We start from the raw sequence: 72,089 nt of genomic DNA on the forward strand, positions 1-72,089 counted from the left end.
TCATATCTATATGATTTTCTGTATGCTTCTTGTAACTTATTAGGAATATCCTACTTTAGGTTAGGAAAAAAATTTTTCTATGATTTTGTTGCAAATATTTTCTGTGCCTTTGGTTTGTTTTTCTTCTCCTTCCTCTATTATTATTATTATTAGATTTGGTCTTTGTAGCATGAGTCCTAATTGGTCTTAGTAATAAAAACCCAGAGCTAGATATCAGAGTAAATGCTGAAAGATTACAGAGACAAAGGAACAAGCCACAGCCAGCTCTTACCTCAACAACTCCTCTACCTGAAAAGGGTGGGGCTCCTGTCTCCTCTCACCTTATATTCCTCTCTTTATCCAGCCATATCACTTCCTGTCTCTACTTCCCTAGCACTAGGATTAAAGGTGTGTGCCTCCCAAGTACTGTGATCAAAGGCATGAAATCCCAAATGCTGGGATTAAAGATGTGTGCCACCACTGACTGGCTTCTATGGTTAACTAGTGGCTAGCTTCACACTCTGATTTCAAGGCAAGCTTTAATTGTTAGAGCACAAACAAATTATCACCACAGGTCTTTTCATAGTTTCACAGATTTCCTGCATGTTTTGTACCAGGAGGGTTTTTTTTAGATTTAACATTTTCTTTGATTAAGGTTTCTATTTCTTCTATCATGTGTAATATCTATGATTCTCTTTCGATCTCTTGTGTTCTTTTGGTGCTGCTTGCCTCTGTCATTCCTGATCAAGTTCCTAAATTTTTCATTTCCAGATTCCTCTCCATTTGAGTTTTCTTCATTAATTTTTCTACTTTCTTTTCTTGAATAGTTTTATTCATTTCCTTCCACTGTTTGTTTGATTTTTCTGGATTTCAATTCCTCTTTAAAGACCTCTATCACATTCATATAGGCTGTTTTAAGGTCTTTTTCTTGTCCTTCATCTAGTTAGAATATTCAGGGTCTGCTGTGGTAGGGTTGCTGGACTCTAGTGGAGATATATTGTCCTGACTGTTATTGTGTTTTTATGCTGGCACCAAAGCATCTAGGTTTAGGAAGACTGTAATTCTAGGTGATGATATCCAGTCTTATTTTTCTTCTATGTTTTGTTCTTTGGTTTCTGTTTACTCTCTGGTTATTAGGAGAGTGTGGTGGCTGTGTGTTGCCTGGTAGTGAAATCTTATGGGGTGTTGATATGTGTAGCCCTTGGGGGTTCCAGGTTAAATGTTTTTCTGGGTTTTGGTAGCTGACACTTATGGAGATGGGATGTGGTGGGAGCTTTGGGAGTCCATGGGAGGTTTGAAAACTGGGTGTTCCAACAGGATCTGTTTAGTCTCCTGGGAATGAGGACAGAGAGTGAGGAGAGGCTACAGCAGAAGGTCTACTATAGAGCTGGGGAAGAGACTGGGGGCTTAGACTTGAAAGTATGTAATGTATCTTAGTCAGTGTTCTATTACTGTGAAGAGATATTATACAGCAACTCTTTCATAGGAAAACTTTTAATTGGGGCTGGCTTACAGTTTCAAAGATTTAGTCCATTATCAGCATGGCAGGAAGCATGGTGGAATGCAAACAGACAGTGTTTGAGAAGGAGCTGTGAGTTCTATATGTGGATCCACAGGCAGCAAGAAGAGCAAGAACTACTGGACCTGGCTTGGGCCCTTAAAACCTTAAAGCCCACTGTCAGTGAAATATTTCTTCCACCATGTCCACTATTTCCTCCACCAAGGCCACACCTCCTAATCCTTTCAAATAGCCCCACTCTGTGGTGACCAAGCATTGAAATCTATAAGCCTATGGGGGTCATTATTTTTCAAACTACCACAGAGAGAGAGGTAAAAATCTGCAGTTAGACTTCTTGTTTCATTGATCAGAGTGGCCTGTGAATTCTCAGGGAGTGCCTGCCACAGTTGGGGGCTAGAACAAAGCAATGGGTAAAGGGGAGGAAGTTAGGAGAAGCAAGGGGTAAAGGTAGTCGAAGCTTGTGGTCTGCTACAGAGCTAGAGATGAGACTGGGGTATTAGATTTAGAGGAATAGAGGTGAAGAACTGCAGATAGCTTCCCTGATTCCCTGGCCAGAGTGGCCTCTATGTTCCCAAGAAGTGCCCCTTAGATTCTAGAACCAGGAAAAGGCAATGTGGGGAGGGAAGAAGGAATTTGGTGGGGGAAATCTGTATAGTCCACTTGACATTGCCCGAAATAATGTTTTTGAGTCATTTGTGAGTGATGGTTTCTATGATTTCTTTCTCAGTATGCCTGTTGTTGGTATACAAAGATGCTACTAATTTTTGTGTATTTTGTATACCACTGCCTAGATGCCTCCCAAGCAGATCAAGCCAATCAACTGTCTCACCCATTCAGAGGGCCTGATCCAGTTGGGGGCCCCTCAGTCCTTGGTTCATAGTTCATGTGTTTCCATTTGTTTGGCTATTTGTCCCTGTGCTTTATCCAACCTTGGTTTCAACAATTCCAGCTCATATAAACCCTCCTCTTTCTCACTAATTAGACTCCCAGCGCTCCACCTGGGGTCTAGCCTTCGATCTCTGTAGCCAGATTCCTCAGTACTTGGATGGGTTTCTAGATCCATCCATTTGCTCAATGTCATTGTTTTTCTCTGCTGAGTAGCATTCCATTGTGTATATGTGCCACAATTTATTTATCCATTCTTCAGCTGAAGGGCATCTAGGTTGTTTCCAGGTTTTGGCTATTCCAAACAATGAGAGACACTTTCAAAGAAGCTGAGCTGCCTAGAAAAGGCAGAGAGACCAGGAGAGCTGCAAATGAAAGGCTCAAATGAACTGATCTGCCTGTAAAAGAAACTCTCCAACATGTAAAACTACTTGCAGGTTGTGCAGTGAGTTGTAGTGAGTTGTGCAAAGTAGCTTTTGTAAGCTGTCACTCATGTTGGGGTGGCTTTGGTGATACAGCTGTATTTGGGCCATTTCTGCTCCTGAAATTCCTCACACATATCATAAAAGTAATTCATTGTCTCACCAAGTTGGAATTTGGGGGTGTAGGGCAAAAAAAAAGGTCTGAGTCCACTTCTGGATTTGAATACTTACCAAAACCCACCAATACCTGAGCACCAAACCCCACTAATCCCTGAGCATGAAATCCCACCAATCCCTGGGATGCAATTCCCACCAATCCCTGTGTAGGGTAAAGGGGTCAAGGAAAGAACAACCTGACCTTGACTTGACCCCACGCCAAGAAAAATAATTCCACCAATTCCTGAGCTTGCCCTAAAATGTGGCCACAATAACCCACCAATACCATGCCACCCTGGAAAGCTCTGATTTCCCCAAGAAAGACCTCCCCCAGTAAGAGACCTGCCTTCTGCTCAGTTCCTTGCAGCTTCTTGCCCAAGCAAATGCAGCCACCCTTCTGTGTCTCTCCCAATAAATCTCTTGTGTTGTGGAGTGTGGCTTTGTGGTATTCCTTGGCTCCAGAACTCCAGGATGCCTTTCCCTTCAGAGTTCCAACATCTCTATTGGGGAAGCATTTTCCTTCAGAGCAGTAACACTTTTATCAGGGAAGGCTTTCCCCTCAGGTGTTCCACTTACAGATGGTATCCATATTTTAGTCTGTCATGATCTCCCTATCTGGGGTGAATAGAGATGTATGTTACAACTTCCCAGGAAAAGTCTTGTCATGTAACATTCATCCAGCAACCTGCATAGTACCTTCTGATACTATGAAAGGTAGTCTGTAGGAAGGAAGATTCCAAGTCAGTTTGAGATTGATTTCTATGTTTTGCAGCCAAAGCCTTCAGCAATGGAATCTTACCACATAGTAAGAGCAATGGCAATAGCTTTACATTATATTTTTGGTAAGATTGCCATTTTTACTATGTTAACACTGCCTATCCATGAGCATGGGAGATCTTTCCATTTTCTGACATCTTCTTCAATTTCTTTTTTCAGGGACTTAAAGTTCTTGTCATATAGGTCCTTCACTTGCTTGGTTAGTGTTACACCAAGGTATTTTATGTCATTTGTGGCTATTGTAAAGGGTGATGTATCTCTAATTGCCTTCTCAGCTTATTTGTCCATTGTATATAGGAGGGCTACTGATTTTTTTGAGTTGATCTTGTATCCTGCTATGTTGCTGAAGGTGTTTATAAGCTTTATCAGTTCCTGGGTGGAATCTTTGGGTCACTCAATATACTATCATGTCAACTGCAAATAGGGAAAGCTTGACTTCTTCCTTTCCAATTTGTATTTCCTTAATCTCCTTATGTTGTCTTATTGGCACTTTCTTAGGAAATTGGGAATCAATCTCCCCCAAGATCCAGCTATACCACTCCTGGGCATATACCCAAGAAGTGCTCAATCATAACACAAGAGCACTTGCTCAGCTATGTTCATATCAGCATTGTTTGTAATAGCCAAAACCTGGAAACAACCTAGATGCCCTTCAACTGAAGAATGGATAAATAAATTGTGGCACATATACACATTGGAATACTACTCAGCAGAGAAAAACAATGACATCATGAGGTTTGCAGGCAAATGGATGGATCTAGAAAAAAAATCATCCTGAGTGAGGTAACCCAGACTCAGAAAGACAAATATGGTATGTACTCACTCATAGGAGGATACTTGATGTGGAACAAGGATGACTGGACTGTTACTCACATCACCAGGAAGGCTACCTGGAAACAGGACCCCAAGAAAGACATGAGGATTGCCCAATGACAGAGAAATGGCGGAGATCTACATAAACAACCTGGACATGAGTGGGAGCAATGAAGGGCAAGGGTAGAGGGAAAGAGAGCAGGAGATCCCAGCTGGATCAAGAACAGAGAGGGAGAACAAGGAATAGGAGACCATGGTAAATGAAGACCACATGAGAAAAGGAAGAGACAAAGTGCTAGAGAGGCCCACAGAAATCCACAAAGATACCCTCAGAAAAGACTGCTGGCAATGGTTGAGAGACAGCTGGGACTGACCTTCTCTGGTGATGGGATGGCCAAACACCCTAATAGTTGTGCCAGAAACCCATCCAAGGACTGAGGAATCTGGCTGACATCAACTTCTGGCCTCCAAACACATGTGCACATTGTATCTACATGAACATGCTCACACAGATGCACACACTCAAAAATAAATGAATCAATAAAAATTTATTATCCTTAGTGTTACTAGAACACAAACAAGAAATACTTATGTGTACTCCAAAGTCAGGGTGAGGCCCATGTAGATCTTGGGCACTCTTCAGCTTGAGGGAAAATATCCCAGACTATGTGGAAAGAATTGACACAGTATTGATCCAGCAGCTGCAACTATGTTCATCATCATTAACTGGGAGAAAAAATCTCTGTGTTTATGAAAATAAATACCAAAAAATTAAGTTGTTTCTTGAGATATGACTTCCTTCTCCTGTCTTATTCCAGTGATTGGAGGGAGGAGTTGCCATGCCAACATTTACAGGAACAATACCCAACCCAGTGACCATGATCTATCTGCTTCTCCTCTTCACTATCTATTGCCTCTGAATCTGACGGTATACCCTGGCCAAGTCAGGTGAGAATGGCGCTTGCCAGATGACTGATTTTCTGAGCCTTGTGTATCAAGCTAAACCAAGTTCCTCATCAGTTTTTGAGAATGACTGGTATGCTATTTCATTTTTCCTCTGTTAGACATTTCTTCTACTAGCCTATATTTGTCTGGTCATCTTAAGATGGGAGGAAAACCTAAGATAGGCAGAAGTTTTCAAAAACATTCTCCCTTTCCCAAATGTCTATCTGTTGTACATCATCTGCTGTGTGGCATATGCTGTCCTGTGAGTGAAGTGAGTAGTCATTCAAGAAGAGACCAGGACTTGAAGCAATTTTCTGGAAGATGTCTTTAAAAATAGTACATAAAGCTGGACAAGGAAATACACACCTGTGACCTCAGTACTTGACAGGTGAAAGCAGGAGGATGATTTCTCTTCCTTCTTGGTCAGTTTAGCCAAAAGTTTGTCAATTTTGTCAGTATTGTGAAGGGACCTACTTTTGATTTTGGTGATTCCTTTTATATTTTTCTCTTTTATATTACATTCTTTTTAATAATATAGTTTCAGTGTCAATTTTACTTCATTGTGTACTTTAATGCTCTGATGTTAGGAAAATACACATTTGTAACTGTTGCATATTCTTCATGGACTTCTTTATATTTTATCATGGAAAAATAGCTTATCTGTAGCTTGCAAGAATGTTATCTCCTTATAAGACTCCAGAGGTCAGGAAGGACCTAAGCAAAACAGTATCTTATGGACATGAAAGGATTACTGCAGGTACGAACTTACAGGAGCTGGGGTAACTTACAGGATCTTGATTACAAGATCAATCCAATCAGTATTCTAGCATTGATGGACGAAGCTCCCCACTCCTACATGAGGAGATACTAACATTTGAGTCTGCAATAGGAGGGAGAGTCAGTTTCCTTTAAGGAAAAGGACCCTGATAGGTTGACCATGCTCTTGTGTATGGCCCCATACCCAATGCATATTTGGGGAGCACAAAGTTGATTCAGTGTGTTATTTTTTTTAAAAAAAGAGGATATAAACTTGGATAGGGAGGATCCAGGATGAGTTGGGGGCCATAGGAACCATTCGTAATGAAATCCAAGGGCCATGCTGAGCCAGCTCCAACCTTCACGGGCCCTAGGAAAGCTGGCCCTGTCCCTCACTGCATGCTGCAGGGAAAGAGCTAGGAGAGAGGGCCCCACCCCTCACCACCTAGGAGAACTGACCCTGATAGCATAGGAGTAGGAGGGCTGGCTCCACCCCTCACCTCAGGGAGGTGGCCTCAGTGGCCCAGACTGACTAGCTCAGCTACCACCCAGGCCTAGATGCCCACATCCAGGCCCTTGAGTTGGTCCACCCTAACATTTACACCATCGATTATGGTGATATTTTATTTGTACTGAAATGTGATTTTAATTTTATGTTAATAAATAAAGTTGCCCTGGGGTCAGAGCTATTAGAGCCATAGCAAGAGCGTGGTGGTTAGAAGAGCTAGGTAGATTTCTGTGTGTTCAGGGATACAGCCAGTATTGGAGACATACGCCTTTAAGACCTGGAGGGCGGTACTTACAGGCAGTGATGAGGCAGTCATGTGGTTGGGTTTACAACCAATGAGAAGGCAGAACAGAAAGACTATTTAAACACAGACAAACAGGAAGTAGCTCTCTCGGGGAAGCTAGGAGCACTGCAGGAGGTAGGATTTTATCTCTGAGCTCTGACCTCTCGGCTTTCTCTTTTACATTGGCTCTGTGTTTCTTATTTTAATAAGACGATTGGTTACATCTACAATCGATGATCTGCTGGAGCATGTGAAGGAACTGGTCCAGTGGAATAATACTTACAGGATCTACATGACTCTGGGTGACCACAGGATATCTGAGAGGAGTTCCGGTGAGTGATTGAACCAGACCAATGACTCATTGCAATGAACATTTGCAAGTAAAGGTAATAGGACAAAAAGGTATACTGTGTGACACACCATAGTTCCCAATGCCACTAAGACAAATGAAGAGATGGTGGAGAAGCAGGAAAGACAGAGGAAGATAGAAGATGTTTAGTTATCATTGTTGTTGGTTGGTTGGTTGGTTGGTTGGTTGGTTGGTTGGTTGGTTTTCATTTTTTTAATTTTCTTTTGGGAGGGAATGCTAAAAGGGTAAAGGGAGAATATGGGGGATTTGGAAATGAGTGGAATTGGGATGCATGATGTGAAATTCCCAAAGAATCACTAAAGAAATTATGTTATTCAAAAAAAGAAAGAGTGCTAACAACTTTTGCAAGGGCTCAGGATCCATTTCTAGTATCCACCCACACTCAAACATCTCACATCTGCCTATCTCTCTGATTCTGGGGATCCCAACACCTCCAACAAGGACATCTGCATGCACATGGTACTCATAAACTCATACAGGTGCGTGCACACACACTTTTTAAAAACAAAATGCTTGCCTTTAAGTCAATTATATCCCGTTGCAGTATACACAATATAACTGCTGTATCACTTTTGCTAGCTGTTTATATGATATATATTTTCCTTACTTTGTTTTCCCATTCATGTATATATTTGAAACTAATGTGTTCCCTTTGTAGCCATGGATCATGGATCGTCCATATTGCTAGTCTATTTCTTTTGATTGGTATGTGTCTTAGTCAGTGTTCTATAGCTATGAAGAGATATTATGACTATGAAAACCCTTACAAAGGAAAGCATGTAATTGGAGGCTTTCTTACAAGTTCAGAGGTTTAGTCCATTATCCTCATGATGGCACACAGGCAGACAAGGGGCTGGGAAGGTAGCTGAGAGTTCTACATTTGGATCAGCAGGCAACAGCAAGAGGAAGACACTGGGCCTGGCTTGAGCACTTGAAATCTTTTTTTTTTAATAAAAATTTTTATTAAGAGATTTTCTATTCATTTTACATACCAACCACAGACTCCCCTGTCCTCCCTCCTCCTGCCTCCAGGCTTACCCCCAACCCAACCCCCATTCCCACTTCCTCCAAGGCATGGTCTCCCATGGGGAGTCAGGAGAGTCTGGTACATTTAGTTGAGGCAGGTCCAAGCCCCTCCTTCCTGCATCAAGGCTGTGCAATGTCCCACCATAGGCACTAGGTTTCAAAAAGCCAGCTCATGCATTAGGGACAGGTTCTGATCCCACTGCCTGGGGGCCCCCTAAACAGTTCAATCCAAACAACTGTCTCAACTATTCAAGGGCCCAGTCCAATACCACAGGGGCTCCTCAGCTATTGGTCCATAGTTCATGCATTTCCACTAGTTTGGATAGTTGTCTCTGTAATTTTTCTAGTCACGGCCTCGATATCCCTTGCTCACAGAATCTCACCTCTCCTCCATTGACTGGACTCCTGGAGCTCCACCTGCGACCTGGCCATGGATCTCTGCATCTGTCTCCATCAGTCACTGGATGAGGGTTCTATGATGACAGTTAGGTTATTCACCAATCTGATCACCAGAGTGGGTCAGCTCAAGCACCCTCTCAACTATTGCCAGTAGTCTATGGTGGAATCATCCTTGTGGATTCCTGAGCCCACCCCCCAGCACTCTGTTTCTCCCTATTCCAATGGTGTCTTCATTTATTATGGTATCTCTTTCCTTATTTTCCCACTCTGTTCCAATTCCAGCTCGAACCTTCTGCCCCCCTAAGCTCTCCTCCCTCCTCCCTTGCTCTCCATTACCCTCCCCTCACCCCCAGTTTGCTCATGTAGATCTCATCCATTTCTCCATCACTGGGAACTCCATGCATCCTTCTTAGGGTCCTCATTACTAGCTACCCACCCTGGAGCTGTGGGTTGCAGTCTTGTAATCCTTTGATTTATATCTAGTATCCACTTATGAGTGAGTACATACCATGGTTGTCCTTTTGAGTCTGCGTTACCTCACTCAAGATGATATTTTCTAGTTCCATCTATTTGCCTGCAAACCACATTGATTTTCTCTGCTGAGTAGTACCCCATTGTGTATATGTACCACATTTTCTTTATCCATTCTTCAGTTGAGGGGCATCTAGGTTGTTTCCAGGTTCTGGCTATTAACCCACACATGTCTGAACACCTAATTTTTGACAAAGAAGCCAAAACGGTACAATGGAAAAAAAGAAAGCATATTCAACAAATGGTGCTGGTATAACTGAATGTCAATATGCAGAAGATTGCAAACAGATCCATATCTGTCACCATGCACAAAACTAAGTCCAAGTGGATCAAACACCTCAATATAGATCCAGTTACTCTGAACTTGATAGAAGAGAAAGTAGGAAGTGGCATGTATATATATAATGTATTTTGGTCATTTCAATACTCCATTACCTCTCCTATCTCCCTCATTCTCATTCTCCCACTGAACCATTTTCTGCTTCCCAACAAGTCATCTTCTTACTTCCATGTCTTTTTGCTTTGTTGTGTGTGTGTGTGTGTGTGTGTGTGTGTGTGTGTGTGTGTGTGTTGTGATCCACTGAGTTTAACTAGGGTAACCTACATAAACATGGATGCAGGGGGTTTTAATTATTATACTTTGATTGAAAATAAATATTTTTATCACCTTTCCATTCATTTATTTTGTGTGTGATTCAATATTTCATATGCTTGTGTGTGTGTGTGTGTGTGTGTGTGTGTGTGTGTGTGTGTATCTCTGTTGGTGTCTGTGTGTGTTTGCATGCAGAGATCAAAGGAGTCAGTACAGTGCTTCTTTCATGTGAGTGAGTCCCATGGATCAAGTCAAGTCATCAGGCTTGGCACAGGAGGCTACCCGCTATGCCATCTCACCTGCCTGGGTATTGGGTTATTTATCATGCCATGGGCAACTTTCTAGTGACTACAGTGCTAAAGAAAAAGATCCTCTCTCCTCAAACAATCGTTAATTGCCAATAGTTTCTTAGGGAGGGGTGAGGCCTTATGAGACCCTCTTCTCTAGAACAGTTGACTACCAATAGGTCCTTAGAAAGAGGTAGAATCTCATGAGCTCCTCCCCCATTCATGATAGAATGTTGATAAACTCCATCTTGTACATGCTTTGTGCAAGTACCCATAACTGCTTTCAGTTCATGAGTAGATTGGCTATATCACATCCAGAAGACATTTCACAGATCCTCTCCTCAGCCTCTGGTTTCATCTCATTCCTTCTTCTAAGACATTCCCTGAGCCTTGGATCAGGCAATATAGATATCCCATTCAGAGCTGAGTACTCAACAGTCACTTACTCTCAACCCTTTGACTATATGTGAGTCTTTGCAATAATGGCTGCCCACTGTAAAGAGAAACTTCTCTAATGAAGGCTGAGAGCAGCACTAATATATGGGTATAAATATAAATATTTAGAGGGCAGTTTCATGACACATCCATTTAGCAAGAACAGTAGGTCCTCCTCCAAGGCCTATGGGCTTTTGACAAGCTTTATGATACCAGGAATGAACTTATTACTGTGGAGTGGGCCTGGAATCCAATCAGAAAGCATTTGGTTATTCCCATAAAAGTAATGTCACTATTACCCAGCTGGCACATCTTGCATGGCAAGTCAGTACTGTAGTTTGCTAGATTCACAATGGGTAAGGATTGTTTACTTTTTCTTCCCAGAAACCTGTCTATCACCTTCTGGCACTGTGAAAACTAGGTAGCACAAAAGAAGCTTCTATCTCAATTCCAGCTTGATTTGTTGATGCTCTGAAGCCAAAGTATGTCATGTCGTGAACAACAGGGTCTTATCGTCTAGTTTTAATGGGCAACCAAGATCAACGGCACTAGCCTGAATTGTTATGGGTGACCAAGAGAACCTCCTGAATAATAACTAATAATAGGAAGGTATCATATACCTGCCACATGAAAGTTTTATTTAATAGCCTATTGCTCTGGATACTTCCATTTAATCTGATTTTTACTATTAACTTACAAAATAGTAGGTTTCCATGTCAATTTATATTTCTTAGTTTTAGTTAACCCTTCTATCTCACCTTTTCCCCTCTCCTAACCCTGCTTAAACCTTTTTACTTCTAGCATCCCTCAAATCACATGTGTTCGTACAACACCTTCCCACCCCTGCACACACCCACCACAGCTGCTGCTGCCCCCTGGTTTGCGTGTGCTCACCATAAAGGCTTCTTTCCATTGCTGTGGCTGCTTTCTAGGTTCCTGGCCTCTACAGGCACTCGAAATTAAATACATAAATCTAAAAATTTTAGGTTAGGATCTATGTATGAAAGAAGCCATACAGTGTTTGTCTTTCTGGAGTTGAGGCTAACTTCTTTTCTTATAGACTATTCACATTCCCTTTTCCTCATCTTCAAATCCAGCAGCAATCCAGCAATCCTTGTTCTTCAAGTCTTAATGACTTCTTCTTTTGTCACAAACCATAAACCATAAAATTGCATTTTTAGAAAAGACTCTCATGATTAGGTTGGGCTCACTAAAATAGTCTCCCTATCTTAAGCCTAATATAACATAATTTAAGGGAGAGATATCACAGTCACAGGATTTGGTACAAGGGTATAAACAATTCAGGGAGCCATTTTTAAAATTCTTTCTACCACAGGTACCCATATAAAAGTCAGTTTGGTTGCTGAAGGATTGACCCAACTGAACATATGAGTAAAATATCTATTTCTATGTCAAAAATTCTTTTTTCTTACTTTTACTTTGAAATTTGCAAACATGTAAAAGTAGAAAGAGGAGTATAAATTCACAAAGATTACCAACTAGATTCAAGAACTGTTTAAATTTTGGTGCATTTCTTTTATCTGTACATATGGATGCTGAAGCATTTGAAAATGAATTTGATATTTATTATGATAAATCCTGAATAGTTTGATATGCATCTCTCAAGAATGAGGACATTTTTCTTATGTAATCATAGTGCTATTATTGCATCTAAGAAACCTACTTATAATTTCCTTATAAAAGCAACTATATTATCCATATTCAAAATTCCTCAATTGCACAATATTTTAAATTTCTTTAAAAAAATAATTTAAATTTTATAAAATGTATTTGTCATATTGTCTTTCATCCAAACTTTGTTTTGTCTACTTTGTCTTCCACAGACTTTGAGAAAGTCAGGTCAGTCTGTATTCATGGATTTGACTGTTTCCATGTGATATCATTTAACTTGTTCTCTTAGCTGTTGTATTCCATATAATTATCTCTGCATATCCTTGGATTTTGCAAATTTTGATGCATCTATCTATGAGTCAAAAACGGTTGGGAGAAGCTACATATTATGAGGTGAAATTGTAGTTGGTAGATTGCTTGCTTAGCATTCTAAAGCTCTTGGTTAAATGCCAAGTGACATATAAACCAGACATAGTGGTGCATGCCTATAAGCCCAGCACTCAAGAGGTAGAATAAGAAGGATCAGAAGTTCAAGGCCATCCATGGATACTTGAGAGTCTACATTTATAATAATTAAAAATTATTATATTATTAAGGGAGCATGTCACTGGGAGCAGGCTTTGAGAGTTTACGGCCTCATGTGACTTTGAGTTTGCTCCATGATTCATGTTTTTAACTAAAAATGTGATCTCCCAGCTTCCTGCTCTGGCCACCTGCTGCCATGCCTTCCTTGCCTTGTGAGCTGTTCATCTGGAACCATAAGCCCAAGTAAACCCTTCCTTCTGAAAGTAGCTTCTGGTCATTGTATTTTATCACAGAAACAGAAAAGTAACTAATAATACGAGGTAATTGAGCATCCAAGGATTTGGGTTTTCAGGAGTTAATCCCCCACAGATACTGAGAAACAACTATAAATGGTTGAAAGGCAATAGCCTTTTAAAGATCATTGTCCACTCCTAGGCTGCTAATTTCTCTCTTGCAAAGCTAAGATTATTTTTCTTTAAAATTGGGAAACTATCTATGGGAAGACAAATTGACAACATAAAACTTTCTGTTCCTTGGAAGCTTGACACCTAACGGTTTACCATTCACTGATGATACCTGCCTGAGTCAATTGTGTCACTTGGTGTCTTCATGGGTTACTATTGCTATGATAAACATTATCCAAAGCAGGTTGGGAAAGAAAGTGTTTATTTGGCTTACATATCCTGGGACACAGTCCATGAGGGAAGCCAAGGCAGGAACTCAAACATAAACCTGGAAGTAGGAGCTAGTGGAGAGGCCATAGAGGAGTGCTGCTTACTGGCTTGCTCCTTATGGCTTGCATAACATGCTTTCTTAATAGAACCAGGACCTCCAGTCCAGAGGTGGCCCCACCCACAATGGGCTGGGTCATCCCACATTAACCACTAAATAAGAAAATGCCCTACATGCTTGCCTACAGTCCTATCTTATGGAGACATTTTCTTAACTGAGGTTTCCCTCCCTCAGATGACTATAACTTATATCAAGGTGAAATAAACTAGCACATTAGGGCTTGATATAGAAATATTTTCTTCTCTCTCTCTCTTTCTCTCTCTCTCTCTCCCTCCCTCCCTCCCTCCCTCCCTCCCCTCCTCTCTTTCTCCTCTCTCTCTGTTTCTCTCTCTTTCTCTGTGTTTCTGGAGATAAAACTCAAGGAAGGCCTTAAGCACACTCAGTAGGTATTCTACCCAGCTGTATCCCCAGCCCCAATAGACTGATATTCTAATTGCATTAGACTCCTACATTTGTTAGCTGTATTGCTACATGACATAATTCTTCCCTTCAACTGGAGTATAGGAAAACAATTTTTCTCTTAATTATAAATGCTCAGGGAAATTTTTGATATAGATGTCATCCTTAAAAGTCATTTTTTTCCTTTTTATTGTAATTATAAATTCATGACATTTTTATCTATTCAGTATTTTTAAATTAATTATATTAATCAACATTATCATTAGTTGATGCTTAAATTACCCCATCATAGTTATTGAGCTCTTTCAATGTAATGCCACTATCATTTTTAGATGACTCCATTAATCCTGGGAGTCTCTTTTTGTTTTTGTTTTTACATTTCTTTCTAACATAAGACTATCAGATTCAACTTGAATTTTCCTGTCCTAGATCTAGAATCACATCTGGTCCTTCTTGGTAAGGAATAGTATTAACCAAGATGTTCTAATTGATCTTGGGACCAGGTCATGGATTATAGACACTTACAGAATAAAAATAGGAGTCAGTGAATCATGGCTCTTATGCCAAAACCATCCACTGCTTATTTTGTAAATTAAGCTTTATTGCTTCTCAGTCTTTTGGCTAAGGTCAAGTGTAAATCAAGCTTTATTGAAACACAGTAAACAAACAAAAATTCATTGTTTTACAGTAGAGGTGAATGATTGTAACAGTACTGTATGGTCTGAAAAGCCTAAATTATTTACTATCTAGGCATTTACAGAAATTTTTTTGTCATCTCCTGGATTAAATATCTAGAAATTATATATGTGAGTGGAGAGTACATCATGTCAAGGGAGGATGTGTGTGTGTGTGTGTGTGTGTGTGTGTGTGTGTGTGTAGGTCAGAGGTCAACCTTGAATGTCATTCTTCAGAAGCCATCAACCTAATTTTTTCAGACAGTGTTGTCTGCTACCAAGACCTGGAGCTTGCTGATTTGGCTAGGCTGGCTGGCCAGTGAGCCCCAGCTGTCCCTCCCTCCCCAGCACTGGAATTATAAGCATGCGCCACCACAGCAGCCTGGGGTATGCAGCTCAAAATCAGGTCTTTGTGCTTACAAGGCAAGTGTTTTACTGACTGAGCCATCTCCACAAGCCCAGAATAAATATAAAATAAAATATACACATATGAATAAAAATTATATATTTTAATATTTTTCATGTTTATACTTTAATTCAAATTGAACTTTACGAGTTCTGTTACTTCTTAGATTTTTCTACTTGGGTCTCTATTTCCTTTATTTTTTTTAAATCTGAGGCCCCTCAGGCCAATATCCTTTGAGGTAACAAAAATGTTAATATTGTAAACAATAATTAAGAAATGGGCTTGGAGACAGATCCAGCGACAGCCTCCTCCCATTTATCTCCATTATCTCCATTTTCTTAGTGGGGAGTCTTAATTTGTAATGATATGAACATAGTTACATGTTTTGCTTTACTCTGTAATACCTAAAGACTTTTTCAAAATAATAGCACTTCTTGTGATAAAACTGTTTTAAAATTTTGATTTTCATGTTTTATATCTTCATAAAATATTCCACTACAATATCAGACTATATTACCCATCACTAAAAATACACACATTTCTCTGTGTATAGTATTACTGATTTGGTAGATAGTTAGGCTCATTTGTTTCACTTTAATTTTGAAGTTTACTTTATATTCTTCTTTATATTAACATAATATAAAAATATACCAAACACAATCCTAAACACGGCTTTCACATGTCTATGGGAAATAAATAGCACAGAATTTTAATAAGAACATACAATCAGACAATACAATTGATAACCTTGAGAAAAACCTACCAAGTACATTTTATGAAGCTACTCTTGATATCAATAATGAGAAAGAAGAGTACAGGGCAAGAAAAGTGTAGCCAATCACAGCTACAAACACAGGTACACCAATTCTAAATATATAAATACTAGTAAAGCAAATCCAGCAGTATATGCACAAAGACATTTGATAGATGGATAGACAGATACACTGAAAAGCAGTGAGACAGCAAAGCTCAAACAGTATACACTGAAGCCAGAAATCCTGTCTGCAACTCAGGCAGATCTGGGAGATCATTTAACTTCTCTATATCTAGTTTTCCTTATCTACAAAAAGAGGATAATAGTAATACTTACTCATAGGCTTATTGTGAGATACCAGTCACCTAAGCTTCAAAATATCAGATGTTATGGTATTTATTGTCTTTGTTATTGAAAGACATCCCATCCATACAATATCCTTGGCCCATGGTTCCTAAACAGGGCTAGCCAAATGTGAAGTAAAGGACACAATTCATCAAATGGCCTAGAATGCATAAGACTTTAGACACTAAGTGGGAGGAGTCGGCACTTGTGCTAGCCCGTGGGAACATAAAACTGTCTTCACTTTAGACCCTAGCTGCAAGTTTGGAGGCCTCAGAACCATTCCCACTTTAGAGTAGTTGGCCAAAACTTCTGGGGTCTTCAAAGACTCTCTCATGTTTGGTAATATCCTAGAAGTGCTCCTAGAGCCCTAAGTTAAGGGAAACATTCTGTGAAGATTACAGTCTTTCTATGTAACCCATGCTGATCTCAAGCTCATGAGCCTCCTACATTAGCCTCCATTCCCAGTTATATTTCAAGTGCCTTAAACTCTCTAAATCTAATTTACTTATCTCTAAAATAGAAATAATATTAGCAACTACCACCTATGAGTTAGGAGGACTATAAAGTAGTTTACATCAAGAACTTAAAACAATGTATGATGTCTTAGTTATTGTTTTACTGTTGTGAAGAGACACAATGACCAAGGCAACTTATAAAAGAAACTGTGTCATTGGGGACTTGTTTATAGTTTTAGGGGATTAGTCCATGAACACATAACGAGGAGTGTGGTGGCAGACAAGCAGGAAGGCACGACACTGGAGCAGTAACTTACAGCTTATGTTCTGATTTGCAGGCAGCAGGTAGAAAGAGAGATTAGATTGGGCATGGTCTTTTGAAACCTCAAAAACCACCCCCAGTGATGTACCTCCTCAATTAAGCCACACCTCCTAATCCTTCCTAAACAGTTCACCAACTGGGGACCAAACATTCAAATATATGAGCCTAGGGGGTCATTCTTATTCAAAGCACATTGCTACTCTATAATTGTCAGAGTTTTTTCTCTATATCAATTGTGAATGTGCTACCATATAAGCTTGGCCCTTTCCCCCTCTTCTGGTCAAAAGGAAGTAACAATGGTGGATAAAAGAAAAGATTTTAGAGTTTGATAAGATTGCTAAGTGGGTAGTGCACTTGCCTCACACAAGCATGAGTACTGGAGTTCAGATCCTCAGCACCCATATAAAGTGGAAGATGGACCACCTGTAGTACAAGTCCATGGGAAGCGGAGAAGGTGGCTAGCTGGATTAGCCAAATTGTTGAGCTTTGGACTCAAATGAGAAACTCTGCCTTAATATATAAAGTAGGGAACAATCCAGGAAGACACCAGTGTCAACTGATGAGATTTACACTGTATGCTCCACACACACATGAACACTTAGAAATGCACACATATCACGTAAATATGCACATGCACAATTAAAATAACTATTAAACAAGTAAGTAAGTAAGAGAGACTTAAAATGCCTCAATAATTCAGAAGGTAATAGCTGAAAGAATGAACACACCACTGCCCTCCATGCTCTCCTTGAGTTGAAATGAGTATTGACCAGTGTACTTTCAGGCTTTAGGGTGGGGATGGGGAGTAAGGCTGAGAATTTGGTTTGAATTACTCAGAAAAGGGAAATCTGATAAGGCAGACTGCTCTAGCCTTCAAGAGCTATTCCTCCTCTGATAGGCAGCTGTGTTTACTTTCTGTCATGTGGCTTGAGAGATACCAACTCCTCATTGATTGCACAAACAAGACTGCTTCTTCTCTTGGTATCTGTATAAGACCCTGAGTATTACAGTGACCAGCTCAGGGAGCCTCACAGTGTTTCCTAGTTCTCTGTATTCCACAGGAATCGTTTAGATCAAGGTGATGAAAAGCCAAATGGAGCGTTCCTTGAAAGGACAGTGTGAGGGGTACTCAGAATTAAGAGACTATTATATGAACTAATTATGTAATATTTTGGGGCAAAAATATTTTTAAAAATAAGGGATTACTGAGGCAAAAAATCAGGATAGCTACAGGGACCTCAAAGATCATAGTGACATTTCACAAAAACTACAGATTAACTGCATCTATCTTCTGTGTTTCTCTGCATCTATGGCATGTTCCTAGAACATCTTTAAAAATACATTTTAGGTCAGTTCTAGCTGTCTCTCGACCATTGCCAGCAGTCTATTGTGGAGGTATCTTTGTGGATTTCTGTGGGCCTCTCTAGCACTTTGTCTCTTCCTTTTCTGATGTGGTCTTCATTTACCATGGTCTCCTATTCCTTGTTCTCCCTCTCTGTTCTTGATCCAGCTGGGATCTCCCGCTCCCAGAGGCTCTCTTTCCCTCTACCCTTGCCCTTCATTGCTCCCACTCATGTCCAGGTTGTTCATGTAGATCTCAGCCATTTCTCTGTCATTGGGTGATCCCCATGTCTTTCTTGGAGTCCTGTGTTCCAGGTAGTCTCCCTGGTGATGTGAGTAACAGTCCAGTCATCCTTGTTCCACATCTGGGATCCTCCTATGAGTGAGTACATACCATATTTGTCTTTCTGAGTCTGGGTTACCTCACTAAAGATAATTTTTTCTAGATCCATCTATTTGCCTGCAAACCTCATGATGTCATTGTTTTTCTCTGCTGAGTAGTATTCCATTGTGTATATGGGCCACAATTTATTTATCCATTCTTCAGTTGAAGGGCATCTAGGTTGTTTCCAGGTTTTGGCTATTACAAACAATGCTGATATGAACATAGCTGAACAACACAGATTCCATACAGACACACACAGGGAGGAAGGGAGGGAGGGAGGAAGAAAGGAAGAGAGACACAGAGAGGGGGGAGAACTTTATTCAAGTATGAAAAGTGTCTCAGTTCAGAAAAGTTCAGATTATGAACAAATATGAAATGTCAGGAGTCCATGGGAAGAACTGATCCCTGCATGTCAATGCCACACACAGCCTGGTGCCTGTGCTTAGATAAAGGCAGTAGGAGGACAGTTAGTCTTGTCAAAAGAGTTTCTGCCCTGAGGCACTATCAATGAGATGATACCCTCTGATCTCACATTACTTTCAGCCTCACATCTTAGAAATTTTTATGTAAAGGATATCAGGATGGAAACCCATCAGGATCTCTTTGATTTCTTCATAATAACCAAGGTCTCTGAATGCCAAAACCTTAAAAATTTATTCTATTCCTTATTATACAGAAGAAAATAAGCTCAGAACATGGCAATGGTAATATTAAATACTATTTCACCCTGCTAAACCTCCCTCCTTCGCCTTAGTGTGATTTCAATAGTATTTAAAAAGTTCTATGAAGTCTATAATTCAAATATTATTGTAAGAATAATAATCAGTAATATTTTAAAAACTAATCACAATAATAAAATTTTCATGGCAGCATTAAAAAATACATTTTAATTCAAGTAGAATTATATTGTTTTTCCTCCTTCCTTTCTTCCCTCCAGCCCCTTCCATGCCCCTGCTTTCAAATTGATATCCCCTTTTTCTTTAATTATTACTGTTGTTACATATATCATATGTACATACATTGTATGCACAAATACATGAATGAACCTGCTAAGTTCAGTTTTGTTGTTTGCATGTATATGGTTTCATGACTGACCACTTTGTGTTGTATAACCAATAAGGAGGCTTATCTTTAGGAGAAGCTAATTCTTCCTCTCCCAGCAGTCATTATTGCCTAAAGTTCTTTGTCTAGGGGTACGTGATTTTCCCCTTCTGTGTTAGCAGGTCTGCCATTGTTTCTGTCTTGTTTATGAAGCCATTTCTAGGAGAGACTGTTTCATAGCAGACTTCCTGGCAGAAAGATTATAAGACCCAAACCAGTTTTTCCCTGGAAGCTAAGAGAGCTTTGCAGCCCTTGTAGCTATAGGCATCACACCCACTTAATTTTACTACCCAAACAGAAATTGCCTTCTTTCCTTCATTCTGATTTTAATTATCCTGGAAGACATATAACAGTCTTAGGTCACAAGCTCATCCCAAGTGAGTTCTATGACTGAGGCCAAAGTTAGAGCCAATGTGGTCAGATGCTACCTCTGGTTCATCAGTATGGCCAAAGAGGTAACAACTGTAGAAAGATGACAATTCACTCCAAACCTTATGGTCAAAGGGGCATGTAATAAAAGAAAGTAGTCTTATATCCAGAAGAAAAGAGGACATGCTGGACAAAAGAAATAAGTAGATAACCCTATAGTCTCATTAAAAGCAGAAATATGCACTTTGAGACCACATACTGATCAACACTTGTACAGTCATTTCACATGAAAAGTCATGAACAGCAACTTTCACTTTCACTGATTTATGAGAAAATATTTCTAATGTAATATTTTCTGAGTCTGTCAAATGCAAATGGACTAGACATTGTTGAGGTATTTACTGCTTGTATATATTGTATATAGTTATTGTACTTTTTGTATATAGTTTTTCTTATATTAGTTATAGCTTTTTTGCTTTTTATTAGAATAAAAGTGGGAAATGTGGTGATATTTTATTTGTAATGAAATGTGATTTTATTTATATGTTAATAAATAAAGTTTATCAGACGTCACATAGTGAGCCAAAAGCAGAAGTCAAGCGGTGGTAGCACACACTCTTAATCCGATCACACTGCAGGCAGAGTCTCTGTGTGGTCAAGGACACAGTCAAACATGGTGACAAGAGCCTTTAATCCCAGTACCAACCATAGAGACCAGGAGGTCTGTATAGACAGGCAGTGATGAGGAAGTCATGTAGCTGGGCATAGAACCAATGAGAAGGCAGAACAGAAAGGCAATAAAAGCACAGGTCAGATGGGAAGAAGCTCTCTCTGGGAAAGCTACTGCTGATGGTAAACTAAAGCTAGTAGTGGCTATTGCTCTGATCTCTTTGGCTATTACCTCTGTATTTGGCTCTGTGTTTCTTATTTAATAAGATTGTTTAGAATTTTGTCTACATATTTCCACATGATATTTTATAGATAATTGAATTTAGCTATTTAAATGCTGTGATGGATAATCTTCATTGTCAACTTGATTAGATTTGGAATCACCTACGAGATATACCTCTGAGAATGTCTGTGAGGGAAGACTTGCCCTGAATGTAAGTGATATTATCTCCTAGGCTGGATGAAAAATATAAAGGGGGAAGAAGGGAACAGAGCACTGAGATTCTCCTCTCTCTGCTTCCTGGTCTGCTTAGATGTGTGGAATCCCAGACAAACATTTTCACTATCATGAACTCCACCATGTCTTCACTGCCACAGTGCACTGTACCCACAAGCCAGGAGTCAGAATAATCCCTTCCACCTTTCAAATGCTTCCTTGAAAATATTTGGTCACAGCAATGAGAAAAATAACTAGCATATGTGTCAAACCATGCTCTCTGTAGACCATTTTCTGTGCTGTCTCTCTAAAAATACAGCTGGAACAATTTTTTTCTGATTCTATAAGAAATATCCTGAATAATACTCCTTCCTCATCTGTGTTTTTGGTTTTTGACATTTCTCCTACTTATATCCGATTTTGCCCCAAAATATTACATGACAAGTTCATATAATAAGTAACTGGTGAGTTTTAAGTTACATGTGATTCTGAGAACCATGTCCTAGATTATTTTAACTATCAACTTGACAAACTCTGGATTGACCTGAGAAGGAAGTCTCAACTGAAAAATTTCCTGTGGGCATGGCTGTAAGGGTTGTCTTGATAGTTAATTGAGCACCTGGCTAAGTGGGTGATCTTGGGATGTACTAGGAAGCAAGCTAAGAACGAGTCCCTGAGTGATCCAGAAAGCTGAATTCCTCCGTGGTTTCTCTTTCAAATTCCTGTATTTGTTCCTGCCCTGATTTCCTTCAATAATGTATTGTGACCAGGATGTGTATGCCAAATAAACCCTTTCCTTACAAATTTAAGGAAACTAGAGCATACCATGAGGAAATTTTGTGACATGCTGCTCTGTCCCTTTCAAAACAGGAACCATTTTTTTCTAGTGTAGCCACACTGTGTGCACCACTTGGCTGCTAGCCGCTTACTACCTATCTCATGGTACCACAGTGTTTGCTTGCACTAAAATAGCTTTCTTTTCCTTAGTAATGGCCCCAAAGCATAAAAAGGAGGTTATAGAATATAAAACATCAGCAAACAGGGTTAGAAAGATAGCCCAGTGTTTAACAGCACTTGCTGCTCTTGCAAAGGACCCATGTTCTGTTCTAGGGCCCATATGATGGCATACAGCCATCTCTAACTCTAGTTCCAAGGAATCTGATACCCTCTCCTAGCCTCTGAAGGCACCAGGTATACATGTGGCATACATACATACATACATATATACAAAACATTCATATACATAATTTTTTTGGTTTTTCTAGACAGGGTTTCTCTGTAGTTTGGATCCTGTCCTGGACTAGCTCCATAGACCAGGCTGGCCTCGAACTCACAGAGATCCACCTGGCTCTGCCTCCTGAGTGCTGGGATTACAGACATGCACCACCACTACCCTGCTTTTTTTTTATACTCTTTGGTCTTTGGGGGCCCACCACCCAGTTCTCAAATCAACAGAGTCTTATTCTTACTTATGAATGCTCAGCCTTAGCTTGGTTTATTTCTAGCCAGCTTTTCTTTCTGTTTTTTTTGGGGGGAGCGGTTTCAAGATGAGATTTCTCTGTGTTGTTTTGGTGGCTGTCTTGGATCTCACTTTGTAGACCAGGCTGGCCTTGATCTGCCTAGCTCTGACTCCCAAGTGCTGGGATTAAAGGTGTGTGCCACCACTACCCACTCCTAGCCAGCTTTTCTAACTCAAATTATCCCAATAATTTTTTAATCTTACAAAAGAAAAAAAACGCATGAGAAGACAAGATCAATTCTTGTATTATGTGTCAATGCTGCAGAGAAAACAGAATGTATATAGGGTCTAATATTGCCATGCTTACAGGCATCCTGTGGTTGTCTTAAAGTATATCCCCACAGATTGGGGGGTTGAGGAACCATTGACTTGCCCAATGAGACTACTGAGGTCTATAGAGCTATTTGCCACTACAGCAAGAGAACCATCAGCCTGTACATGTCTTAATTTCCAATGCCATGTTTGGGTTTTAGACTCATACTTTGTTCTAGCTTCATCTCTGTTGCTGTGATAAAACGCTCTGATCAAAAGAAACTTAGAGGAAGAAAGAGTTTATTTTAGTTCACAGGTTATATAGTTCATTATTAAAGGAAATAAGGGAAGGAATTTGAAGCAGAAACCATGGAAGAATACTGCTTTCTGTCTGGCTAACAGGCTTATACTTAGATAGCCTTTTTCTGTAACCCAGACCAACTACTAGTGATGAAACTACCCACAGTGGACTGGGCCTTCCTATATCAATTCACAAGACAATTTCTCATAGGTATGTTCACACAGGCCAATCTGATCCTGGTTTATGGCAAGGTAGGATACAGGCAGGCAGGAAATCAAAGCAAAGATACAGGAGAAGAAGGGCAGAGTCTGAGAAATGCCCTGCAGCTACCCAAGGAACAACATGCCAGCAGACCGGTAATACCATGGCCATGTGGAAAACTTAGATTAATAGAAATGGGTTGATTTAAATGTAAGAGCTATCTAGTAATAAGCCTGATCCAGATGTCCTGAGGGGTCCTGGGAACCTATACAGTGGAAGGAGAAAACTGACTCCTGTACCTTGTCTCGACCTTCGAGTATGCCCCATGACATGTGTGCCTCCTACCAAAATAACATGTTAAAAAAAAAAAGACCGGTCTCACTCAATGTTCCCTAGGTTGACCTTGAACTCCAAGCATAGTTGTGGATGAACCTTTGGTTTTCTGATCTTTCTACCTCTATTTCCCTAGTGCTGGAAGCATAATAGGCAAGCAGATAACTATCGAACTATACCCCCCAGCTCAATATTCTGGTGCTTTGAAAGTGAAACAATGAAACAATATTAAGCCTCTGAATGATTATTTGGAAATGGCTGAGGGATGGGGCAGGACAGGGAAAACCTTTCATTTACAGGTAACTCTAGGGTATGTCAAGTTGTTAGTTAAAGCTAAAACATGTTTTCAGACATTGTTTCCCTCTACTGTTACTACATTGATCTCTAGAAACTATTCCAAACACATATCCCCTGCTTTGCTTATTCAATGATTTAATCTCCCATAGAATAGGAAATCAGATGACTAAAAATGCTACAATATTTTGAAAATTATTTGCAAATTCAGAAACTAGAATTTAGTACTGTGAAGAAAGTCCCTTAGTGAAAACTGAGGAAATTGTCCATGTCACATTTATCCAGGTATTTCCAATACTGCTAAAATTTGGATGTTGAACAGCACCCAAGGACCCACATGTTAAAAGTCTTAGACCCCATGGTGGCACTATTGGGAGATAATGGAACCATTCAGATATAGGGTCTAGCAAGGAGGTACTTAAGTCACTGGAGGTGTACTCTTGAGGGGATTGTGGGACCGTTCAGCTCCTTCCTCTTTTTTGTATCCATTACCCACACCAGAAAATAGCTCTATCTGATATTGAACTGAAGTCCTCAAAACAGTGAACTAAAATGAAACTTATAGATTCATTTTCCTGGCTGTCTTGTTACAGTACCAGAGAACTAACATAACATTTTCTTTTCAATGTTTACCTGTGTTTGTTCAAATATATTTTTAGATGTTTGAGTTACCTAAAATATAATTTTGTAATAACAGATGCATTGTTTTACTTATTCTCATCACATTGCCCTTTTATAAGATTTTAAGCACCCATTTGTTTGTATGTTCTCACCCAGCCAACTCTTTTAGGCCACTTTCAATAAGTTAAAAAGGCCTAGACTCCCACCAGACATGCTTGCAGATGCCTAATCCTAGTAGGAAGGCTGACACAGGAAGATTACGAGTTTTAGGCCCAATTGTGTCATATACCTAACTAGGCACTGTCTCAAAAACCAAAACTCAAACAAAACAGACAAGCAAAAGGTGCCTTCTGGATCTCCATTTTAAAATAGTTTATTTATTATTTTAATAAATAAACTATTATTTGCCAACAAATAAATGTGTTGGGTAAGATATAGCAGAAAAACTCACACTGGTCTAGCAGATTCCTTCTATGGAAAGAGAAAATGAACTCATAATCCTGGAAGCTGGTGTTAGTTTGGTGGTTTGAATGAACAGTGTACCCCAAAATCTTGAGATTTGAATAGTTGGTCTCCAGGCGGTGCCACTGTTTGGGGAGTTGGAATTTATTTGATAGAGTAACTGTGTCACTGGAGAAAGGCTTTCAGAGGGCATTGCCCTCCTTGTAATTTGCTCTACTTCATGTTCATAGTTCAAGATATGAGCCCTCACCTTCCTACTCCTGCCACTATGTCTGCTATTTGTTGCCATACTCTAACATCATGGACTCTTATCCCTCTAGAACTATAAGCCAAAATAAACGCTTTCTTCATTAAGTTGCATTTAGTTATTTTTTTTAACACAGCAATGGAAAAATAACTAATACAGCTATGAAGACTCACACAGTTTCAGCAGACAGCAAGAGCTCCTTGAGTAAGTCTTTACAGCTCTGTGTGGCCTCTCTATCATGGCAGCCTTCAGACAATCAGACATCTTCCATGAAATTGCAGGATCCCAAGACTGGCATGCCACAAGAGAAAGAACTTGGAAGAAGCTACATTGCCTTTTACAACCCAGTGTTAGCAGTTACTCAATGTCACTTCCACATTCTGTTCTTCAGAAGCAACTCATCAGAGGCCAGAAAATAGACTCCATTTCAGTGTATGTAGTGTCCAAGAATTTCTGTGAATGTTTTAGATTTATTTTATATGTTAAATAATATGTGGGTGCATGTGAGTGTGTGTATGTGAGTGCCCATGTCTACAGAGATCAGAGGGGTCAGATATCCATGGAGTTGGAATAATAGGCAATTCATTGTAAGCTGCCAAACATGGGTCCTCTGGAAGAGTAGTAAGTTCTCTTAACACCTGAGCTGTCTCTTTGTGAATGTTTTAAAACACGACATATGGTAACTGTCTGAGGAGTGGGCAACATATACTTCTATATCAAGCTTCTAAACATGACCATTCTAGACCTAAGCAGCTACTGACCCTTCCTGACTTCTCCCCAAATATCTTGTGCTTCATTAGTGTCCTGATTTGCTTCTCTGTTGCTATGATAAAACACTGACCAAAAGCAACTTAAGGAAAGAAAAGACTTGGTTGGCTTACAGGTTACAGCCTATTATTGAGGGAAGCCAAGTCAGGAATTCAAGGCAGGAAGTAAGCAGAGACATTGGAAAAACTGCTTACTGGCTTGTTCCTCATGACTTAATCAGCTTCATTTTTTATACAATCCAGGACTGTTGTCCAGAAGTGGCACTGCTTACGGTGGGCTAGGCCCTCCCACATTAATCAGTAATCAAGGAAATGCTTCCTTCATAGGCTTGCTCACAGGTCAATCTGACAGAGGCAGTCCCTCAGTTGAGGTTCCCTCTTCCCAGGTGATTCTAGTCTGTGTCCAGTTGACAAAAATTAAACAACACAATTAGCATGCTGACTGAGTGCTTATTTGTATATGACTATAAAACAGAAGAAAAGTGGCAATGGGATTTAATGAGTTACTCTCCTCTCCCAAAGGCCCACCAATGAGGTTGCCTCATAGCAAGTTTGACTTTCATCAGAGCAAGATCTCTAGTGTGAAGGCTAAGGCAGAAGCTGTGATGGAAATAGCTTACAGCAACTCAGCCTGCACAAAGAAGGGACAAGAACTCAAGTTCACTGGAAGTGTCTTCAAATTACCAAGTAATCCTTTCATAATCATTTTATATTAATGATGTAGAGATTACTAAAGAAAAGAGAAAACATGATCAATGCTTTAAAAATGCCACTTGGAGCTTTACAAACTGCATCCATATATATTTTCTCCTATTACAATAATAAAACATTTGGTTACTTCACTACTGAATGGCAGCAGAAATCACTACCAATCTTACCTTTAAGCAGAAAGTAAACTAGTACATTAGTTATCTCTCTTGCTGGGACAAAAGGCCTGGCAGAAGGAACTTAGGAGAGGAAGGATTTATTTTGGCTCACAGTTTACAGTGACAGGGCACACTTTAGCGTGAAGGGCAGGCACAGCACCTGAAACATCTCAGTCCATTGTTTGGTGTCAGGGATTTGCAGTTCAACTTGCTCTCAGCAGTTCATGAAACAGAGAACCCAGGCCAGAACAACATGAAGATATAACCTTCAAGGTCCATCCCCAGTGAGCCTGCAGGTAGACAACAGTCTTAAAGTGTTTACAACCTCCAAAAAACTACATGGTGAATTGAAGGTGTATGTTAAGGGGTGTACTGGCTAGTTTTATGTCAATTTGACACAAGTTAGAGTTATCTGAAAGTAGGGAACTGCAACTGAGAAAATGCTTCTATAAGACGCAGCTATAGGACATTTTCTTACTTAGTGATTGATGGGAAGAGCCCAGCCCAGTGTGTGGTGCCATCCCTGGGCTAGCAGTCAGGATTCTATAAGGAGCGGGTTGAGCAACCTAGGGGAAGCAAGCCAGTAAGCAGCACCCTCCATGGCTGCTGCATCAGCTCCTGCCTCCAAGGTTCCTGCCCTGTTTGAGTTCCTGTCCTAACTTCCTTCAGTGATGAAAGCCAAAGAAAACCTTTCCTCCTCAGCTTCCTCTTGGTCATGGTGTTTTGTCATAGCAATAGAAACCCTAAAACAAGGGGTGAATCTAGGAATGCATATTATACAGACTCTTCATCCTAAAACAAATGTGAAGAGATGGATATCGCATTCCTAAATACAAAGGATGGCTCTCCTCATTAAAAAAAAAAAGACTTAGAGCCAGGCGGTGGTGGCACACGCCTTTAATCCCAGTTCTTGGGAGGCAGAGCCGGGTGGATCTCTGTGAGTTTGAGGCCAGCCTGGACTACTAAGTGAGTCCCAGGAAAGGTGCAAAGCTACACAGAGAAACCCTGTCTCGAAAAACCAAAAAAAAAAAAAAAAAAAAAGACTTAGGACAAATGAAAGCATGTAATCTGTTTATGTATGTTATGAAGAGATATTTACATATTTACCATTTATCCATTTTGATGAACACGTGCCTCATATATCTTAGGGGCTCACATCAATATTTGCATCATTATCATCCACACAGAATAGACTTTAACATTTCATAACAATTTTATGACAATCTCATTTGGAAATTGCATAAATACTATGAGACTCATTGTTTTAGTAAGCTAGATTTAGGGAAGACATTTCTAGTATCAAATGAAGAGGAGCCTCATCACACTTTGCTTTTGACTTTCCATGTTGCCCAGTCAATTATTCTGGTTCTGAGGCACTGAACCCAGGAAACTGTTTTGGAGTCAGGAATGCTTGATGTATAAGATATAAAATGAATGAATGAATTATTGTCAAAATCAAATACGAACTCGTTGGGGATGGTAAGAAGTGTACTCAAAGGCCAATGAAGTAAAAATAATTTTGTCTCATGAGCAAGAGATTGATTGTCCATGTAGGAAAGCAAATCAGGGCTCCATGAAAAGGATAGTGCCAGCATTCCAGCACAGAAATGGGAGGAGCTCATAGCTATTGATAGTTGATGACTGCTAGTGGAGGAAAAAAATCAGTTTTCTTTAGGGGTATGGCCTCTGATAGGTTGATCATGTTCCAATGGATAGCCCCACACTCATGCATATATGGGCGGCAGCAAAAGTTGGACTTGGTGAGGTATAAAAAAAAGGAGACATGAAGTTGGGAAGAGTGGTAGATTCAGGAGGAGTTGGGGGATGTGCAGTGAATCAATATAATCAAAATATATTATATGCATGTATGAAATTCTCAAAGAATTTAAAATATTACACCATTTAACAAAAATAAATAAAAAAGACCATGTCACTCCATGAGGAAAAGATGGATGGTGGTACAATGTTTTCAAAAAAAATGGGACAATGACTACTTGGTGATAGCTGGAGACAGAGAAAGAGGGAGAGTTTCCATGATTTGGGCTCATGGTGATGGCCACTGGAGTTCAGTTCAGGTAGGTCCACACTTCTCTCACTCATTCTCCTAGAGCTGGCCTGCTGGATTTCAGCAACATTCTCACTCAACTGCCATACACATAGAAGAATCTTACCTCCTAAAGGCACAAATACTTTTGGTCCAGGTTAAGCACTTCTAAGAGAAAAGAAAAGGGCAAAGCAGGTATCATTCTTCACATCCAAGTGAAATGGGTCCTAAATGCCTAGAAAAGAAAAATTAGGAAGGTCATCTGGATTTGAATGTCTGTTTCACTTGAATTATCTGTGTTGGTCAAATAAAAAACAGATCCACCATAGTGTTAAATAAATCTCACACTGAAAACTAAAAACCTACTTGAATCTCATGACTTATTTTCCTTTTTGATGTCTTGAGGATCTTTGAGTACCTTGTTCAGGCCTTTGCACTTCCTTTTTCTCATCACCTGGCATGGCTCACTCACAGATTTTGTCCCGACACTTACCAAACCAAATACTAGTAGCTCTTCCTACCTACAAATAATAGCCTTCTTTTAATTTTCATCTGAAAGGTACAGTGAAGGACCATCTCTGCCCAAAGTGCCTTTGTTCAGAAACACAAGATAGAACCCAGAACTCCCACCTCTGGGATCCTACCAAAGCCCTAGAGCAGTTGTTTTCTACCTGTTGGTCACAATCCCTTTGGGGATCACATATCAGATATTTACATTACAATCCATAACAGTAGCAAAATTATAGTTATGAAGTAGCAACAAAAATAGTTTTATGGTTGAGAGGGTCACTACAATATTAAAGGATCACAGCGTTAGGAAGGTTGAGAACCACTGCCCTAGAGGTGGAGGTACACCATCTTACCTAACCCTCTTATTTCTTTACAAGCCCCTTTTCTTTAGGACTCTACATCAAGTCCTTTGGGCAGCTTCATCAAGAGACAATGTAAAGAAGTACTGATTAGTATTGGCAGATAATGAGATCTCCCAGTCTCCACTTCTCACACTGCTCTAAGTTTCTCTTCAGTATGCACTCTCCATTTAGCCATTTCTGCCCAAGACATTAAAGGATGCTAGTTAGTCTCAAGTTATAATGTCTCTTTATCTTTGTGTGTGTGTGTGTGTGTGTGTGTGTGTGTGTGTGTGTGTGTGTGTGTGTGTGTTGGGGGGTATCAGGTCTCAACAGCCATTACACAAAGTTCATATTGATTAGGTGACTCCATATGTAGAGTGACTCCATCTTGATCTGATTTGTTGGGCCTAGTGTGGGAGCTCAGTCAAAACAATAGCCTTCTATGGATTTCATTTAACAGATACAAGAAATGCTGTATTAATCAGATTTCTATAAAGAAACAGAACCATAACATATACAATAATATTTACTATAAAAATTGGCTCACATAGACCAAGCTATATGCCATTTATACCTGAAGAACCAGAAAATCCAGTAACAATTCAATGTGAGCCCAAAAGCCTGATCACCATGCAAAGCTGATGGCAAAATACCATATATACATATATGAAAAGAGTTTCAGTGGAGTTACTTTATAATGGGGGGTTAGGAGGAACAATGTCCCTCATAGACATTATAGTCTGTCCAATAAAAAAAAAGCCCAGTGCCAGGAATAGGTTAGCTCTTTTGAAGAGATTTGTCAGTAAAATTCAATAGACCCACCCCAGAGATTTGTCAGTAAAATTCAATAGACCCACCCCAAGCATTACAAGCTACTGCTATTACTCTTTATTACCCTCCAGAACTGGATAATAAGACCTTATTGCTGAAGACACCATACACTTGAGTCATAGAACATGGGGAATTGAAGCTGGTACTGACCTAGAAGCTTCATCCCTACTGGCTATCTTTCATACTGCTTGAAGATGCTCTCCATACTACTGGAGGAGAAAAAGGAATAAATAGTATTACCTAGCTGTGAACTACAATAACAACTGGGCTGACAATATATGCCCACTGGTTCAAGAGTGGCATGAAGGTTATAGGAGTAACCAACCACTTTATAATTGGATTTAAGCCCCCCACAAAGCAGAATCAATGTCTGGCACTATACTTGGGGCCAGTAACCCTCTACTCCTCCTCCTCCTAACTCTTCCCACATCCATCCTACCCCCAACTTCATGTCCTTTCTTTTGCTTTTTAAAAAATAACCCATCAAGTCAAATTTGTGCTGCCTATATACTCTTGCTAAATGGACACAGCACTAAATTGACTCCTAATGACTTATAATTATACCAATAGATTAGTGTATCCCTCAAACCTCATCAGAGAAGCTTCTTTTGTAGCAAGTGATGATTAACACAGAACCAACACTGATCAAGTTGTAGAGAACAAGAAACTGAAGAATGTCCAGTCTTAAATAAAACACCTATATCATATCCCCTCCTCCCAAAGGTCAGAGATCATAGCAGAAAATGGTAACAGAAAGATTGTAAGAGCCAGAGACAAGGGAGAACTATAAGGAAACAGTATTATCTGGACACAGAAGGGATTTGCATATATAAACTCATAAGTCGATGTAAGAAATTGGCCCTCTTGGATACCTTGTGACTTAATGCTCTCATAAAACCCCATACCAGAAAGTCTGGCATACATTAAGATTTTCTCTTTGATAATAGTCAATATCTTCTCATCTTTTCAAATATAATAGGCATAGCTATATTTATATACAAATTAGGATGACCTTTTGAGACCTCAGATATCACAAACTTTTGTGAACCAAGTACAAAATAATAACAGTTACCTCAAACATGAATAATTCCTCTAAACCACAACCTTCAGTGACTACAAGGTCTCCATGACCACAAATATTCCATCTACATGGAGGAACCAAAGTACTCCTGTATTACTGTTGTTAGACAGCCAGTTTTACACAAAGCTCATGCTGTTGCTACTCCTCCTCCCCACTCCTCCACTCCCTTTCATTTTCTTCTCCTCCTCACCTTTCTCTCCTCCCAACTCCTTCTTCCCTGGTGGAAGTACAAGGTTTATACTGGTGAGGCAAAGACTCAGTCACTTAGGCCCCCAGATATTAGAGCAGTTCTATGTGAGATCATCATCCAAAAAGAGGTAGAAAGAATAGAATGGAATTAATGGAATAGCCAAGCCAGAGTTTCAGTAATTAAAAACAAATAAGATAGTCCTATGTCTGTTTTACTGCATACCTATAGCTGTAAAACTTAGTTTTATATTACAGTCATTTATCCAAGGCATTGATTATCTTTTGAAAATGACTATTATTACACAGCAAACATAAAAGGAAGGTGCAGAGTTCCCACAGATTCCTATTCCTCCATGCAGTCATAGCCTTCTCTATTATCACTGTCTCCCATCAGAGTGGTCCATCTGTTACAACTAACAAACCTGCATGGACACATCAATGTTAACTCAAGTTCATAGTTTACATTAGAGTTCAGTCTTGGTACATTCTGTGTTATCATGAAAATTTATAATGACATGAATTGATCATTACAATATTATACATCATACTTCCACTATCTTTTAAGATCCTCTGTGCTCTGCTTTTTCATCTTTCCTCCATGGGAACCCCCAACAACCACTCATCATTTCACTGTCTCCATTTTCATGTGTCTTCATAGTCCAACCTTTTCTGGAATTTCAAAAAGTTAAATCATTTTATTTAATTTGAGTTGTTTATTTTTGTTTTTGTTTTTGAGATAGGAGTTTCAAAAGAACTGTAGTAATCTGTGGACACGGGAATACAAATTTAGAGAGAAGTTTGATTGTATATCCATTTAGCAAAATAGTAGTGATTGATTCATCCCCAGAGCCTATGAGGTCTCCAACCATGGGTTCTTGGCCAGATTTACAGAACCAAGCATGTGTTTCCTCCCATGGAATGGGTCTTAAATCCAATCAGAAAGTGGTTGGTTACTCCCATAATGTTTTAGGGTAGTTTGACACTACATTCGTTTAGCAAAACAATAGTAGTAGATTCACCCCTGGGGCCTGGATGTCCCCAAACCTGAGCCTAGGCTGGCCTGGAACTTACTGTGCATAGCCCACTCTGGCCTCAAACTCATGATCCTCCTGCTTCAGCCTCCCAAAAGCTGGGATTGCAAGTGTGCAACACCATATCTGATACCAATATGTAGCCTTTTTACATTGTCATTTTTACTTTAGTAACATGAATTTAGGACTCCTCCATTTATCTTTTTGTCTTGATAGCTCATTTTCCTTTGGTGCTAAATCATATTCTATCATGCAGTTGTAGAACCATTTATGTATCCATTTACCTACTGATGGGCATCTTGGTTGTTTCCAAGTGTTAGAAGTTATAAATAAACATGCTAAACAAGTCATTTACCTGTTCAAGGTTTCATATAAGTTTCTCAACTCCTTTGTTAAAAACCATGGAATTAAATTGCTGATATGGTAAAAAAAATATACTCAGTCTGTTAGAAATTTCTAAACTATCTTTGAAAGTGGCTATACCATTTTACATTCCAAACATCAATTAATGCAAATTCCCCTTGCTTCTAATCCTTGCCAGCATTCTGGATCTAGAGAATGTGGTAAATTTGTATTGGTATCTCACTGTTGTCTTCATTTTCAATTGACTGCTGACAATTCATGTAGAGTATCTTTTTCTATATATTTATTTGCTAATCGTAATTCCTTAAAACATTCTTTTCAATAATATGGTCTTACCCTAATGTTCTTATAGGCAACCAAGAGCACTGGAAATAGCCTGTATTGTTTTTTTACTTCCTTGGAGAAGTCTCCAGGATACCTCTGCCCAGCAACTTGAAAGATTGTATCCCATACCTGACACTGGGGTTGTTGTTTGGGAACCAATGGCTTCTGCCAAGAGCATTAACTCTTGTTTGAGTAACTCGAGTAAATGTTGGTGTGTGTGTGTGTGTGTGTGTGTGTGTGTGTGTGTGTGTGTGTGTAGACTTACTAAATAATAGGTTTCCATATGGCTTTTTAAGACAACCTCGGGGTTTGTTGTCCTTCCCCTCGACTTCTCTTCCCTGTCTGCCCATCCTTTTCCCATATCAATCTCGCTCTTTGGTCACAGGACAAGGAATAATCAAGCTGGTATTGACCAGGAAGTTTCCTCCCTACTAGCCAGCTTTCACAGTATTAGAAGTTTCTGTGGAGGCTGCTGAGGGAAAAAAAGTCATTAAAAAAACCTTACCCAACTGTTAACTGAGTGAACTACAATAATGACTGGCATGAAAAAATATGCCCATGAATGGCACAAATATTAGGGTGGTAACCAGCCACTTTCTGATTGGATTTAAAACCCACTCTACAGGATGGAATACATGCTTGGTTCTGTGAATCTGGCCCAGAACTCATTGTTAAAGAGCTAATATGCCCTAGGTGTAATCCTACTTGTATCATTTTGATAAATGGTATCAAACTGACCTCTAAATTTTTGTATTTTTGTACCCATCTGTTAGTATACCTTTAAGACCTCGTAAGAGAAATTTCTTTTTGTGATAAATGGCAATTAACAGAGACACACTAATCGAGTGCATATAATAAGTGTCTGTGTAGTTTGAGGTCCTAAATAAGACATCTATATCACACCTCCTCTGCATTCAAGGCCCGGGCATCATCATGGAAGAGAGGGCAAAAATTTGTTTAAAGCCCTCAAGGTCAAGGAGAATTCTTGCCAAACAGTAACTTCTGTACATGACAAGACTGTTATACTCATAAATTCACAGCAGCTGCATGAAACCTTACAACATCAATCCAATCTACAGTCCTGCATGGAAAAGGGAAATCTTCATAAGCCCCAAATTGTAACTGACGGCTGATGGCTTCTGGGGGAGAGAGATTCAGTTTCTTTCTGGATATGGTCTCTGAAAGTTGACTATTCTCCAGTGAATGACCCTATACCCATGACTGTATGCACAGCACAGACTGGACTCAGTATCTTATTTTGAAAAGAGAGAGAGAGAGGATACAGAATTAGGAGGGGCTGCTGAAGTGGAGAGTAGATCTGGTAGCAATTAGGAAGAAGAATAGAGGTGAATGTGACCAAAATATATTGTGTGAAATTCTCAAAGAATTGATTAAACATTATGCTAAATTTTAAAAGGTCATTTAAAAGCCTGCTTTCCCAAAACTTAGTAGAGCCCTTTGATTTCTAGGAACATTTTTTCTTCCCTTGAGTAAACAGTAACCCTAGCATGGTGTCGGTGTCCCTAGACAGAGGCTCATTGCAAATTTCCAATAAAGACAGTGTCAAAGGCAGCTGACTCAGGGAATTCTTTACCCATCATGGTTTACTCTGAGGACAAGCAGCAGGCTGCACGCTTGTGCTGAATCCAAAAGCTACTAAAAGGAAAAAATGTTCTCATTTCTTGTAAAATGTTTCACATGGAATTGAAAATGTTAAAATATGTTAGAATTTTATGCTTTTTCTGTGAAGAAAGATAGAGTTCAGGGATATCTTCAAGCTGGACATGGTAGCACATGTGTATTATCTGAGTATCATCTTTATCTACATGGTGAATTTCAAGCTAGCCTGGGATACACGAAATCCTATATCAAAAAACAAAAGATAATAATATCTTCATATCTGAAAGTCAAAATTCTAGATTTAGAATTTATTTTGATTTTTCTAAATGCCAATGCTTTAAAATTCCAACTCGGGGTTGGGAATTTAGCTCAGTGGTAGAGCGTTTCCCCAGCTAGCACCAGGCCCTGGATTCAGTTCTGAGCTCCGGAAAAAGAAAGAAAAATTCCAATTCAGAGGATTCCTGATGATTTGTACATAGATCAAATTAAGGACACTTTCCTGTAGTGGATGCCTATGCAAGATTCTCCACACCTTACCAAGCAAACAACACAAGTGTCACAGTAAATTCAGAAACCTGCTGTCTCTTTCTCAGGCGAATGCTTCAGACAAAACAGATTGCTTTTATGGAATGGATGGCATTAGGTTACCATTAGTTTTTTTCTCTTGGCTCTTCAGCCTAAAGACCCTCTCTCAAAGTCACAGACACATACTAAAATGGAAAAAAAATTCTTCCAGATTCCCAGTTTCTTATTTTTCCATTAATTCCTCCCAAAAGGTCTAGATAAAATTAAATGACTCCAACTTTCAGATGCCAGAGAAACAAAGGATTCTCTCACTCATTAGAGTAACTACTAAAGAAATATCCAGGTGAATTGGTCGGTTTGTTTTGGAGGTTCACCTCTCTTGCTATGATAACATACTCTGACCAAAAGCAGCTGAGAGGAGGCAAGCATTTAATTGGCTTACACTTACAGATCACAGTGTAGTATTGAGAGAAGTCAGAGCTTGAACTCAAGGCAGAAATCTGAGAGCAGACCTGCTTATTATTCCACACCCCATTACTTCTAACTAGGAAACTCCCTCACAGCCAGGTAAGTACAACAAAAACCATGGAGGAATGTTGTTTCTGTTCACACTCACAGACCATGCTTAGACAGCCTTCTCATAGAACAACAGAATAGTGCTGTCTACCATAAACTGAGCCTTCCTACATCAATTAATAACCAAGACAATCTCCCAAAGCCATGCTCAAAGGCCAAAGTGATCTTGTCAATCCCTCAATTGAGACTCCTTTCTCAGGTGACTCTAAGTTATATCAAATTGACAGTTAAAACTAACTAGGATATTAGCCAGTAACAGAAGAAACAATTTCCCTCCAAAGGATTCTGCCACTGACTGAATTACTCAATATCAGCTGTCAATTTATAAAGAAGCCACAGTTAATATTTTTATAACTTCAGTTGTAAATGTCCCCCATATCCCATGTGTTGAAGGTTTTCTCCCCAGGTGCTATTAAGAAGTAGCTGAACCTTTAGGAGATGGGGCCTAGTTTGAGGTAGGTCTTTGGGGGCATACTCTTGAAGGGTATATTGGAATAGCTTGCTCTTGCTCTCTTCTCTCCCTCCCTCCCACATTGTTTTTCTCTCTTCTGGCCACCATGAGATGAGACATTTTCTCCTACCACACACTTCTGCCAAAACCAACATCTCCTCCTTTTAAGTTACTTATCTTAGATATTTTAACACAGCAACAGAAAGTTGATTCAAACAAACTCTTAAGTCTAAGATGGGAAAGAAAAATAGCAGAACAAAGAAAAACAAACAAACAAAAAAACACACTAGAAATTAAGAAGGTTCCAAAACAAAGTAGCAGAAACTTAGAGTGGGGAAAGTGGTAATGAGCTTTTGATCAAGAAATCAAGATTAAGTACAAAAACACCAGGGAACAAAGTGTGTAAGGAAATCCATTTTAATTTTGATCAGTGGAGTAGAAACACAACTGCCTTTGTGGGAGGACTGAATTTACCCCCTGAGCCTACAGAGAACCACTGCCCCAGCTTAGCAAGTCTGCTGCCTGCCTTCCTCTGTTGCTCTGACACAGAGTCCTCACAAACAGTACTTCAGCCCATTGACTTTTGACTGTTCCTATTGTTCCCACTGTTAAAAGAGCCTCTCTGTTCAGGTTTTCCAGAAGGAAAGCACAGTCCATGGACAAATAGTTTTAGCAGGAATTTATCAGAGTTGAAGTGAGCTCTACCAAAGTGGTTGAGGATGGAGGCATATAGCATCATAGTGGGATATGCAGTATAGATTTTAAAGAAGTTTCATGGATCAGATACCATAGTCACAGGGCAAGGACACCTGTTTCCCCTTCCCCAATCATGGTTGACCACATCTCCCTTTTAGAGTATTTCCCCATATATGTTTATATATGCATATATATGAGAATGCATATATGATTATATATGCACTATATACATATCTAATTATATGTATATAAATTTATATAAAATCATCCTTTTTGGACCATTTGGGAGACAATTGCAGACATAAGCTTCTTTACTTCTAGATATTTCAGTGTGTGTTTTTGAAAAACAAAGATGTTCTCCTATATAAATGCAGTGTGAGCACCGTTGGCCCATTGGTTGACATTTCAACAATACTATTATTCAATCTCAGACTTATTTAGAGTCAGACAATTCTCCTACTTATGTGTATTATAGAAAAAATCTGGGATCAAATCCATGGCTACACACAACATTCAATTGTCCCATTATGTTAGTCACTTGTAACTTTGAATGCTTCCTTTCTCTTCCACAGTTTTGACATGCTGAAGAGTAAAGACCCATTATTTTGCAGACTGTCTCTCCATTTGGTTTGTCTGACGTTCCCTCCAGTGGTGATTGAGGTGGTCCACTTTTGGTAGGACTGCTACAAATGTGATCATCTGCATCCTTCCCTGTGCAGCATACCAGGAGGCTCATGGTGTCGGTTTATCCCATAACTGACAACATTACATTCTATCCATTAGTTAAAGGGGCATATGCCTCCTTGCAGCGAATCTCATATAGACAGAGCCCACACTCTTAACTGCTATGCTGTAGAAATACCTCTAGGTGATGGATAAATGAATACTGAGCCAGCCACAGAGGGCACCAAGAGTCATAAAGAGATTGTCACAAGGACCTTACAATATTATTTGGAAGATATGCATCCAACAAAAAAACACATTTTAGCCCAGACAACTTCCCTTCTGGACCAGAGAGTTGGACAAGAGAACTCCCTTTTGGACAAGAGAGAGAGTCTTCCTGAGTCTGTCAGATCTTTGTGAAACAAGTCCACTGATAAGACCAAGAAGGAATCACAAGGAGATGGGCAGACGTCAAAGCAGAAGTACATACAGCAAAATGAAGAGCAATACAGCATCACCAGAACCTAGCTCGCCTCCAACATCTAGACCTGAACACCAAAAATTGGAAGAAGCAGAAGAAAGTAGCCTTATGAGTAACTTCATGAAGAAGGTAGAGGCTTGTGTAGAGGAAAAGACAAGAAAATTGGAAGAACGCTGTAAACAACTAGAGGAAAGGGCAAACAAATTAGAAGAAAACAATAAAGCCCTCCAAGAAAACAATAAAGTCCTGGAAGAAAACATTAAAATCCTGGAAGAAAACAATAAAGCACTGAAAGAAAATCATGAAAAAGCAATGAAACAAACAAAGGAAACAGTCCAAGATCTGAAAAGAGAAATTGAAAAAATGAAAAAGACACAAACAGAGGGAATGCTGGAAATAGAAAACCTGAGTAAAAGATCAGGAACTTCGGATGCAAGTATAACCAACAGAATGCAAGAGATGGAAGAGAGGATTTCTGGCATTGAAGATACAGTAGAAGAAATAGTTTCATCAGTCGAAGGAAACACTAAAGTCAACAAAGTCATGAACCAAAATGTCCAAGAAATCTGGGACACCATAAAAAGACCAAACTTACGAATTATAGGGATAGAAGAAGGTGAAGAATACCAACTCAAAGGCACAGAAAATATATTCAACAAAATTATAGAAGAAAACTTTCCCAACTTAAAGAAGGAAATGCCTATGAAGATACAAGAAGCCTATAGAACACCAAACAGACTAGACCCCCAAAAAAAGTCCCCTCGACACATAATAATTAAACAACTAAATGTACAGAATAAAGAAAGAATATTAAGAGCAGCCAAGGAAAAAGGCCAAGTGACCTATAAAGGTAAACCCATCAGAATAACACCCGATTTCTCAATGGAGACTTTGAAAGCCAGAAGGACCTGGACAGATGTAATGCAGACACTAAGAGACCATGGATGTCAGCGCAGACTAATATACCCAGCAAAACTTTCAATCATCATAGATGGAAGGAACAAGACATTCGAAGACAAAGCCAGATTTAAACAATACCTATCCACAAACCCAGCCCTACAGAAAGCACTAGAAGGAAAATTCCAACCGAGGGAAGTCAGATACACACTTGAAAACACAGGCAATAGATAAAGCCACAACAGTAAACCCCAAAGAAGAGAAGTACACACACACTACCACCAAAAATAACAGAGATGAAGAATCACTGGTCATTAATATCCCTTAATATCAACGGACTTAATTCACCTATAAAAAGACATAGACTTACAGAATGGATACGAAAGCAGGACCCATCCTTCTGCTGCATACAAGAAACACATCTCAAATTCAAAGATAGACACTACCTAAGAATAAAAGGCTGGGAAAAGACTTTTCAATCAAATGGTCTTAAGAAACAAGCAGGGGTAGCCATCCTGATATCCAACAAAATAGACTTCAAACTAAAATCAATCAAAAGAGATCAAGAAGGACATTACATCCTCGTCACAGGAAAGATCGACCAAGATGAAGTTTCAATTCTGAACATATATGCCCCAAACATAAGGGCACCCACATATGTAAAAGAAACATTACTAAAGCTTAAACCACATATAAAACCCCACACATTAATAGTGGGAGATCTCAACACCCCACTTTCACCACTGGACAGATCTCCCAAATCAAAACTTAACAGAGAAATAAAGGACTTAACTGATGTCATGACCCAATTGGACCTAATAGATATCTACAGAACCTTCCATCCTAACAAGAAAGAATATACTTTCTTCTCAGCACCCCATGGAACTTTCTCTAAAATCGACCACATACTTGGCCACAAAACAAATCTCAACAGATACAAAACAATCAGAATAACCTCCTGTGTTCTATCAGATCACCATGGTTTAAAGCTAGATTTCAACAACAACAAAAACTACAGAAAACCTACAACCTCATGGAAACTGAATAATGCTCAACTGAATCACCAATGGGTTAAGGAAGAAATAAAGAAAGAAATTAAAGACTTCCTAGAGATCAATGAAAATGAAGACACCACATACCCAAACTTATGGGACACTATGAAAGCAGTGCTAAGAGGGAAATTCATAGCACTAAATGCCCACATAAAGAAGTTGGAGAAATCGCACACTAGTGAATTAACAGCACATCTGAAAGCTCTAGAACAAGAAGAAGCAAAGTCTCCCAGGAAGAATAGACGCCAGGAAATTATCAAAGTGAGAGGTGAAATTAATAAATTAGAAACTAAGAGAATAATACAAAAAATTAATGAAACAAAGAGTTGGTTCTTTGAGAAAATCAACAAGATAGACAAGCCCTTATCCAAACTAACCAAAAGACAGAGAGAGAGAATCCAAATCAACAAAATCAGAAATGAAAAGGGGGACATAACAACAGACATTGAGGAAATCCAGAGAATTATAAGGTCATATTTCAAAAACCTCTACTCCACAAAACTGGAAAACCTAAAAGAAATGGACATTTTTCTGGATAGATACCACATACCTAAGTTTAATCAAGACCAGATAAACTATTTAAATAGTCCAATAACCCCTAAGGAAATAGAAACAGTCATTAAAGGTCTCCGAACCAAAAAAAGCCCAGGACCAGATGGTTTCAGCGCAGAATTCTACCAGATCTTCAAAGAAGAGTTAATACCAATACTCTCTAAATTGTTCCACATAATAGAAACAGAAGGAACATTACCAAACTCCTTCTATGAGGCTACAATTACCCTGATTCCTAAACCAAACAAGGATGCAACAAAGAAAGAGAACTACAGACCGATCTCCCTCATGAACATTGATGCAAAAATACTCAATAAAATACTGGCAAACAGACTCCAAGAACACATCAGAACAATTATCCACCATGATCAAGTAGGCTTCATCCCAGGGATGCAAGGGTGGTTCAACATACGAAAGTCCATTAATGTAATACACCATATAAACAAACTCAAAGAAAAAAACCACATGATCATCTCACTAGATGCAGAAAAGGCATTTGACAAAATCCAACACCCCTTCATGATAAAAGTCTTGGAGCGATCAGGAATACAGGGAACATACCTAAACATAATAAAGGCAATATATAGCAAACCAACAGCCAACATCAAATTAAATGGAGAGAAACTCAAAGCAATTCCACTAAAATCAGGAACGAGACAAGGCTGTCCACTCTCCCCATACTTATTCAATATAGTACTTGAAGTTCTAGCCAGAGCAATAAGACAACATAAGGAGATTAAGGGGATTCAAATTGGAAAGGAAGAAGTCAAGCTTTCCCTATTTGCAGACGACATGATAGTATACTTGAGTGACCCCAAAGATTCCACCCAGGAATTGATAAAGCTTATAAACACCTTCAGCAACATAGCAGGATACAAAATCAACTCAAAAAAATCAGTAGCCCTCCTATATACAATGGACAAAGAAGCTGAGAAGGCAATTAGAGATACATCACCCTTTACAATAGCCAAAAATGACATAAAATACCTTGGGGTAACACTAACCAAGCAAGTGAAGGACCTATATGACAAGAACTTTATGTCCCTGAAAAAAGAAATTGAAGAAGATGTCAGAAAATGGAAAGATCTTCCATGCTCATGGATAGGCAGGGTTAACATAGTAAAAATGGCAATCTTACCAAAAGCAATTTACAGATTCAATGCAATCCCCATCAAAATACCAACACAATTCTTCACAGATCTGGAAAGAACAATACTCAACTTCATATGGAAAAACAAAAAACCCAGGATAGCTAAAAGAAACCTGTACAATAAAACAACTTCTGGAGGCATCACAATCCCCGACTTCAAGCTCTACTATAGAGCTACAGTAATAAAAACAGCCTGGTATTGGCATAAAAACCGACATGTGGACCAATGGAATCGAATTGAAGACCCTGACATTAACCCACACACCTATGGACATATAATTTTTGACAAAGAAGCCAAAAGTGTACAATGGAAAAAAGAAAGCATCTTCAACAAATGGTGCTGGCATAACTGGATATCAGCGTGTAGAAGGCTGCAAATAGATCCATATCTGTCACCGTGCACAAAACTTAAGTCCAAGTGGATCAAAGACCTCAACATAAATCCAGCTACTCTGAACCTGCTAGAAGAAAAATTAGGAAATAGTCTTGAACGCCTTGGCATAGGAGATCACTTCCTAAATATAACACCAGTAGCGCAGACACTGAGACAAACAATCAATCAATGGGACCTCTTGAAACTGAGAAGCTTTTGTAGAGCAAAGGATACGGTCAACAAGGCAAAGCGACAGCCTACAGAATGGGAAAAGATCTTCACCAACCCCACATGTGACAGAGGACTGATATCCAGAATATATAAGGAACTCAAGAAATTAGACATCAAAAGGACCAACAGTCCAATTGAGAAGTGGGTTTTGGAACTAAACAGAGAATTCTCAACAGAGGAATCCCAAATGGCTGAAAGACATTTAAGGAATTGCTCAACTTCCCTAATCATCAGGGAAATGCAAATCAAGACAACTCTGAGATACCACCTTACGCCTGTCAGAGTGGCTAAGATCAAAAACACTGAAGACACTTTATGCTGGAGAGGATGTGGAACTAGGGGAACTCTCCTCCACTGCTGGTGGGAATGCAAGCTTGTACAACCACTTTGGAAATCAATATGGCGCTTTCTTAGAAAATTGGGAATCAATCTCCCCCAAGATCCAGCTATACCACTCCTGGGCATATACCCAAGAAATGCTCAATCATACCACAAGAGCACTTGCTCAGCTATGTTCATATCAGCATTGTTTGTAATAGCCAAAACCTGGAAACAACCTAGATGCCCTTCAACTGAAGAATGGATAAATAAATTGTGGCACATATACACAATGGAATACTACTCAGCAGAGAAAAACAACGACATCACACGGTTTGCAGGCAAATGGATGGATCTAGAAAAAATCATCCTGAGTGAGGTAACCCAGACTCAGAAAGACAAATATGGTATGTACTCACTCATAGGAAGATGCTAGATGTGGAACAAGGATGACTAGACTGCTACTCACATCACCAGTGAGGCTACCTGGAAAACGGGACCCCAAAAAAAGACACGGAGAAATGGACAAGATCTACATGAATAGCCTGGTCATGAGTGGGAACAATGAAGGGCGACAGTCGAGGGAAAGAGTGGGAGATCCTAGCTGGATCAAGAAAAGAGAGGGAGAACAAGGAATAGGAGACCATGGTAAATGAAGACCACATGAGAAGGTGAGAAGGGGAGGAAGCAGAGAGCTAGGGAGGCCCACGGAGATCCACAAAGATACCCCCTCAAAAGACTGCTGGCAATGGTCGCGAGACGGCAGGAACTGACCTACTCTGGTGATGGGATGGCCAGACACCCAAATAGTGGTGCCATAAACCCCATCCAAGGACTGAGGAATCTGAAGGCAGACATCCACGGCTGGGCCCCTGGTGGAGCACTGGGAGTCTAATTAGTGAGTAAGAAGAGGATTTATATGAGCGAGAATTGTTGAAGCCAAGGTTGGATAAAGCACCGGGACAAATAACCAAATGAATGGAAGCACAGGATCTATGAACCAAAGGCTGAGGGGCCCCCAACTGGATCAGGCCACCTGAACGGGTGAGACAGTCAGTTGGCTTGATCTGTTTGGGAGGCAGCTGTGCATTGGTGCCAGGTCCTGGGCTCGTTGCATGAGTTGGCTGTTTGAATCCTGGGACTTATGCAGGGACACTTGGCTCGGTCTGGGAGGGGGGAATGGACCTGCCTGGACTGAGTCTACCAGGTCAACCCCGGTCCTCGGGGGAGACCTTGATCTGGAGGAGGTGGGAATGGGGGGTGGGCTGGGGGGAGGGGTGGGCGAGAGGGGGAGAACAGGGGATTCTGTGGCTATTATGTTGAACTGAATGGTGTTGTAAAATAATAATAATAATAATAATAATAATAATAATAATAATAAAAATAAAAAAAACACATTTTATGGTTTCCATGGATATTTATGTTTAAAGGAATGTGGGAGCAGATGTCACACTTGAGGTCTAAAGGGCTCACGGAGGAGGAAGGTTTGGGAAGTTGTTTTTGTTAGGAAATTAGGACTATAGGTTTGATCTGAGTACTTCAGAGCTGGAACAAGCCATAATGAGGAAGTAGGAAGGGTGAGATGTAGTCTGGGCTCCTTTGGAGGGCAAAAACAAGGCATCATTTTCTCATACAAGAGGACCTTTCTGAGGAGCTGCTGGCAGGATGGACAGGGCAGCCAAAAGGAAGCCCGAATTAGGGACTCAAGACCTCTTGGGAACCAGAATGTGCAGTCAGATTCATGGGGGGCCAAAGCCAGAGTAACTCAGAAGAATGTGAATAATTAATCCCTAGCTTCTAAGCTCTGATTTCATTAAATGTCAATAGCCTTGTCAGACATGCTCTAAAGAAAGTGTTCATGGAAGTTCTAGGTCCACCGACAATGGTATTTGACATGCTCAGCCATTCCCTTTGGGAAAGAAATGATTTAAGGTAGAAGAGAAAGGGGGTGTGGTTGGTAGAGGCTCGGGGGCTCTGTTCTGGAATTATTTATGGGGTCATCACTTAGGGATTTTATTCTGTGTGTGCATAACAAGATGATGAAGAGAGAGTTTGGAATTCTAGTTTTCATTTCACTGACTACTTCTAAATTCAAATTAGAATCTTTTCAAAACATCATTTTCACCACTTCTGTAGTAAAACTAGGAACTGACACTTCTCTGAAGAGCCCTTTGCCTCTAATCTGGTTGAGAATTGAAGTGTTCTCATTAACTAGAAACCTCATTATAGTCTGCTCTAATCTACAGCACAATGGGAGCAAAGTGATTACCTTGAATTGTTACACACACTTCCACCTACTTGTTATACGTCTCTGTACTTTACGTTTCCATGAATATAATTCCATATCCTGCCATACCGAAGCAATATTCAAGTTAAATACAAGTGTGTGCCCATAATTCCCTGAGTGTGATTGTTTGCATGGCAGACAATAAAATTTAGTACTGCTCTAGTGGCTGAAACAAACACAAAAACATATCCAAAAGAAATCAATTGGCATTTTAATAGAATTGTAAGGCACTGAAATTTTTTACCAATTTATTTTTTAAACACATTTTAAGAGTGATTTTTGCAGATTTAACAATAATGACAACAAGATTTTTGTAAGGAAACAGTCATTCCCTGGAGGCTGTTATTGCCACCTAACTACTTCACCAGGGACTTTTTTCTGGGAGGGAACTGATTTAAAAACAAAACTACAGTGAGGTATATGTTTTTGTTTTATTTATTATTTACTTTGGGGCCAAATATTGCTTTGGAAGCAATTCCCCAGAGAATTTGATAGGTTAAAGTAAAATCTCAGAATCAGCAGCCAGACAGAAGATATAAAGGCCTTCTACATGGTCTGTCCGTCTGCACAGACATCCTTATTGCCCAGAAAATGGTTGCTGTTGGTGCTTAAACTGCTTCTGATATGTTATCTTAGGAAGCCATGTACCACTTTATTTCTGTCAGAGTATGTCTCAGCAGAGACTTTTTCTGGAGAATTCTTTGCATTCTGCTGCATTTACTAGTTGCTATAAAACATGTATATACTTTGGTTGGTATTTACATCAAATACATGGTTAATAATAACTTGGACTGAGAAATAACCATTTGCAATAAATTCATTCTTAACCTCATGCAATGGGACAATGATCTCAAAGAACTTGAGGAATGACAACCCTCCTCATTTATTTCCAGTCTCTGGCTTTATATTGCTATTTGGCAGTTCTGGAACTCCAGTTCAGGGACATGAAGCCACTCCAGGCAAGTGCTCTGCCACTAAGCCATACTCTCAGTTCTCAGTCTTCTTTAAAAACTGGTATGTGAGCTAGTGACCTCAAGAACATGCTTATTGAGAGTCGAGAAAACTGCTGCTCAAACTGAACCACCACACACATTCTGGCCCAGTAGGGACCAAGCAAAGGACTCCCTCTCTCTCCACTGCCTGTAACCCCCTCTCCACATCTGCCTCTAGCCTACTCAAGTGGCAGGTAGGCAGATATCAGATTATAGCAGCTCTTATTCTTTTTGCCAGTGGACAGTGGTTAATACAGACTCATGGCTTGTCAAAGTGCAGAATTAGTGTGCTTGGAGTGCTCAGCCTAAATGGGACATCTAGACAACATTCTCTGCTGCCAACTCTCAATAAACCTCACAAATGAGGGGATGGAAAGATAGTAAGAGCCAGGGATTGGGAAGGAGTGCTGACTAACAATGTCTTCTGCGCAGTGTGAGGCTATCTCACTCATAAACTCACAACAAGTACGGATACCTGCACAAGATCAAGGCAGCCAACATTCTGGCATGACTGAAGGAAGGCCCATTTTCTAATGGATGGCTTTCACATCATGCACATTTAATTTTGGACTTGGTAAAGTTTTTTTTGTTGCTGTTAAGAAAAAAAGGACATGGAGTGAGGATGTGGGAAGGGTCTGGAAAGTTAGAGAGGGGAAGTAACATGCATGAAATTCTCAAAGAATGAATTTTTAAATTTTTAAAAATAAAAAAAACTAAAGCAGATAACAATTTTGATATTCTTTAATAAAGAATAAATAGAAGAGGTGTTTATAAACCATCAGACTATATAAGCCCCAGGTTAATGTTGGCCTCCTGCTGTGAGTGATTCAAAACTCATTGTCCAGAATGAGTGCCCTGCCATTACCACTGTTAGAAAGTAGCAACGCTAGTAAAATAACAATTGCTGAAAATCTTGTTTGCAGAGTTACATTTGAATGAAAAAGAAAGAAATAAAAAAGGAAAGACATGACTGCTCCTAGGCATGGTGGAGAAAAGGGTTTATTATAGATAAAAGGAAGAGCATAGCCAGAGGCAGGGACATCTGGGTGTGTTCAAAGTGAACATGATCAGATTGAGCTGGGCCATGTGAGGAGATCAGGGAGGGAAGAGGGGAGAGGAGAGAGGAACCACTGACTAAGAGGGGTGGCCTGGGCCAACACACTGGCCAAAAGATTTGTATCATAGCCAAAATGATACAAGGAGCTATGGGAAGGGAAGCCCAGCACAATACCTGGGCTGGAGAGTTCAGGGCAGAGGGTGGGGTATGCCAGCCAGGAGTGCCCCGTAACAGGTAGAGACTAAGGGATGCTGAGAGAACCTGGCATCCAGTGTCCACTTTGAAATGTTATAAGACAAATCTTAAAAGGTCTTATTAATAAAAAGCCCTGAAACCAGATATTGGGGTTAAAACTGGAAGATCAGAGAAGCAGAAAGAAGCCAGCAACATTCTTACCACTTGCAAATCCTCAACTAAAGAGAGAGATACTTCCTATATACTCACATCTATATCCTTTCTGTCCCTACCATCTCACTTCCTGCTCAGGGCAAGTTGTGAGGTTTTGTACCCTGGCCTTGCTTCCTGTGAACTCTGTGCTTCCTGACTGTGGACACAATGTGACTGGCTACCTCAGACTCCTGCCACCATGCCTTCTCCACCAGAATGCACTAAATCCTCTTTAGAGAGTACCTATAAGCCAAAATAATGGCATCCTCCCTAAGCTGCTCCTTGTCAGGGTTTTGGCCACAGCAGTAACTAATACAGCTGGCCATTCAGCAAGTTCATGGGATAAGTTAAGCCATCATATAGATTGATCACTAAAGTCTTAACTGAAAAGAAAGGAAATAAAAGAACAAAATGAAGGCAAAGAAATTGCCTTGTGGCTTTATTTGTTAATTTGTTTTGGGCCTTTGGTTTGTTTTTTAAGCCTTATGCTGAACTTGAAGCTATTGTCTGTCCTTCTCAGGAACACTTGGCATGAAAACAACTGGGCTGGCAAGATGGCTCGGTAGGTAAAGGTGCATGCTGACAAGCCTCATAACCTGATGGTGATCTCCAGAAGCCTATGATACAAGGAGAGCTCCAAAAGCCATGTGGTTGTGATACACACATTTAATCTCAGCACTAGGGAGGCAGAGGCAGGCAGATCTCTGTGAGTTCAAGGCCAGCCTGGTCTACAGAACAAGTTCCAGGAAAGCCTGGGCTCTTAAACAGGGAAACCCTGTATCAAAAAAACCAAAAAAAAAAAAAAAGAAAAAGAAAAAAATTGGAGAGCTACAACTCCTGTAAGCTGTCCTCTGGCCTCCATCTGTATGCCACAGCATACACACAGGCATGTGCATACATTTACATGTGGATGCACACAACATACACACACATACACACACACACACACACACACACACACACACACACATAAATGTTTTTAAAAGATTAGCTCAATTCCAATACTCTAGCATGTCAATAAATACTATATTTAAAAAGGAAGATGATGAAAGCATATAATAACAACATGAATACAATCACCCAAATATCATATTCTATGCATAGTTCTCTTCCCAATCTAAAAGCTCCAGTTCATTCTTTATGGAAATTCTTCGGATTTATTGGTTTGTCAAGGTAATTGAACCTATGGAATTATGTCACCCAAGATGTACTTCATTGCTTTGAGTTTTATCTAAAAAGCAGCAATCACAGATTGATATAAGTATCAAAGACAAGGAGTACTGCTTCCAGCATGATAAGGTAAAGAGCTCTGAGAACTCTCCCTGTAGAAACTGGAGTAACTGACTTTACAGTTACCCTTCAAAGTCTCTGCCAAGTCCTAAGGACACATAAGCAAATAAAGAAACATGTATTCGACCAAGAGGTGGAGTTTGCATTGAATGGAGTTGGGCTGGGAGGAGGGGTCCACACAGGCTGTCTGCTACAGGACTGAGTGTGAGCCCAGAGAGGCTGTAACCAACATTGTTTGATATAGATATGATAGGGTGAAAGGGTAGATTAATGAACCTACCTTTAAAGAGCAACAACTTGTTTGAAATGTTTTACATTGGTATAGATTTTAGTTTATTGATACAAATTTGAAGTTAATTTTGTTATACTGTATATATATTTCTATTCTTGTTTGAGGTATTATGTTTATGTAACTCATTTAAATTGTAATGGATAATTATAATTAGTATTCTATGATAATCAAACTTATAGTCATGTTAGTTTAGTCTTCTAGGTATACATAGATATATTTCAGATAGGTAATCTTCAAATATTTCAAAGACCTACAGAATATGGCATTTAAAATGTTTTAAAAATTTAGACTTTCTGGACAATGAGACATGTCTGCTCCTGGCAACACCAATTTACTTAAGAGAGGAGGATGGGCATTGAAGACCCTCTATATGGAGTTTACCTTCACCTTGGCAAAAATAGCCATTTGGGCAAGAAACTGTTCTTGCCTGGACTGCTTGAAAAAATGTATCGACTGGACATGCAGGACCCATAGGAAGGTGACCAATGAACTTTGCTTGGTGAAATGGTCCTTTAGGTTCCTGCTTCATAGAGGAAACTGACAGACATTCTACAGGACACAGAGAGAAATGAATAAGAGACGCAAGGCCTGTGGGCTGAAGACAGATGCCCCAACTTTACAAAGGAACATTAGGTGACTGTCCAGGTTGCCAGCTGTCTCTGTCTACCCCGTAAGACTTCCTGAAAGTTGCTTGTATCATTTTCCCATTTCTCAGGTAGTATTATATCCTTCTGAGGTCTTTGATGTAGTTGAAGACTAGAGATAGTTATAATTTTTCTTAGTTATGATAAAAGATAAGTTAGTTATAAAACCTTAGACTCACCAATATAAGATAGATAGAATATCTTCTTTAATATTGTAACTGTAATTCCTGCTTGATAATTGCTTTGTTATATGTAATTTTACTATGTTAAAGTTAAAACCTTCCTTTAAAAAAAAAGAAAAAGGGGAAGTGCTGTGGATGACTGATTCATAAATAAAACACTGATTGGCCAGTAGCCAGGCAGGAAGTATAGGTGGGACTAACAGAGAGGAGAATTGAGAGAACAGGAAGGCAGAGAAAAACACTGCCAGCCACTGCCCGGACAAGGAAGATGTAAAGTACCGGTAAGCCACAGGCCACATGGCAAAGTATAGATTAATAGAAATGGGTTAATTTAAGATAGAAGATGTAGATAATAAGAAGCCTGCTATGGCCATACATTTTGTAAGCAATATAAGTCTGTGTGTTTACTTGGTTGGGTCTGAGCCACTGCAGGACTGGTGGGTTAGAGAGATTTGTCCTGACTATGGGCCAGGCAGGACCAGAAAAACTCTAGCTACAATTGTTATCCTTTAATGCAAATAGACATGACCATTTTTGTGGATGAGTAGTTAGATGAGCCAAAGTACAAAGGTTCCTTATTTGAAAATAGCACAAAGGTAACTTGCTCTTTGCTTTTGTTGTATGTGGGAGTCATTGCTGTACTGCTGGAATTTTCCAGATTCATTAATACAGTATTTTCATTTAATAGGCATTTCACTGTGTTTAAGAAAGCCAAAATGTGCAATGAGAGAGAATTTTTGGTTTTAGGGGAGCTGCAAAGACAGTATTCTAGTCAGTTCTAGAAGTGCACATTTTCAGTTAGATGAAAAAGAATGGAGTAGAAGTTAGTGCTGATATGCAAATAGATCTATAGTAAATAAGACTTAATGTGTCACACACATGACCAATAAGAGTTACATAGTTAGCCGGGTGGTGGTGGCACACGCCTTTGATCCTAGCACTTGGGAGGCAGAGCCAGGTGGATTGAGTCCAGCCTCGTCTACAGAGCAAGATCCAGGACAGGCACCAAAACTACACAGAGAGACCATGTCTCCAAAAAAAAAAAGAGTTACATAGTTATACTAGGTCAAAAGACATAAGCATTAAACTTTGGGAGGTGTATTTTTATGTTACTCTTTTCCATTAGCATGTAATGCAGTGCAATTCATACATGTGTATCATGTACTTTGCTCACATTCATTCACCCTTCTGTTTCCCCACTCATCCCTCTTCCTCCTCTGCTTCTCCTACCCAAGTAGATTTATTTCTGTTTACATGACTTTTATGTTTCGACTTTCCAATGTATTGGAGAACACTTGTGATATTTGTCTTCCCCCCAACTCTTACATCTTTTGTCTTTCCATCCTTTTCACCTTTGACCCCTTTCTCTCCTTTATCTTCATGTCATATATATCTAGGATTTGATATATTAGACAAAATATGACACTTTCATTTCTTAAGTTTGGTTTCTTTTGCTTACATTATGGTCTCTAATTCCATCTATTTTCTTGCAAATGGACAATTTCATTCTTTATAGCTGAGGAAAATGACAATGGTCATGAAAGATATGTATGTTTATGTCTGCTTTATGCCCACAAAGAAAGTTGAGAAGGTCCACATGAAACAAATAATAATGAATTGTGGTCATGGAGATCAAGAGGTAGGATCATAGGAATGGGATGGAGATTAGTCATAATATGGCTCTCAAAAATTATGTCAATGATTTTTCTGCGCAAACAACTAAATGAAGCAGAGAAAGAAAACCACAGAATTATGTTGGCTGTTAGTGAAAGACAGGTAACAAATGCCCCTTTGTTTATTAATCTCTATTTTTATAATTCCTTAGTCTAGGAAGTGAAATACTCCTGAGACAAGGAGTAAGAAGTAAGCAAAAGTTAGAGCAGTTCCTTAAATCCACAGGTTTGTCCAGGCTACGTATTGAAAACTTGGGATTTCCTGAACTGTAGGATCATTTCCTTAAAGAATAAGAACAAATAGTGTTTGAGCTGGTAGATGGATGATAAGGAATGTTTCTATGAATTATTTATTAAGTATAGATGCCTATTGCTTCTAAATATGGTATGTTTTATGGTATACAGATTTAGGAGTGTTATGCTATCATGCCAACTTTTTTTGAGACAGGTTTCTCTGTGTAACAGCCTTGACTGGCCTGGAACTCACTCTGTAGACCAGGCTGGCCTGGAACTCACAGAGATCCGCCTGCCTCTGCCTTTCAAGTGCTGGAATTAAAGGTGTGTGCCACCATTGCCTGAGTTACACTAACATGAGTTGATTCTTATGTCATGATAACACTCCTTCCTTATCCTTGTTAGTCCTCCCCAATTTATTTTTGTCTGGGATGTCAGTATAGCCAACTTTTCTTGTGTGATTTCCTTTGAAACTATTTGTGTTTATGTGTAAGTATTTTGCTAGTCACATAAATTAGCATCTTTTTAAAAAAGATTTATTTACTTTTATTTTATGTGTATGGGTGTTTTTGCCTACATTATGTCTATGCTCTATATGCATACTGTGCCTGCAGAGGCCAGAAGAAGGTGTTGGATCCCCTGGAACTGGAGTTACAGATGCCTGTCTATTGTCATGGAGGTGCTGAGAATTGAATCTAGGTCCTCTGGATGAGCTGCCAGTGCTTTTAATCTTTGAGCTCTTTTGCCTGCCCTGTCCCCCCTTTTAAAATCAAATCTGACAGCCTCTTTAAGGTGGGGTGCTGAACCTATTTCTTGTAGCTAGAGTTTTCCTGCCTTGCCCACAGTCAGGACAAATCTTTGTCACCCACCAGTCGCACAGCTGCTCAGACCCAACCAAGTAAACACAGAGACTTATATTGCATATAAACTGTATGGCCATGGCAGGCTTCTTGCTAACTGTTCTTATAGCTTAAATTAATCCATTTCTATAAATCTATACCTTGCCATGTGGCTCGTGGCTTTCCGACATTTTCACATGCTGCTCATCCTGGCGGTGGCTGGCAGTGACTCCTTCTGCCTTCATGTTCTTTTATTTCTCCTCTCTATTAGTCCCACCTATACTTCCTGCCTAGCCACAGGCCAATCAGTATTTTATTTATTGACCAATCAGAGCAACTTGACATACAGACCATCCCACAGCACAGCCAAGTGTAGACCATCTCAGACACCTGCACTCAGGCTCGGCTCGTGGTCCTAATCATCCTCTATGGAGACCTGCTGGGTAAAGCCACGAAGAACCTGAGAACAGGCTCCCACAGGACATACAGAACATCCCACAGCAATTTCTACTTAGTATAATTACTAACTGATATGGTGTTCTGGCTTACCTTATTTCTGGTAAGAAATCAGCTAACATTTTCATTATTTTCCTGTGTAGAAGATGTCTTTTCTCTATATACTGAACTCTGAGTAATTAAGAATAATGTGGCCCTGTGTGGCTTTGCTTATATTATTTCTGTCTGGGTTCATTACATTTCTTGGGTCTGTAAATTGCTGTTTTAATGATGAGGAAACATATTTTGACTTTCCTGTTTTAGTCTCCTTTTCTTCTGGGATTTAAATATTTTTTTTTGTTTTTCGAGACAGGGTTTCTCTGTGTAGCTTTGGAGCCTGTCCTGGAACTCAATCTGTAGCCCAGACTGGCCTCAAACTCCCAGAGATCCACCTGGCTCTGCCTCCAAGTGCTGGGATTAAAAGCGTGCACCACCACCACCCGGCTCAGGATTCAAATTCTAAATGGTGTTTTCAAGTTCATTTCATAGGACTCCCATCCCCCCACCCCTTTTCTGCATGCTTTCCTTTGGTTTCTATTGAGCTATTACCTTAGTCTGGTGAGGCTCCTGTAACATTTAAAATGGTCTGTGGTAACAGACTAGGTGGCTTTTAAGTGAAAGTAATTCATATCTTACAGTTCTAGAAGCTGTGGATTCTAAGACTAAGGTCCTGGCAGGTTAAGGTCTAGTGAGGTTATCTTGGTCACTGTTCTAATGCTATGAAGAGACACCATAACTACAGCAATTTTTATAAAGAAAAGCATTTATCTAGGGCTGGCTTACAGTTCAAAGGTTTGGTCCATTATCATCATGGCAGGAAGCATGGCAGCACACAGGCCAAGATGGTGTTAGAGAAGGAGCTGAGAGTTCTACATCTGGATCCACAGGCAGCAGGAAGAGAGCCACTGGGCCCACCTGGAGTTTTGAAACTTCCAAGCCCACCCCCAGTCACACACTTCCTCCAACAAAGTCACACCTGCTAATCCTTTCAAATAGTACCACTCCCTAACCATTTAAAAATATGAAGCAAGGGGGGGGCATTCTTATTCAAACAACTACATAGAGTCCTGCTTTCTCAGCCTTAGGAGCTGCCTTCTAGTTGTCTAGTTGATGAGAGGGTAAGACACTCTTTGGGGTCTTATTTATAGAGCACTAATCCCATCATTGAGTTATCTCTGAACAGCCCTCCCCCCATATATCACATGAAAATTACTTTTTAATACATGAATTTGGGGAAACACAAATATTCAAGCTATAGCACCCACCTTTAGTTCAATGATTTGTTTGGTTTTGGCTAAGTTTGCTGTTAATTCCATTCAGTTAATTTTGATTTTATCTATTTTACTTGTATAAGAGTTCAATTAAATACTTTATTCTAGTTTTAAAAAAGGTTAGGGATTTAGCTCAGTGGTAGAGTGCTTTCCTAGCAAGTGCAAGGCCCTGGGTTTGGTCTTCAGCGCCAGAAAAGAAAGAAAGAAAGAAGGAAGGAAAGAAAGAAAGAAAGAAAGAAAGAAAGAAAGAAAGAAAGAAAGAAAGAAAGAAAGAAAGAAACATGTATTCCAAAATACCTTCTAAAACTGGGAAAGGACAGAGGAAGTCTGTGTATTTGGACCAAGATCTGCCCCCATCTCCCATCCCAGTTCAAATTTCTGTGGCCAAATAAATGGAGTCCCACTCTCCACAGCAACCAGACAGGACTTAGCTTCCTGGGAGGGTCAGGATATGAATGTGTATTTGTCTGTTTCTAACTACCTGCTGCTGAAGATGAGGTCCTGATAAGTGTAGCCAAAAGGCCGGCTCTCTCCTTTCAGCAGCCTCGTTGTGGTTTAGAGGTTCTGCCTTTGGGTGTGAAAACACTGAGAATACTAGGACCAGTTGTACCCAGGTTGCAAGACCCCCATGCAAGACCACCACAGAGCCATTAGCCCATGCAAGCACACAGAGGTTTTTATTAATAAAACAAGCAAGCTTGGTCCAACATCCAACATTCAACACAGCGGGTGGAGGAGAACGGCCCCAAGCACTCACTTTAAGGGGTTTATATAAGAAAAGTTTACATGCAGCTTGGGATTGGACGAGGGGGCTAGGGTGAGGTAAGCATATGGTTACTATTTGCTAACAGGATTCAGGGTATCTGTAGAGACACTGTAGCTGAAGTTTTCCTGGCCCTGCCTGGCCCACACTCAGGACAAATCTCTCTCACCTGCCAGTCCCACAGCTGCTTGGATGCAATCAAATACACAGAAACTTATATTATTTATAAACTGTATGGCCATGGCAGGCTTCTTGCTATCTAGTTATTACATCTTAAATTAACCCATTTCTATAAATCTATACCTTGCCATGTGGCTCGTGGCTTACCGGTATCTTACATCATGTTTCTCATGGCGGTGGCTGGCAGTCTTCCCTTAACTCAGCCTTCCACTTCCTAGAATTCTCCTTTCTCCTTGTCCCACCTATACTTCCTGCCTGGCTACTGGCCAATCAGCACTTTATTTATCAATCAATCATCTACAACAAGACATAAATTTTTATTCCCTATGTCCTGCTTTTGTTGACACATTCAGATTTATTGTTGCAGTCTTACACTCCTCAACGGTCAACTTCTGGTCAGTTGAGTCCATTACTTCCCATATATTTTATTGTCATGTCCAGATATATAGATTTATTATCCCAGACTTATAAGTTCAATTTCTGATCACTTCTAAAACTGCTGGTCAGCAAATATCTTTGGAGGAGAGGAAGGCTACTCTCAAGTCTGTCAAGATGGCCACTGATTTTTCCCTTTCATTACCTCCTCTCCTAGTAACGTGAAGATACCCAATCATGGGTTGTCAATATCTAGTTTGCAAATGTCTGCCTTGAGTCAGATGGCCCATTTTTATATCTTGGTTAAGGAACTCAGATTAAGTTTGAGTCCTTTGCACCATTAATTGGATGGTCCCCAACCTTTCTTTGATAATTTTCATCAGCTTGTTAAGGCGTTCTCATACTTTGGTCATAGAGTCCTTAACCACCCCAGAGTGATCTACATAAAAACATCATTTTTCTCCCAGGGCTGCACATAGTCCCCCATGTTGTAAGAATTGGAGGTCTAGCTCTAGCCTATACTGTAACGTGACCTCAGAAAGCAAGGTGAGGGATTCTAGCATCATCAGTTTAGTGGCATCCAAACAGGAATTATTATTTAGTTAAGGCATCAATGACATAAGAGCCAACAGTAATTAGCAGAAGAACGCCCTGTGATAGCTGACAGAGTTACTTATCCTGAAGGAACTTGGAAATGAGAATAGGGACTAGGTATTATTTTATCTCAGGTTCCCTATGATAGAAAATTTTCTTTGGTCTAACATTCCAGGAATAAGAACAACATTTTTGCTTCTGTAATTACTTTCTGCTGATGTTGGAATATCGTTTTCAGGGCCCTGGAAAGTCAGAATGTTAGTAAAAAACAAGGAGGGCATTTAGAAGCATCTGGTTCATTGACCAGCTGAAGAAATAGCATTTATATTGGCTGTATTGGTCCACATCAGCTTTCAGCAAGTCTGTATGTCATAGGTTGAAGTCAGTAGCTGATGCCTGGATGTGTCTGCCAGCTAAATGGAAGCCCACTGAAAAAGATATAGACTAAAAACAAAAGTTAGCTTATCGGGAATTTTTAGGCCCACAGCCTCAGTAAATATAGTAGGTTTATCAATCAATAGTGAAATACATATTGTAGAAAAAGCAGGTAACAGGTGTTCAGAAGATAACCAAAATAAATCAAAATTCCTGAGCTCATAATCCAAACAGTAAGCAGTTATTGCTCTATCAGCTTGTCAAAACTATATTAATGTTAAATTGGGAACTTATTAAATTTTAATACAATGACAGTATGGTCTTGAATTAATTAATGCATTGATCAATGAGTTAATAAGGTGGCTGCAACCTCATTGAAGGCTCTGGTTGCCTGATGTTACTAAGCTGACAAAGCTATAGCGAGCCCAGTCATCAGTGCCATCAGAGACCTGAGAAGGATAAATTTTACCTGAGTGCAGACTTCCAAATCTATTAAAAATGACAGAGACTATCCATTGCCCAGACTGCCATCATCCCAGGCTCCTGTAGTCACCTGTAGAACAGGTGTCAGGACAGCATCAGTCTTTCTGCTGAGCCCATAACATGAAATTTCTCCCTGTGGAGGAGAAAGGCTAACCTTATCTTGTCAGCATCTCCATTCTGGGCCAGATCTCTGGCAGCAGGTGTTAAGTTGGGGCATCTTGCCCAGTGGTCATTGTTGTCCACAATTCAGGTGGTGTCTTCTTGTTATTCTATATCTTCTTTTGAGACTTTGGGAGTCATCGCAAAGAGCTGGGAGTCTCTGTTTATTATAGTAAGCTTTTTATCAAATAATGTAAATGCCATATTTATCAGATCTTTGACGGGTTTGAGGACCATTATCTACTAAATATGTCTGAGCCAAATAAATCTAGGCCTAATCTGGAAAACATCTCTAAGTTTGGTAACAATAACCAGGCCAATTTGTTATCTGGTAGATATATTAGTCAAATGGAACTCTCATATTCCATTTTATTTATTTCCTAATAAATTATAATTAAATAAGTGTTAACAGTTTATGCTTTAAACTAGTATCTGGATAGCCAGATGACTAGTATTAACTTGTATTCCTTAACATAGAGAACACATAAACTCAGACATTAAAAACCAAACATACATGTGACTACATTTTCATTCATACCTACAGAGTAGACAGACATTTTTAAAACTATGAACCTTTGGAGTCTCAATGTAACAGCAGAATAGCAAGAAAAAGAAATCCAATACATGTTTTATCTTTTATATATCTCAAATCATTTTTATCATTACTTAATTTTTTATCCTCAGACCTTCATAACTTGCTTTTATACATTTTAATAACATATTTCGCATAGTTTTTCTTTTCAAAACATTTTTTATATTCCCATACCTAAAACCTTTACATCTTAGACTCCACAAAAACTTTGCTTTCACTCAAACCTCATAACTTACTTGAACTTTAAAGTATTTGAAGTTCCACGTTTTTATACCTCAAACTACTTTCTCAGACCCAAAATACCATTTATTTAAACTTTTATCCTCATATCTGAGGCCTTTATATTCTTATAAAAACATTACATTTAAAAATATGTTTTGTTATTAAATTTATTGAGTTATCCTCTACTTGGAATTTGATACATTTTTTTCTTTTTTTAAAAAAATTATATATTACAATTTTTATTTTTTTCCATTTTTCTTTATTAAGAAATTTTCTACTCACTTCACATACCACCCACAGATCCCCTATCCCCTCTCCTCCTACCCCCCTGCCCTTTCTCCCAAGCCACCCTGCATTCCCACATCCCCCAAATCGAGGTTTCCCATGGAGAGTCAGCAGAGCCCAGCTCACTGAGCCTAGGCAGGTCCAAGCCCCTTCCCACTGCACCAAGGCTGTGCAAGGTGTCACACCACAGGCACCGGATTCCCAAAAGCCTACCCATGAACCAGGGATGATCCTGATCCCCCTGCCTGGGTGCCTCCCAAACAGTTCAAGCCAAACAACCGTCTTCCATATACCAGGGACAGATCCTGATCCCCCTGCCTAGGTGCCCCCCAAACAGTTCGAGCCAAACAACTGTCTTCCATATCCAGAAGGCCTAGTCCAGTCCCATGGGGGCTCCACAGCCACCAGTCCACAGTTCATGTTCTTCCACTAATCAGGCCAGTCATCTCTGCACATCCTCTCATCATGATCTCAATATCCTTCGCCTGCAGGATCCCTCCTCTCTCTCATCAATTGGATTACTGGAGCTTAGCCTGGTACCTAGCTGTGGATCCCTGCATCTGCCTCCATCAGTCATTGGACAAAGGCTCTATGATGAAGCTAGGTTATTTGCTAGACAGGATACCAGATGAGGACATCATGGGAATAGGAAGAGGCAGGATTCTGGGAAGCCTCTCAGGAATCCACAAGGATGACCCCACCTTGGTCTGCTGGCAGTGGTCCAGAGGGTGCCTGGACTGGTCTACTGTGGTGACCAGTCTAGAGGGTACAGTTTTTTTATCTTAACCAATAATAATTTGTAACCAATTCTCTTAAATGATGGCAAATATTTGTAACCAATTGAGCTCAAATGACCAAAATCCATGTATTATTTTTTTCCCCTGTGGAAACAAAAGCATAAATTTTAAAACCTTATGTATCTTTAACATTTTTTAAGCATTACCAGGACAGAGAAGGGTTAAGATGGGAAGCTAGTGACGAACTTGGCTTAGGAAAGAAGGGAGGGGGATTTAGATTCAGAGTGTACAGGCAGTTAACTCCCCACCCTCCACCCCCCTTCTCCCACCCCCACCCCCCAGGCTGGGCTCGTGGCCACAGCCACCCCACTCCTGCATGGCCAGACACATCCGGCCCTGCTCCTCTATGCCTAACTTCAACCCATAGAAAAGCTGCCATGGACAAGTTGCGGGCCCCAGCTGAGCCACCTGCCGTGTGCTGCTCTGGCAACTTGTGGCTCACTCAGCCACTCTCTTCCTGTGCGCCTGCCCCCATCATGACCCCCAAAGCCCTCCATGTTGCTCACAAGCCTAAGATTCAGTGCCCCCCTCCAGCAGGAAGTAGTAAGAGAAGCTACGCCCAAATTCCCAAATATACCAAGCTGGCTTTGGAGATGTGTAAAAGTTAAAACCTTCCTTTTTTAAAAAAAAGGGGGGGAGTCGTGTGGGATGGTCTGTATGTCAAATCGCTCTTATTGGTCAATAAATAAAACAATGATTGGCCAGTGGCCAGGCAGGAAGTATAGGCAGGACTAACAGAGAGGAGAACAGAGAAAACAGGAAGGCAGAAGGAGTCACTGCCAGCCGCCACCATGACAAGCAGCACGTGAAGATGTCGGTAAGCCATAAGCCACATGGCAAGGTATAGATTTATAGAAATGGATTAATTTAAGCTATAAGAACAGTTAGCAAGAAGCCTGCCATGGCCATATAGTTTGTAAGCAATATAAGTCTCTGTGTTTACTTGGTTGGGTCCAAGTGGCTGTGGGACTGGCAGGTGACAGAGATTTGTTCTGACTGTGGGCCAGGCAGGAAAACTCTAGCTACAAATGAGGCCACTTGCTCATGCCCCTCCAGGTGGTGCTGTCCTGTGCACACACACCCCGCATCCCCCTCACCCCTGGCTTCTGCCTTGGACCCTGAAAAGGCTGCAGGGGCCCAGTGTCCTGCCCCCAGTGTTGTGCATGGTTGTGCATGCCTGGTGGGACCTAGTCACTTCTGCCTAGTCATTTCCATGTCAAAATGTCTTGCTTGACCAGGACCCCATGGCTTTGTGTGGTTAAGTAAAGCATGCATTGCAGCCATGTGATCTACCACATGCATGGAATAGCCACATGGGCCTGTGTGCGCAGGCACAGCTCAGCCTTTATAAGCAGCGCCATGATTCCCAGCTTCATCTTTACTCACTTGTCCTTTCCACAGGCCTGTGCACCTCTGTCTCTTTACCTTATCTTAATTAAACTCTTGTTAGTGGATTTTGTCATGTTTCATGATGTTTCCTTGCAGGGTAAGAGTGCTACAAATAACCAACAGGCACAAGAACCCCAACTAGTTCCTTCTCTGTTCACAGTAGCATTCCAACTCTTGTGGGCCACAAGAGTGTATTATAGAGATTCAGCTGTGTAGTAAAGCTATACTTTGACTGCCAAGGGTCTGACAAGAGGCAAGCAATTTATTATGAATATTTGGTGCTATCTAGCATTTAATATTTCAGCTGTTTTCTGCTATAAATTTCTTGCATGCCAAAATATTTCCAGACCATTTGGCTAACAGTTCAGTTCCCCAGATCTGCTGAACTTCCCTGCTGGAGCTAATACTTGAATAAGGTCATGTAGGTAAAGACAAGCTGGTGGGAGAGAGATAGCTTTGTTTCTTGTGCAAATGAAGCTCAGACTATCTCCTCCCTTTGAGGCCTAGTGACTCTCCAGAGCAACTGACTGAGAACAATAGAGGTTTTTACATAACAAGTTGGAATGTAGGGTGGAGGAATATTCCTGAGGAGGCAGAGAACCCTGTGGCTGGAGAGAGAGAAGACAAGCATTTTTCTGTAGAGAGACAGAACCACATGGTGAGAGAGAAGATAGGAAGACAGGTTCTATAGAGGGTAATCAAATCTCAGGTAGAGTGTTTTTGAGAGCCAGGAGTAGAGAGTAGTAGAAATGGAGAATGAGGAAACAAAGGATGAAGATGAGACTGGAAGCGTATGAGTTTAGTCATTAGCAGGACTGTGAGCTAGGGAACTAGACAGAATTGAAGCTATGTAGACCGGATTTCATCCAAGAGAAATAAAGTAGACCAATAAAAAGCTTGGTGTATCTATATTTATTCTCATAATGAATGCCTGATGGAGCTATAGCTGTATTAATAGAATTTTGTCTTAGAGGAATAAAGTTAACAGACATGAGAGCATAGTGTATGTAGGTTTTTTCCCTCAGTTATCATATACCAGACATAGCATAATCCCCAGACCACTGGGAATTCAATAGCCAACCAGTCTAATGTTTTGTATATATTTCCAAATGAACTGAACAATAACTCCCAATTGCTTTTCATCACAACATCCACTGTTTTTGAGAGTGCTTTACCAATAGACTTCTCTACACTCTGCTTGAAATGAAGTTGGAGATTCCAATACTCTGATTTACAGCTTGTCTCCTGCCCCTCCTTCCAGGGCAAATTTTTTTGCCTGAATGATGACCCCATTTTAGAAGCTGAGTGCTTGAGATGGGAAAGCAGCAACCTCAAGTCTTCTCCATTTTCCTCTGCATGCATGTATGCATGCACACAGACATGCTCTCATGGTCTACTAAAAGTGGGATGATGGTCCTCAAAGGGAAATATCAGTAGCTGTCTTGAGAGATGCTTCCTCCTCCCTTCCTCCAAAGGTATTTGCTGACCAGCAGTTTTAGAAGTGATCAGAAATTGAACTTTAAGGATGGGATAATAAATCTATGTATCCTGGACTTGGCAAAGCAATATAAAGGAAGTAATGGACTCAACTGACCAGAAGTTGACCTTAGAGGAGTGTAGGACTGCAATAATAAATCTGAATGTGTCAACAAAAGCAGGACATAGGAAATAAAAATTTATGTCTCTATAGATACCCTGAATCCTGTTAGCAATTAGTAACCTTATGCTTACCTCTCCCCTAGCTCCCACATCCAACCCCAAACTGCATGTAAACTTTTCCAATATAAACCCCTTAAAGTAAGTGCTTGGGGCCGTTCTCCACCCGCTGTGTTAGATGTTGGATCATGGAACAACTTGCTTGTTTTGTTAATAAAAAACCTCTGTGTGCTTGCATGGGCTAATAGCTCTGTGGTGGTCTTGCTTAGGGGACTTGCAACCTGGGCACAACATTTGGGGGCTCGTCCTAGATCTCTTCATATAAAAAGTAGCTGCTATCTGTGTACCAGGTATAAGTAGCCTGAGGCAATGTGCCCTCCTATATGTGTGAAGGGTGAGGTAACAGTTCCTCTAAGATTTAAGTGCAGGAATGAGAAGGAGAATCAGTAGGTTGAGGGAGGAGGCTTGAAATATTAAGAGCTGGACAGGTCCGGAAATTAAGAGTGTCATCCTCTAGTAATGCCAACTGGAGAGAAAGAACCCAGGAAGGAGGTAAAGTTTGTAAGCTTTTATAAGCTAAGGTATGGGCCATGTTGTGGTGAGAAAAGACAGTAATAGGTGACCCAAGCTTACCTTCCTTGATTCCCAAATAAGGAGGTCTGCAGCTGCTAAGGCACAGATGCAAGGTGCCCAGCCCTGACTGGTAAGGTCTAACTTCTTTGACAGATATGCTACATTGCAAAGGAGGATTCCAGCTGAGTTCCCAGGGCAAATCCCTCGCTCTCTGCTACATAGAGTGAGAAGGGACAGGTTAAGTCTGGGAGATGAAGCACTGGGACCTGAAGAAGAGCCTGTTGGAGCTTCTGGAAAGGTTTAGTGACAGGATGGAGGAGGGTCTAATGTGGTGAACCATTAGCTGTCTGGTATAATGGGCAAGCAAGGAGAGAAAAAGATGGAACCCAAGACCATAGGAAGCCAGCTATTCCTAGGAAAGACAGAATCTCCTGTTTAGTAGAAAGGACTACAAGAGACTGGATTAGAGGCTTTCTGTCTACAGTAATAGCCTTGTGGGTTGGAGTAATAGACCCAAATAGGTGACCTGGGGAGTTGACAGCTGAACTTTAGAAGGAGATACACTGTAACCTCGGCTGGATAAGAAATTTAGGAGAGCAGAGGTGTTAGTTTGGCTAACCTGTAAGGACCGGCTACAAAGTAAAATATAATCTACATACTGTATTAATTTAGAGACAGGGAGAGATAGAGAAAGCAGGTCAGAGGCCAGAGCCTGACCAAATAGGTGTGGACTGTCTCTGAATCCCTGTGGCAGAACAATCCAGGTCAGCTGTGTGGTTTGGTGAGTGTCAGGGTCAGTCCAGGTGAAAGCAAAGATATTTTGAGACTGAGGACTGAGAGGGATCGAAAAGAAGGCATCTTTGAAATCTAGAACTGAGAAGTGAGAGTTTCCTGAGGGGATAGTGGTCAGGAGAGTATAAGGGTTAGGCACTAAGGGAAGGAGGGGGAACACTGCTGAGTTAATGAGCCGGAGGTCTTGAACCATGCAGTAGATTCCATTAGACTTTTTAACTGCAAGTATGGGGGTGCTAAAAGGTGAAGAGGTTGAGCAGGGCAGGTTTTTCCTTAGAAGGTCAGAAGTGATAGGCTTAAGTCCTCTTAGGCTCTAGAGTGAGAACGGGTACCGAGCTTGGGTGATATATCTGGTAGGGTCCTGTAGATGGATAGTAATAGGCTGATGGTGCCTAGTGATAGAAGGATTCTGGGTATCCAAGACCTTTGGGTCTACCTGAGAGGCTGGCAAGGAAAATGAACAGTTAAAGTCAGTAGAGTAAGGGGTTAGGAGAAGGAAAAGGGGAATTGCTGGCGAGTCTGGGGTGAGACAAATGTGGTAAGTGAAAGAAATGGACACTCCTACTTTAGCTAGAAGGTCCCTTCCCATTAAAGGCACCAGGCAGCTTGACACCACTAAGAATGTGTGTGTGAGAGAGGGATGCCTCTGAAAATGCAATTAAGTGGTGGTGTCTGATGAGGTAGATAAGGCTGTCCCCCAACCCTGACAATAGGGAGACAAGAAGGAGAGGTAGGCCCCCAAAACTCTCTCAGGACAGAATAGGTAGCTCTGGTGTCCAAAAGGAAGGAGATGGGGCACCCATTTACTTTTATCACTACCCTAGGTTCCCTGTGTGAGTTGGGAGAGGCCGGGGTGGAAACCGGGCAGTGTCAGTTGTCACTATAGGCCCAGCCTAGAAAGTCAGCCAGATGGTGGTCTTCATCTGGTGTTCCTATGTCACTTGGGACATTAGGACAGTCAGTTGACCAGTGACTCTTTTGGCAACATTTTGGACAAGGCCCTGTTGGTGCCCTTTGTGGGGCGGTAGTGCAAACCCAGGCCCAATGGCCTTCTTTCCTGCACTTGAGGCAGGGACCAAATGGCTTTTGGGGAGCTGGTCAGATAGTATTTGCCAGCATCTGGCAGCTCCTTTTTTGAGCCTTCTCATCTCTCCCATGGTATACCTTAAATGCTATTGCTAGCACACCTGCCTGTGGGGTCAGAGGGCTGTTCTCTAAATGTTTAAGTTTAGCCCTAATGTCAGGGAAGCTCTGTGAGACAAAGTGGGTCATTAGGAGCTGCATGCCCTCAGGGTTCTCCGGGTCTAAGCTGGTGAACTGAAATAGAGTCTTTGTGAGGCACTCCAAGATGTGAGATGGATTTTCGTCCTTATCTTGAATTATCATTTTTTTTTAAATTTTCTGCTTTATTTATTTATTTATTTATTTATTTATTTATTTATTTATTTATTTATTTATTTATTTATTTATTTATTATTTTACAACACCATTCAGTTCAACATAATAGCCACAGATTCCCCTGTTCTCCCCCTCTTGCCCCCCTCCCCCAGCCCACCCCCCATTCCCACCTCCTCCAGATCAAGGTCTCCCCTGAGGACCAGGGTCGATCTGGTAGACTCAGTCGAGGCAGGTCCATTCCCCCCTCCCAGACCAAGCCAAGTGTTTCTGCATAAGTCCCAGGATTCAAACAGCCAACTCATGCAACGAGCCCAGGACCCGGCACCAATGCACAGCTGCCTACCAAACAGATCAAGCCAAATGACTGTCTCACGCATTCAGGGGGCCTGATCCAGTTGGGGGCCCCTCAGCTTTTGGTTCATAGATCCTGTGCTTCCATTCATTTGGTTATTTGTCCCGGTGCTTTATCCAACCTTGGCTTCAACAATTCTCGCTCATATAAACCCTCTTCTTTCTCACTAATTAGAGTCCCAGTGCTCCACCAGGGGCCCAGCCGTGGATGTCTGCATTCAGATTCCTCAGTCCTTGGATGGGGTTTATGGCACAACTATCAGGGTGTCTGGCCATCCCATCACCAAAGTAGGTCAATTTCTGCCGTCTCGTGACCATTGCCAGCAGTCTTTTGCGGGGGTATCTTTGTGGATCTCTGTGGGCCTCCCTAGCTCTCTGCTTCCTCCCCTTCTCACATTCTCATGTGGTCTTCATTTACCATGGTCTCCTATTCCTTGTTCTCCCTCTCTTTTCTTGATCCAGCTAGGATCTCCCATTCTCTTTCCCTCGACCGTCGCCCTTCATTGTTCCCACTCATGACCAGGCTATTCAAGTAGATCTCGTCTATTTCTCCGTGTCTTTTTTGGGGGTCCCGTTTTCCAGGTAGCCTCACTGGTGATGTGAGTAGCAGTCCAGTCATCCTTGTTCCACATATAGCATCTTCCTATGAGTGAGTACATACCATATTTGTCTTTCTGAGTCTGGGTTACCTCACTCAGGATGATTTTTTCTAGATCCATCCATTTGCCTGCAAACTGTATGATGTCATTGTTTTTCTCTGCTGAGTAGTATTCCATTGTGTATATGCGCCACAATTTATTTATCCATTCTTCAGTTGAAGGGCATCTAGGTTGTTTCCATGTTTTGGCTATTACAAACAATGCAGATATGAACATAGCTTAGCAAGTGTTCTTGTGGTATGATTGAGCATTTCTTGGATATATGCCCAGGAGTGGTATAGCTGGATCTTGGGGGAGATTGATTCCCAATTTTCTAAGAAAGCGCCATATTGATTTCCAAAGTGGTTGTACAAGCTTGCATTCCCACCAACAGTGGAGGAGAGTTCCCCGAGTTCCACATCCTCTCCAGCATAAAGTGTCTTCAGTGTTTTTGATCTTAGCCACTCTGACAGGCGTAAGGTGGTATCTCAGAGTTGTTTTGATTTGCATTTCCCTGATGATTAGGGATGTTGAGCAATTCCTTAAATGTCTTTCAGCCATTTGGGTTTCCTTGGTTGAGAATTCTCTGTTTAATTCTAAAGCCCATTTCTCAATTGGACTGTTGGTCGTTTTGATGTCTAATTTCTTGAGTTTCTTATATATTCTGGATATCAGTCCTCTGTCACATGTGGGGTTGGTGAAGATCTTTTCCCATTCTGTAGGCTGTCGCTTTGCCTTGTTGACCGTATCCTTTGCTCTACAAAAGCTTCTCAGTTTCAAGAGGTCCCATTGATTGATTGTTTGTCTCAGTTTCTGCGCTAATGGTGTTATATTTAGGAAGTGATCTCTTATGCCAATACGTTCAAGACTATTTCCCACTTTCTCTTCTAGCAGGTTCAGAGTAGCTGGATTTATGTTGAGGTCTTTGATCCACTTGGACTTAAGTTTTGTGCACGGTGACAGATATGGATCTATTTGCAGCCTTCTACACGTTGATATCCAGTTATGCCAGCACCATTTGTTGCAGATGCTTTCTTTTTTCCATTGTACACTTTTGGCTTCTTTGTCAAAAATTATATGTCCATAGGTGTGTGGGTTAATGTCAGGGTCTTCAATTCGATTCCATTGGTCCACATGTCGGTTTTTATGTCAATACCAAGCTGTTTTTATTACTGTAGCTCTGTAGTAGAGCTTGAAGTCAGAGATTGTGATGCCTCCAGAAGTTGTTTTATTGTACAGGTTTCCTTTAGCTATCCTGGGTTTTTTGTTTTTCCATATGAAGTTGAGTATTATTCTTTCCAGGTCTGTGAAGAATTGTGTTGGTATTTTGATGGGGATTGCATTGTATCTGTAAATTGCTTTTGGTAAGATTGCCATTTTTACTATGTTAACCCTGACTATCCATGAGCATGGGAGATCTTTCCATTTTCTGACATCTTCTTCAATTTCTCTTTTCAGGGACTTAAAGTTCTTGTCATATAGGTCCTTCACTTGCTTGGTTAGTGTTACCCCAAGGTATTTTATGTCATTTTTGGCTATTGTAAAGGGTGATATATCTCTAATTGCCTTCTCAGCTTCTTTGTCCATTGTATATAGGAGGGCTACTGACTTTTTTGAGTTGATCTTGTATCCTGCTATGTTGCTGAAGGTGTTTATAAGCTTTATCAATTCCTGGGTGGAATCTTTGGGGTCACTCAAGTATACTATCATGTCATCAGCAAATAGGGAAAGCTTGACTTCTTCCTTTCCAATTTGTATTTCCTTAATCTCCTTATGTTGTCTTATTGCTCTGGCTAGAACTTCAAGTACTATATTGAATAAGTATGGGGAGAGTGGACAGCCTTGTCTCGTTCCTGATTTTAGTGGAATTGCTTTGAGTTTCTCTCCATTTAATTTGATGTTGGCTGTTGGTTTGCTATATATTGCCTTTATTATATTTAGTTATATTCCCTGTATTCCTTCTCGCTCCAAGACTTTTATCATGAAGGGGTGTTGGATTTTGTCAAATGCCTTTTCTGTATCTAGTGAGATGATCATGTGGTTTTTTTCTTTGAGTTTGTTTATATGGTATATTACATTGATGGACTTTTGTATGTTGAACCACCCTTGCATCCCTGGGATGAAGCCTACTTGATCATGGTGGATAATTGTTCTGATGTGTTCTTGGAGTCTGTTTGCCAGTATTTTATTGAATATTTTTGCATCAATGTTCATGAGGGAGATCGGTCTGTAGTTCTCTTTCTTTGTTGCATCCTTGTTTGGTTTAGGAATCAGGGTAATTATAGGCTCATAGAAGGAGTTTGGTAATGTTCCTTCTGTTTCTATTATGTGGAACAATTTAGAGAGTATTGGTATTAACTCTTCTTTGAAGATCTGGTAGAATTCTGCGCTGAAACCATCTGGTCCTGGGCTTTTTTTGGTTCGGAGACCTTTAATGACTGTTTCTATTTCCTTAGGGGTTATTGGACTATTTAAATAGTTTATCTGGTCTTGATTTAACTTAGGTATGTGGTATCTATCCAGAAAAATGTCCATTTCTTTTAGGTTTTCCAGTTTTGTGTAGTAGAGGTTTTCGAAATATGACCTTATAATTCTCTGGATTTCCTCAATGTCTGTTGTTATGTCCCCCTTTTCACTTCTGATTTTGTTGATTTGGATTCTCTCTCTCTCTGTCTTTTGGTTAGTTTGGATAAGGGCTTGTCTATCTTGTTGATTTTCTCAAAGAACGAACTCTTTGTTTCATTAATTTTTTTGTATTATTTTCTTAGTTTCTAATTTATTAATTTCACTTCTCACTGTGATAATTTCCTGGCGTCTATTCTTCCTGGGAGACTTTGCTTCTTCTTGTTCTAGAGCTTTCAGATGTGCTGTTAATTCACTAGTGTGGGATTTCTCCAACTAATTTATGTGGGCATTTAGTGCTATGAATTTCCCTCTTAGCACTGCTTTCATAGTGTCCCATAAGTTTGGGTATGTGTTGTCTTCATTTTCATTGACCTCTAGGAAGTCTTTAATTTCTTTTTTTATTTCTTCCTTAACCCATTGGTGATTCAGTTGAGCATTATTCAGTTTCCATGAGACTGTAGGTTTTCTGTTGTTTTTGTTGTTGTTGAAATCTAGCTTTAAGCCATGGTGGTCTGATAGAACACAGGAGGTTATTCTGATTGTTTTGTGTCTGTTGAGATTTGCTTTGTGGCCAAATATGTGGTCAATTTTAGAGAAAGTTCCATGGGGTGCTGAGAAGAAGGTATATTCTTTCTTGTTAGGATGGAAGGTTCTGTAGATATCTATTAGGTCCAATTGGGTCATGACATCAGTTAAGTCCTTTATTTCTCTGTTAAGTTTCGATTTGGGAGATCTGTCCAGTGGTGAAAGTGGGGTGTTGAGATATCCCACTATTAATGTGTGGGGTTTTATATGTGGTTTAAGCTTTAGTAATGTTTCTTTTACATATGTGGGTGCCCTTGTGTTTAGGGCATATATGTTCAGAATTGAAACTTCATCTTGGTCGATCTTTCCTGTGACGAGGATGTAATGTCCTTCTTGATCTCTTTTGATTGATTTTAGTTTGAAGTCTATTTTGTTGGATATCAGGATGGCTACCCCTGCTTGTTTCTTAAGACCATTTGATTGAAAATTCTTTTCCCAGCCTTTTATTCTTAGGTAGTGTCTGTCTTTGAATTTGAGATGTGTTTCTTGTATGCAGCAGAAAGATGGGTCCTGCTTTCGTATCCATTCTGTAAGGCTATGTCTTTTTATAGGTGAATTAAGTCCGTTGATATTAAGGGATATTAATGACCAGTGATTGTTCATCCCTGTTATTTTTGGTGGTAGTGTGTGTGTACTTCTCTTCTTTGGGGTTTACTGTTGTGGCTTTATCTATTGCCTGTGTTTTCGAGTGTGTATCTGACTTCCCTCGGTTGGAATTTTCCTTCTATGCTTTCTGTAGGGCTGGGTTTGTGGATAGGTATTGTTTAAATCTGGCTTTGTCTTCGAATGTCTTTTTCCTTCCGTCTATGATGATTGAAAGTTTTGCTGGGTATATTAATCTGGGCTGACATCCATGGTCTCTTAGTGTCTGCATTACATCTGTCCAGGTCCTTCTGGCTTTCAAAGTCTCCATTGAGAATTCGGGTGTTATTCTGATGGGTTTACCTTTACAGGTCACTTGGCCTTTTTCCTTGGCTGCTCTTAATATTCTTTCTTTATTCTGTACATTTAGTTGTTTAATTATTATGTGTCGAGGGGACTTTATTTGGGGGTCGAGTCTGTTTGGTGTTCTATAGGCTTCTTGTATCTTCATAGGCATTTCCTTCTTTAAGTTGGGAAAGTTTTCTTCTATAATTTTGTTGAATATATTTTCTGTGCCTTTGAGTTGGTATTCTTCACCTTCTTCTATCCCTATAATTCGTAGTTTTGGTCTTTTCATGGTGTCCCAAATTTCTTGGACATTTTGGTTCATGACTTTGTTGGCTTTAGTGTTTCCTTCGACTGATGAAACTATTTCTTCTACTGTGTCTTCAATGCCAGAAATCCTCTCTTCCATCTCTTGCATTCTGTTGGTTATACTTGCATCTGAAGTTCCCAATCTTTTACTCAGGTTTTCTATTTCCAGCATTCCCTCTGTTTGTGTTTTCTTTATTTTTTCAATTTCCCTTTTCAGTTCTTGGACTTTTTCCTTTGTTTGTTTCTTTACTTTTCCCTGATTTTCTTTCAGTGCTTTATTGTTTTCTGGCAGGACTTTATTGTTTTCTTCCAGGAGTTTATTTTTTTCTTGGAGGGCTTTATTGTTTTCTTGGAGGGCTTTATTGTTTTCTTCTAATTTGTGTGCCCTTTCTTCTAGTTGTTTACAGCGTTCTTCCAATTTTCTTGTCTTTTCCTCTACACAAGCCTCTACCTTCTTCATGAAGTTACTCATAAGGCTACTTTCTTCTGCTTCTTCCAATTTTTGGTGTTCAGGTCTAGATGTTGGAGGGGGGCTACGTTCTGGTGATGCTGTATTGCTCTTCATTTTGTTGTATGTACTTCTGCCTTGATGTCTGCCCATCTCCTTGTCGTTCCTTCTTGGTCTTATCAGTGTACTTGTTTCAGAAAGAGCTAACAGATTCAGGAAGTCTCAATCTCTTGTCCAAAAGGGAGTTCTCTTGTCCAACTCTGTGGTCCAGAAGGGAAGTCGGGGGCAGGATGGGAGCTGGGGGCCGGTCTCTAAGTCTCAGGAAGTGGCTGGGGTCTCAGGCAGATGGGCGTGGGGGCAGGGCACGGAGATTGCAGGGGCTGCCAGCGGGCTTGGAAAAGGGGTTCCCTCCCGGTGGGGCTAGAAGGGGACCCACCCGGTGGCCAGAGCCTGTGGCCAAGTTGGGCAGGTCTTCCCGGA

This window comes from Peromyscus maniculatus, chromosome X (genome assembly GCF_049852395.1).
Source record: "Peromyscus maniculatus bairdii isolate BWxNUB_F1_BW_parent chromosome X, HU_Pman_BW_mat_3.1, whole genome shotgun sequence".
In the NCBI taxonomy this organism is placed as follows: domain Eukaryota; kingdom Metazoa; phylum Chordata; class Mammalia; order Rodentia; family Cricetidae; genus Peromyscus; species Peromyscus maniculatus.